Source organism: Aptenodytes patagonicus, chromosome 1 (genome assembly GCF_965638725.1).
Source record: "Aptenodytes patagonicus chromosome 1, bAptPat1.pri.cur, whole genome shotgun sequence".
Taxonomy (NCBI): domain Eukaryota; kingdom Metazoa; phylum Chordata; class Aves; order Sphenisciformes; family Spheniscidae; genus Aptenodytes; species Aptenodytes patagonicus.
This window is the reverse complement of record NC_134949.1, coordinates 39,592,083-39,663,540: the sequence shown is the minus strand read 5'-3', so window position 1 is coordinate 39,663,540 and position 71,458 is coordinate 39,592,083. Positions and strand designations below refer to the sequence as shown.

Genomic DNA, 71,458 nt, shown 5'->3' with positions numbered 1-71,458 from the left:
AAAGTAGAAACAAAAACCAGCCACCCAAAAAAAGAAAGAGAATGAAGAAAATGCAGAAAGTCTACTTTATAAAGCCCCCATCATGCAGATTCAGATTATTTACTTTTGGCTTCTCTTTTTTTTTTTTTAACCTTTTCTTTAGAGAATTATATAGATGAATGTAGAATTGTAAATTGAGTATATAGATCTTTCTACATATTTGCAGAATGAGAGATCTGAAATAACATAGCTGACGTTCTTAAAACTGGTACGGACAGTCACTTGTTCAGGAAGGTTAAATATATCCTGCAACACTGAGCAAATCAAACTGCACAAGGAGGGGTGTCAGGAGATTGTAACGTGTCCTAATCATGAGTATGAGCCTCCAGTTTTTTCTTTTTTCTTTTTTTTTTTTTCCAAGGGTGAGAAATAGAATGGTTCTTGAAAATGTAGATCAGTATAATTTAATTAGCTTTTATGACCAGGACTCCTCAGAGATAACCATAAAAGTCAATTAGACTGTATTAAAATGCAGCCATTTCCCTGAAGCTTCTGTGAAACAGCCCTTACTTCTTCAGGAAAACGGTAAAAATCTAGATATCTAATAAAAAGAATAGTCACGTAGAAAGAATGCTCTTGTCTTTTTTTAATAAAACAGATTTCCTTCTGCACTTTCCCAGTGCCTGAAATGCATTGTAATGTACGGGTCATACCTTGAACTTACGCATTTATATGCCGTACTGGCCAGCCAGTGTTACAGTATGATCTCGCAGTCCATTTAAAATTGGATTTGAAGAAGATGGTTAGCAAAGTGTAGTGCCTCAGGGCAAAAGCTGATTATCTGCAGGAATCAGAAGAGGACTGTGTCCCAGCTGTACTCCCCCTCCTAATTCCAGATGTTGCACACACACAGCTGGCTGAGCACGCAGGAAGATGTGCAAATAACTAACCACGCAGCCAGATGATCACGTCTTAATTGATGCCTTCTTTCCTCACCCTTGCCTCTCTGTATTGTAATCAGATCTTTATCTACGCTATGTTTAAGAGCAGCTCTGAGGCGACACTTGGTGACCATCCAGCATTTACCTGCTTGGTCTGTCTCCACCTACCCTACCACATGGCCACAGTCAGTCCATGCACGATGGCCCTCTGCCTCGAGATGAGGTTGTCTGTGGGCTTGGTCTCCAGCACACCCTGAACTTCAGGTTGCTGCTGAAGCGGAAGCTTTTGAGGGCAGGAATCACAATTACATTTTTGGCACCTCTAATGAACATTACAGATATATATGACTATATTACAGAATATTCAACATTTAATTTTGGGGTTTGCTCTTTTTCCTTTGAACAATGTGTTCTGGCCATTACGAAGAGCAGGACTCTACTTTTAATTGGCCTGATCAAGTAGGCACTCTCTTAAATATTAGCATGTCGTGCCTATTAATGCCAGAATGGCTTATATTATTCCTGCAGGTATGGATCACCCAGAGCAGAGGTGGGGAGGGGTAAGCAGCCTAAAGCTGTAGTATCTTGCCCACCAGCAGTTTGGTCTTGCGAGGAGTGGCAGAACAGCTGGGCAGCTTCCCCATCACTGCCACATGCATCTGGCCCTGAATTCCAGCAGAGCCTTATTTATTTCAATTAGCTCATTAAACCTTTCAAGGCTCCATGCTTATCTCAAAAATAAATATTTGCTGTACAGCACGTCACACTGCCCGGTATTATGTTCTCTGCGTAAAGAAAGTCCTTGCAAAACATACCATAAAGAGCTTGTTGTGAATTTATTGTGAGAATCTTCGTTCTGGCTTTACCTATTTTTTATAGGATTAAAGTCTCAGAGTTGATGCTGCATTAGTGTGACGTTTCTGTGGAAATGATTGCATTTCATAATAAGGTACTCAAGTTCTAAAGGAGAGAGACAAGCGTGAATTAAACAGAACTCATATCAAACTTGCGGCAGATAAGAACAAGCATTGTCTTGAAATCTCAAGTTCTTCTCTTCTTTTGTATGGCATAAGGAGAAATATTTGAGAGTTAGCAACCGTGGCACTGAGGTGATGTCCCTTGCATCGACGTAGTTAATCTGTCACCAATTCCATCAGCAAACCTGTTTTTCAGACCTGTTAACTGAGGTCTGAAAATCAATTCCAGACTTAATCATGGACAAAGGGGTGTATTCCACCCTTCTGCATGCTGGTGATACACATATATCATTGGGAGAATAGATTCCAAGGTCTCAGACCATGAGAAATTTTATGCTTACAATATTTATGACAGAATATCACCGTTGTGCTACAGAGTGCAGAAAACTAGACAGAATAGGTGATTCAAATGCAAAATAGTTTGATCCTCTGATGAAAATTCCTTGGCCTTTGGCCTTGTCATACAATCCAAGGCATGTAAAAATCGTGCTGGAATTTGCCTCTTGTCATATCTCATCGCTTAATTATTAAACATGTTTGGTATGGTACAGTTGCTCTATAATAAAGTCTGTCATTACTTGAGCAAACAAAATTCCTTGTGCTATTGTCCTCCTAGATAGTCAATACCTGATAAGGACCAGGGCTGCAGCTCCTGGCTGAAGCAGGGCCACGCAGCTCTGCAGTGTGAAACAGTATAATCTTGGGGCCATGCCGTCACTCTGAGAGCGACCAGGTGCTGCGTTTTCAACTCTTTACTTTTTCTTCATGATGGAGCAATCCTGCACCCTTCTCTCCAGCTGGAGGGACCCGGGGGGGGAGTCCAGGACTGTGACCCTTTGGCACTGGTAAAAGCCAAAGCCGTTGGGGCAAGAAGGTGGAGGTAAAACTGCCAGTTGTATCAGGCTAGGGCACCAAAATTACAGAGGTTGCTACACTTTTCAGTACACAGATGAGAGGCAGACAGAAAAGCACAGTTTAGAGAACATACTGCAGCAGCAGAGAAAGGACACCCTCCTTCCTTCACCCCTGCTAGCCCAAACCGTTTCTCAGGACGGGCCTGAGAAAGAAGATCTGTCCAAGGCATATATATGAAGCACTTCTGCACCTTTTGACTTTTAGGCTTTCCACTTAAATATAACCAAGGACCCCAAAACCAGCATTAGTGAGACAGACGATGACAAAAATTTTCATCTCTGTAACCTTCAATGCAAAGCACTGGGCTTAGCACCAGTGCAGCCCTCAGCAGACACAGCCTCCTTCAGTTTTACCGTCACTACTGGTTTCGGGTGCCCCTACTTTTTGGTTCTCAATTTGAATTGCTTGCCTGTTTTTCCAGGTAGGGTTCGTGAGGTGCCACCTTTCCACTGATGCTCATTGGAATGGTGCCAGCTCCCGACTATGACTAATCAGGCACAGTTCAGCATGTCTGCTTAGGCACCCAAAAACTGAGACGTAATACATCCAAGGTAACGGCTTTTCACTCCATTGGTTTTATTATAATTTTCTGCGCAAGTGTGAAACAGTCCCTTGAGTTAGAAAGGGAGCAAAAGAGGTGTGAGGCTCAAATACTGATGAGCCACATGTTCTCTGTCCACCGCCTCGGTCCCACTCCCAAGGTCTGGCCCCCGTCACATGAATGTGCAGCCCAGCGCAGGGCCAGGCAGCGATACCGGCAGTGCCTCTGAAGCAGCACAAGAAAATGCCATGAATACGTAACGACCTCAGGTCCTTGCAGCACCTTTGCCGAGGTGCCTTCAGCTGCAGGGCTAATGATCTCGCGTGGAACTCTGCTGTGATGCAAGGAAGGTCTTGACCCAGAGGGGTGCTGAGGTCCCAGCAGCATGACCGGGCTAGCTATTAAATGCAGGGTCTGCCTAAACAGAAAATTGTAGCTGGGGGCTGCCTTGGGAATATCTGTAGGGTGCTTAGTTTTAGTTTTGCTCCTCCAGATCTGCACGTGCCTGGGCTCAGCTCGAGCCAGGGTGAGCCTGAGGAGCCAGGCGGGACAGCAGCCCGGGAAGGGCAGCAGAGTGCTGGTGCTGCGGGTGCTTCTGTGGATGCGATGCTGTTAATTTATCTTCATCCGTAGTTTGTGCTACATGCCAGCCCGCAAACTGGGGCAGCTGAGGTGCAGGCAGACCCTCCGCAGCGACGTGAGCAGTTACCTCCGGTGCAGAGCTGATGCTGGCGGTTGGCAGCGGTGACTGCTCTGGTGCTGCAGCCGGACCTGCTGCATGGCGGAGGCTCCTGCTCCCCGCTATCACCTCAGGTCCGTCGGGGCTGCTCCCACTCCCCACTATCACCTCGGGCCCCTCGGGGCTGCTGTCGGCTGTCATCAGCAGGGAGCGAGCTCTCTCCCTGCTGCTTCAGCTCCAAGCACCGCAGTGCGGGCACAGGTCTCTTCCTGACGACCTCTGTTGCAGAGGTGGCAAATTTTGGCAGAGGGCAAGGCAGAGAGCTGGAGGGGGCACTTATTGTCTGGGCCTTTTTTAAAGGGGGTATAGTTTTTCCAAGGCAGTCAAAAACCTTATATGGGTCTTCTACAGTTTATACCTCTAGTGCATGTTGTGCACAGCGATGCTGTAGCTTTATAGTCATATAGTCTAGCTATATTTTCTAAAAAAACAGACTGAGGCTATTTAAAAAAAAATCCTAGAATGTAATTTCTTTTGAGGCCAACTAACTCAGCACTTGCAAACCTAACTTTATAAAAAAAGCTCTGTGCTGAACCATGGGCCATCCCACCCCACAAAGCTTTTCAATGAATTGGAAATAATTTCTCTTTAATGTCTTGGCCTCAGGGCTCAAAGGGGGATCTGGCAGCAGCCCTGTACAAAAGCCCGGGTGGGAAACACTTAATTTCCCGAGATGTTACTCCCACGGTATACATGAAGAGGAATTGCTTCAGAGAGTGCAAGGTAAGTTTTATAGATCATGAAACTCTGCCAAAGTAGGGGTGAAATATAAACAAATAAGTAAATAAATGTGTCCTCTCTCCCCTTTATAGTACAGGAGCTGGAAGGTAGTATGGACAAAAATAAAGGTCCTATAGGAAAATGCTGATGCGAAAGCCTAGTTGAGGAGGTCCTTCAATTTTATCGCAGAATCTCCTGTCCAAATAGCAGAGGTCTGCGTGAGGCCTGGCTGTGTTTGCTGTGTACAGGAGCCCTCTGTTTGCGGGGGGAGGAGAGGCTGTAATCTGTATCGCCTGGAGTGGGAGCACACACGCTGCTGCAGTCCGCAGCCTAACACACTCTCCTGCCTCCCTGTGCAAATACATTATGTCTTGGATTCATGTGTGACCTCTCAAGATATTCTGTCTTTCCCACTTAGGCTTTCCCCGTCCCTATCTCAGGAGGGAACCAGGAGTTTTCCCCATTGTGAACTAAATTAATGAGAAAAGAATCTAGGGAAAATTGGCTATTCTTTGGCTGATTACCCTTAGTTGTCCTACTAGCCGTGTTGGGGTTCAGCATTACAGAAAGAATGAACAATAATCTAACTAATATGCTTACTCTACTAGAATAGAATCTAAAGATGTATTCAGCTTGTCACAGCATGCACTTTTAAATTTTTTACTCGGCAGTAACATTAAAACAGCCAGACTTTGAGCCCTGCAAACTGAGGATAACGAATTTCTTTCATCCCAGTTTACTCCCCTGCGTATTAAAACACTTAACCAGATCAGTTGTATTTGTACCGATGAGTGCTCTGACGTGCAGAGCAATGGAAAAAATGAGCAATCAATGTGTAGTAATGATTATTTTCTTCGTAAACACTTTTTCTAAAAACGACAGAAATAAAGTCACGTATTTCTAAGTCAGAAGTGAGCGCTGTTTACACAACCAACATGAATAATGAAAACAAGTATATTCCCTCCTGCCCTTGCTCTCTTTGGATGCTGTCCAGCATTGACTGAAGTCAGGGAGAGCTCTGCTGTTGACTTCTCTGGAGAAAGATGGGATCTGCTGCCTGCAGTCGGCATTCCCCTCAAACGAGCCCAGCTCTGGAAACACCATGCAGATGGAAAAGTCCCACGGAGAAGGCAGAGCTCATCGCACTCAGGGTTAGAAGGTTCACCCTTCGGGCCTCAAAACAAGGTCAAAGTTGGGTGGGAGAGGAAAAAAGAGGAGGTTTAAAATAAAGGTTTGCACGCTTTTTTTTCTGCCATTCTAGTTTCTGAGGCATTTAGCTATATTTGGTTGTATTTTTAGGCTCCGTTCCAGGAGCAGATTGAAGAACTAAAAACTTTGTGAAATGAAAGTTAGGATCTCTGCATGATCACTTCACTTCAAAAACTAATGTTCTGAAAGAAATACCCCGCCCTGCAATGCTTGTTAAAATACAAATCTTTTGTATAAATGCAATTTTAAGCTAGCCACATGAATGGCTAGAGAGTCTCAAGAACTCTCTACTTTTTAAATTTGATATGACAGCACAGAAATGATGCCGTAAGGAGCCCTTCCTTTCATCACGCATGTTTTGGGGTTGATTTCCATGATCTTTTCTTTTACAAACTTGTGTGGGACTAGGCTTTTCAGTTACAATGCGCACAAACATTTTTCAGAGCAACTCCCAGCAGTGCAGTGAATCGTTCCAGTAAAATGGAAATTAGGGAAAAGCTTTCTGCGCTTCAGAGAACTGAAAAGGAGCAGGGTTTGGCCTGCAGGGGTGGGATTCACCCCGGGCAAGGGGTGATGTGGGCTTGAAAAAGGCCCAGGTCATCAGCCATTGACTTCAGCGGCAGCTTTGCCTGAGCAAATAAGGGCTCACACAAACTTTTCATTTGTGCATCCGTAATGGAAGAGATTTGGCTTCTTCAACCTTTCTGGCTCTCTGGGGTGGTTCATCTAGATTTCAAAGCATATCAGCTTCATGCAGTTGTAAAAACAATGCAGATTAATGAGGGTCACTCCCCACTAGGTGACCCCTGGAAAGCCTGCTCCGCAGTCACTCAACGGCAAGAATTTTTATTCCATTTTGGCTGGAGAGAGAGTAAATCGTTAAGACTTTTTCCCATCATCAGCATCCTCGTTGTGGAAACACAGTGGTCAATTTTTATTGCGGTTCAGCAAGGCTGTCCTCAGTGCTGCATATTTCCTGCTCGGCATCCACTTTCCTCACTTTTAAAATTCATTATGGGTAATCTGCTGCGAAAGAGAGTATCGAGCCTGTATGTCTCGACCACCTAGATCTATACGCTCCTATTGTCAGATCTATACACTTCTGCCGTAATAAAAGTGCTGGAGAGCAGAGCACATGAGAAAGTGCTCCTAAGGAGATCACTGAATCTTAATCTTTGCCTTACACTCTGTTTAGCACCATTTCTTCCGAAGCTGTGCACATATCTGTGCAGCTGTATATTTTCAGCATATGTCACTGCAAAATAAATTATTCAGGATTGTTAGATTACTTATAAATGACACCAATCAATTAACACCACAGCTGGCAGTCTTTGGGGCTTTTGTCAGAGGCCAGGATGGTAAAGCTCTCAACTCCGCATTTCCCAGTATGAAGGATTATGGTAATGACAGCTTATTTTTATTGAATTTTTAATTGATGAGTAATATCTCTGGACTTGCTGTGCTAACATTAGGTCTAGGGAGAACTAATCTCTTGAAGGAGAACATGATACAAGCAGAGCTGCCCTTCCCCAAACAAAAACCCCATTTGAATGTGGCACGAAGCAATCATGGGAGCTTGCTGCTGTCAGTTGTCAGAGTGTTTCACAAGCCTTTGCACTGAACATTTGTGCCTTTTCCTTACACAGGGCTGCACAGGCCTTTGAGGAGATCAGGCATTAACATGCACTTCACTGCTGTCCTGTAATAAGGTGAAAAAAGTAGGGTGGCTCCAGGTCGCGTGAAACAAAGCAAGCAGCAGCCTGTATTGATCCCTGGGCCGAAGACGCCACGTTTCTGTTTGCAGGCTGGAAAAGCCTCAGGTCTCCCTCCTCTGCACCGCTGACATTTCCAGCGTTTCCGCTGGCGTTACCAGCAAGGCCACCGGATAGCAGGTTCTGCAACCCTCTCACAAAGGAACAAATCCTACCGCTGGCTACAAAGCCACAGAGCCACGAAATTAAATATTCGTTTCCCTTTCTTGATTGAAGGACAAAAACTGGGATCCCCTCCTCCTTCCAAAATACCCAGCCCCCAGGCAGATTGTGCTGGTGCGTGCTCATGGTGTGCATAGGGTGAGCCACGCAGAGAGCTGTGCTTCGATACTGGCAAAGAATAACACAGCTGATCCGGTGTTTGCCACGTTGCTTTAAGGAGCAGTAAAGCTTCATGATGATGGATAAACGCTATTATCATGCATTAAACATGTGTGGTTTAAGGACAGAGAGTAGTCCAATACTAAGTTTTTCAATACAGATTGAACATGTCATTCAGCTGCTTGAGTGTTTTATATTTAAATCTTCCTTGTAGCCCCACGAACTAAAATCAAGCTGTTCAGAGTCCAGCTGAATTCACTTCATAAATTCACCAAGAATAGTTTAAAAACATATGCATTGTATGCTGACACAGATTGATTCATTAAGGGTGATGGTAGAGTCTGAACTGGAAGGTGCAGTGAAGACGATGATGAATTTTAATGTGGCTGGTGGCTACTGTTCAGCTGATATGAAATTGGAAATCAATGCTAGCTATTAAATACAAATGGCTATTACCTTTACATCTGAAGCAGTCTTCCATTCCCAATCTTTCAGTGTGCCAGGGGAATGCTGGCATGAAGGAAGAAAGCCCAGCCTTGCAACGGTCTGCCAGTGCTGCTGTCTGTACTTTCTGTTCATACCTGGGGTACATCTCACCCTCTGTGAAACGGGTCCACAGCAAATGCTCCCAACTCCCCCCGTGCTAGATGTGGTGCTAGCAGTTGTACTTTAAGTCTAAGCCTTGGTCTCTGTGTCTGGGAGTTGCGTGATTGCATCTGAACATAAACTCATACATATTTCTAGATCTCATGGGCAGGAGGAAAATCTTTGAAGGGTGAAGAGTGTGTAATGGATGCAGTGATGGCACCTGGAAGACTAGTCCAAGGGAAATTAGAGTGCAAACCCTAAAAGCCAAGAGTGACTGCACCCCAGCTGCAAGGTGTTGCTGGAGGAGTGTGACATCTTAGGCCACCCCACCCAGGTGCAGGAAAATGCTGTTGGATGCCCCCCTGGCTTCTAGCATGGTGCCAGGAGTGGCTGGAAGGCAAGTCTCTGCCTGTCAGAGAAGCAAACTCCCCTGTCAACGCCGCTCCACGTAGCGGTGGAGACATGGCGTGTCCTTGGGGGAGCAGAGAAAGCCTCAGGGAGTTCTGTGTTGTAATTTGCTTGGGGCATCAGTTTGCCATAATCCAGCTGTGTTCCCGTATAATGCAGAGACAAGGTGTTTTAGCCTCCTAAGTAGCGTCTGTTGCCTTGCTTTCTACACCCCCTCTTTTCAACACACAGATGTGGATGATGGAAAAAACTTTACTTTGTTGCTTCATAATAAAATATTAAATGGAGAAAGAGAGAGCAAAGTGTCCCCTCCCGCGACAGCAAAGCAATGAAGAAATGAGTATCCCAATCTCATTTAAACATTTGCTGGCTCTGTTGACACTGGAACGTAGAGCTAAGTCTGTAATTAAATTAGAAAACAATAAACATAGCTAGTAAACTATTGCTTTTCATTAATCCCCATCTAGAATGTTTTCAAACAGTGTCTAACAAAATGAGCACCATTATTTTAAATGTTCACCCTCTAGATCTTTCAAGCGTAATCAGTGACGTTTATCATGTCCATTATGAAAATGCTGTTTCTCTCTCCCCCTCGCCGCTGCAGGAGCAGAAGAAGGAAGGGAAGCTGTTCCTAGGATGTGGGCAAGATGCAATAGGGATTTGTAGCACATGTGCACTGGAAACAAATGCAAATTCTCCTGTGTGAGCGTGATAGTGGTATTGGTGTAATGAGCTCTTCCTGGATAAGTAAACCAGACTGATCTAATTCCCAGTGAAGGGTCTGGGTGACATGCCCACCCAACACAGGAAAGTCAGGGGGGTGGAAACAGGACTATGGGAACCTCCAGCCCAGAGCTTGACTTTAGCACCAGCCAACACAGCCTTTTGCATTAAGTCCACAGACAAGCCCCAGTCAACACAGCTGGTCCACAGAGCTCACATGGGGCCGTTCATGAGACACCAGCTCTAGTTAGGAGGGACAGAAATGCATCATCTCCGCTATCTTATGTTTTTCTCTGGGTCAAAACTTGCCTGACTCCTGAGAAGCACCTCCCATTATGTATTTTAATTTGACCTTGCAGTGGCTCCCATATGATAGCACTGTTTTTCTCATTTCCATGTTGTCCTTGACCTGCATTGGCAACTGGGTACCTACCTCTCCTTGGCTTATGTGGATGAATTTAACTGGTAAGGTTGAAGTATTAATGATTTCCAGCCATTTTGGCCAACATTTTGATGCTATCAGAGGAAGATTCCTGTCTGAAGTTTATTGGAGCTGGTGATCAAAAAGGGGGGGAGGGGTGAAGTGTTGCTAAAGCATCTCCAGAAAGCATCCATTTTGTGAATGTCTGAGGGTTTTTTTTAATTGTTATTTGACATTTCAACCAAGTCTGAAATCTCCAGGATTTAATTGCAGTAAAATCAATGGTACACCAGAAGCAATGAGGTGTGCCTGAATTATCCTGAAATAGATATAATTGCTGTATAACTCTTCAGGAAGGTCCCAGTTTCTCCAGTCACAGTCAGTATCTCATTGCCAAGAGTAAAGACATCAGGAGCCAGTGGGACAAAGCATAATTAGCCAGGGTGCTCTTGTTGCCTGTTTGGTTTTGAATGACATGTGAACAGCATCTGAGAAGAGGAAAGGGTGCTGGAAGAAGATGCTGGCTTGTCGGCATCCTGAGGGTGCTTCACACTTGAGCGGTGGGGAAGACAAGCGCGGAAGTGTGATGCCGGGGTGGAGCAAGCACTGGCGCAGAGGGCTTTGTTCAGCTGGGAGGTCTGGGTAGAAATTAACAGTGTTCTCATTAGAACTGAGTTTTGACTTTCACTGCAGTATGGAAAAATCCCCGCTACAGGACAAGATGAAATGCTCTGTAAATTATCAGCTGTCACGTATTAGAGCCACAGCTGTGAGCCATGGCACTGCATGGAGCTAGGGGACAATAAGGTACCTGGCTGGGGGAGCTATAAAAAGCTATAAAAGCCACTGCGGCTAGGGAGTCTGTCCTCCTAAGGGACTCTCCGGCACAAGTATCTCTGCTTAGGATTTCTTGCTGCACGATCTCTGCTGCCTTTCTTTCTCCTGGAGAGAAACATGCCTAAGATGTGAATGCAGGCTGGACGACTTCCACTGCTTGAGGATGCTTGACTCCGCACCTCTGCTGGAGACCAGCAAGACACCAGGTTTCAACTTCTTTTACTGCACTGCCTCCTCTACTGCAGAGCTTCCCTTATAACCAGAGTAACTGTGATTTAATTAAGGGCACTCAGCTGGGGAGGCAGGATACGCAGGCTGAAGGTGGGATTTGATGTGGGTCTTCCTACTGCTGCAACCACTGAGCTACAGAGGCAGCCTCCATGGCCCCTCAGTGTTGTGCTAGATTGTTGATGAAACTTGTTTCTGAAAGAATGATAACTTGATAAATTTGTATTAAGACTTTTTTTTTTTTTTTTTTAACAAACAGATCATTAACCAGCCCAGGGAGATGTAATGGGGATACACAGTCATCTGGACTTTTACTAAAAATAATACAAGATAAATTTAGCTAATGAGTTCAGCGTGTATATGTTTTAATAGCTTTCCCCTGCTACAGCCTCATACTGGCTCCTATCGTACATCAATGCTTCTTTCAACACATGTAAATAATACACAGGGCCCAATTCAAATTCCCACAGAAAGCAACTTGCGTTTAGTGACAAACAGAAATAAATGCAGCAGCAACCGCACAGATCCATTCAGGCAGTATATAAAAAACTGGGCCAAATTCTGCACCTTTTGCTCATGGAAATAATCCTTACTGACTTCCTAACATCACTGTGATAAACAGGGCTAGATTTTCTGAAAGAACTTTATGTTGCAATATATTTCATATTAGCTTCTAATGCCAAAGGCAGTTTTAAAACCTTCCATATGTCTAGCTAAAGCATAGTGGATGAGCTCCCTACATTAATAGAGAACACAACCAATCAATTAGTCTAAAGACTCTCTCTCTCTCCATAATCACCTTAGTCATACATCATCTAACTCCAGTGCTACTAACGCAAGACTTTTTTAATAGCCTATATTTGTCAACGAGGCCAAGATTTTAATGCAAGTCCCCTGTATGTATCAGTGTAGCTTACAAGAGCAGCTTGTCTAAAGTTCTCAACACTGGATAAAAATTTGAGATGTAAATTTAAATATGCTATATGCCTCTGGGTGGTGAGCTGGGCCCACTCTTTGGACTTTAATTAGAGTCTGGCCATGCCTCTCTTGCTCAAAGAAGCAGAGCACAGTGTGTTACACGTGGCCATGTGCAATGTTTGCTCCCTGCAGGGACCATCTTAATTCACAAGAGTCACTGAGCACCATCACGTTAACAACAGTCTCCGCTCCACAACAGTTATTGCTAATTTAAACCTAAACTTATTCTGTGGTCATGTTTTTTGTCGCACTTGCAAGTTGCGCTTGCAAAAATGTGTGAAGAAAATAATTTTCAGGCAGGCCTTCTTAAATATTGGCGGCCAAGGTGACGAGGGTACCAATAATAGCGTAACCCTTTGCCTCTGCCTTGGGATCTAAGTGACTGGGCTGTGAGACACCTCCTTTCTTCTCACAGGACCATTATTTTGTTTCATTGTGTTCTCCATTTCTATGATGATGCCCCACTTCCTAATCTGGGAATCAGTTAAGAATGAGCTGGTAGGGGTAGTGGGTGAAGGACAGGTGTTTGCTGTCCGATCCTTTGCAACAGCATGGCTTCTTCCCAAGTATTTTTATCTGGACAAAGCACTACGTACAGTTTACTAGCGGAAAGAGGCTTTCAGTGTGAAACCGTGAAGCAGAAGTAGTGTATGCCTCTCTCCTTCACCTTGGTCTTAATCTACATCTTCAAGGTTTGATCTTGTCCACATGAAGATGGCTGCTGTTGACTTCAGTGGGATTAGGTATTAGAAACATGCAGAGGGGATGATACAAGAAAGTGCTTTGCAGCCAGTCTGCACGGAAAGAATTGGAAATACCAGGTGCAAGTTCAGGGAGCAGAAAGATGCAGATGTTGCATTTTCTCCATTTAGAAATAGGTGTCCAAAAATCAATATTCTTTATACATAGCTCTGAAATATGCTGCCTAAGGTGACTTGGACTCTACAGTGATGTGTGTCCTAGAAATCTGATCAATACAACATCTGCTCCAAAGGTCTACCTTAGTCAAAACAGGTATAACTCGTGACTCCTCAGAACATGGGCAGCTCCTGCAGAAAGTAAGCACAGACATATTCACCAATCAAGTGTGCTTACTGGGAATAACATTTCAGGTACAGTTTGCCTGCTAACCCACTTATTGTAGTAAGTTCTGCAAAGATCAGACCTATCTGGGAGATTTTCTGTAAGAAGTAGAAAATATATACTCAATGCAGCAAACTTTGATGATAAATGTACGCTATATTGCTTCATTCAAATGTATGTGTTTGTTCTTTTTCTCCTTGAAACCTAAATTCATTGTGTAGGTATATGTAATAAATATACCAATTTAATATGGTATCTTTCCTAGTACTTCTTGTTTTCCAATATAAATTTTTCAAACTGCAATACGGTGGGAAGCAGTGAGGCAGAGTTTACAGATTAACTGTTCTGAGGGCAGTGGAAAATTTCTCAGGCATTCCCAAAAATATTTCCGTGTTCATCGGAATTCCTTTTATCTTGAAGCTGATATTGTACCAGAACATTTGCCATTTTATGCCATTTTTATTCATGTTCATCCAATCACCATCCTTCCTAGGAAACCCACGCTTAACACCTGGGGCTAGATTTGCTAGACCTGCAGAAATCATGGAGACTGAACCTGTAGGAGGACACTCATGTGTAAAGCCTTTCTGGCCCCTTTTGTTTTGGGTGAGGTGGACTAATACAGATATTGTCATCTTCCTATGCCAAAGAAAGAAAAATATGATAGAAATGCAAATACTTGACACAATCATCAGAGAGAAGTAGAAGAGGAATTTCAAAATTCACCACTGATCCCAGCTGGAACTACACGAACCCCAATTATTTTTACAGTACTGCTTCCTCTTTAAAAGCTGTTTACATCTGAACTCAGTTAAAACCAAACCCGATCGGAGCAATCAGTTCAAAGGCAGGATTCCTTTACCATCAATTGTATTTATGGACACTGATTAGACATGTTCTGTGTATGCTTGGGATCTCCTTTCAGTTAAATATCTGCTTTCTTTAATTCAGACCTTTAATTCAAGGTCTTGGCACTACCAGCATACTGCGCAGTGACAGTCCCACGCCAGCAAACCCCAAGCCTCGGTACTGGAGGGAATGACTGGTAGAAAGGAGACCATTTCTGTTAAAAAATATGGTTTTAGATGGGTTGTTTTTGAGGGCGTGGAGAAACGGCCGGCCCAAAAGCACCATTCAAATGCAGCATGGTGCCACCTAATACTTTTATATGATACATCAGCAAGATGGTATAGTTTGAAAGGAGTATCTGTGACTTTAAAGAGCCATTCTGCTCTCAGGAACTAAGACAAATGCATTTGTTTTTTTAAAAAGGTTACTCTTAATGAGACTGCAGGGAAGCTACTTCTGAGAGGGGAGTATTTGAGTGCAGTGCTATTATTCCTAACAAATTAGTCATATTGCATCATCAACACGAAACAATGAAACTGAAGAGCCAGGGCCCTAATTTGCTCTCACACATACTGGTGTAACTCCACTGGGCCTGATTTTCTGGCACGCCCGAGCTGGGAAGAGATGCCTCGGTAAAGCCAGTTATAGCCTGAAGACTGCTCCGCTCTCCCGAGGAGCGGGTGTCCCACCGGACTGGATAGCAGCTGGGGATGGGATGGGAGCCCGGCGGGCTCGGCCACCTCCCTCCCCGCCTTTCCTCTTCTCGTGCGCCGAGGGGTACGTGGCAGCTCGGTGCCGGCCGGGAGCTCCCCAGGGAGAGGGCAGCCAGCTCAGGAGACTGGCCGCTTCCCACCTCCCTTTGTAACACCGGGCTGATGCGAAGCAGGGAAGCAAATATTGACTCAGATGGAATCACTCCCCTTTCCTGGCATAAAAGAGTTGCAGAAGCCCATCGTTTCTTATGCCTGTTGAAAAGTAAGAAAGCAATCAGTATATTTTGGTAGAGTTTGGAGAAAGATGCCGTTCTACTCTGTTCAAATAATACAATGGTCTGTGTCCTGATTGACCTTTGCAGTACTAACATTTTTAAAACATATTTTTTAATTAAAATGGGTTGGAACAAATTTCTGTTCTTGGTCCTGGATTGCGCCAGAGTTCACAAGTGGGTTTCTTTCGCAACCCAAATCAAAACATTGAAGACCAAACACACACACACTTTGATTCAAGCTGTGCTCTCAGTGAGGTTTCCAACAAAACACTACATTTGACAAAGTGTGGAGCTACTTCAGATTTCCGTGCAGAGAATTAAGATCAAAATCTGCCCTTGACATTTGAGCCTTCCTCCAGTTTAGATCAGGAGTTTTGACTCTGATCCGTATTTAAGACTAGAATTTCATTCTCTTTCTGCTATCAAAAAAACCTCCCCTGTGCTCTTTTTAGCATCTTTGCAACTTTATGCTTGTGTATAAACTGTAGAGTAAAAAAGTAAAACTAGTAACTAAAATAGCAGGAACGTGATCTACTAAGCATCGTCATCTGAGCAGTTCTTTCCCCTTCCCCCACGTGCCGGCTTGTTCTCAAGTATTAAATCACATCATGAAGGCTGCCCTACAAAAAAGCACCCGAGGAAAGCAGCTGTAGTACGTTAGGGCCAGTTTCATCTTTACGTGTGTATTCGTAACCGTGGCGGATGAGGGTGAGAAAGCTACGTGGGCAGGGAAGTAATTGGAAGTCATCACAAAACAGACTTGCATAAGTGAAACGATGCATACAAGTAGTCTTTGGAGATTAAAGATATTTGGGTTGGGAGAGGAGCTTTAATTGGAATTGACCTTGTAAAACATGCTCCCTTATGTTCAGGCTTATAATCATGGGTGGGCCGGCTGATCTATTTAAAAATGCCTGGTTCACATTAACCACCCAGTTTTTAGGGACAGTTTTTAGATGCTTGGTGGTGTCGCAGAGAACAAATGACTGCATTTGCATCCAGTGCGCTAGCAGTTAATGGAAATGAGTACAGATGTTTTGTGCAGCACCTCAGACAGCACTATCATGCAATGTTTTGACATGAGAACACTTTCCTTCAGGAAAATGAAATACTAATAATTCAGCTTCTGCTACTAGGACAACAGATTTCCAGTTGCTGATCTCTCTATATATTTTTAGAAGCAACAGACATTAGGAAAAAAGATCTAATAAGCAGGGAGATTCTTCCAGGGAGATTTGGTCAAAATTAGTTCATTTGATTGTAACACAGATCCAAATGCAATACGCTCAGCAATAACAGACAAGCTGTTTTGCTCAGGAAAGCTGCGCAGAAAAGAAACGCTGCATCTTTTTGCACTCTGGGTGGGGGCATGTGAAGGGCTGGGCTGGAAAGGGGCAAAGCAGGTTTTTATGAGGAAGTCCAGGGCTGCGCTTTTCGGGCTCTAGCTGCAACGATGAGTGCCTCTCCCTGACTCTTTTGGTGTTCTGAAATAGCACACCCCGATTGTCTGTGAAATAGCCCAAATTCCAGCCTCTCTTTAGAAAGGAAGAGCGTGGATACTGGATGTTTTGAATTTGCAGAGTTTTGATCGTACGTCCCTGATGTGAGCTGGTAGGCTCATTCTTTTTTTTTATTTGGCAAATACCGAGACCCAGTAATTCACTCTCTGCCTTTGCAGGTGCTGTTTCCAGGTTTGCTCCCTGGGCTGTTCCCCTGCATTGGCTGTGCCCCTGTAACTGCTGTGGGGCCGCGGGAGCCCACTGCCTCGCAAGGGCCAGGCGCTGCCCGTGGGAGATAGGGTGAGACCAAGCTCTGACCACAGAACGGGGGAAAAGGCCGGTGAAGCATCTCCACCTGAGCGGAAAGCCCTCTCCAAGCAAAGACCCTCGAGCGAGCTTCTGCCCCTGTGCAAGCTTCGAGCTTCAGGGCTTCTGTGGCCATTATGATGTGTTTCTAAGTGCTGTCCACAATAAATCTGTAGTTAAATTGCATGTAATTGACAAGTGCAAGTAAATTGCAATCCTTCTCAGGCAAGGGACTTGCGGTGTGAGAATTCACAGACATCCTTTAGAAATGTTTGAGAATTGTTGACTGAAACTTGTACTGATGAAAAATCAGGTTTTGGCAAAATGAAGATTTTCTCAGAAATAGTTTGCTTTCCTCTATGTTATATAAAAAAGAACATTTCCCCCTTTTCAACTCGTTGGCCAAAACTGAGAACTTTGTTTTCTGCCAAAAATCAAGTTTCCTGTAAGGAAACTCTTTCTTACCCCTGCACGCAGTTTCTGACTAGCTTCACGTGTATAATCTCCGTCACCGTAGTGTCTGGGTGTAGCATCACACTTCCAGGAAACCAAACCAAAATCACATTTGACACGAATGACTCAGGAACTTGTATAAGAGTAATGTATTGAAATATGCTGTCTGTATAAGAAATGGTAATTGTTAAAAGTATTTTTAAAGAAATAGTCTCTGATCTTTTGCTTCCTGCAACGTCAGACTCCCTTAAAATCCTCTGACATGCCTCAATTTTTTTTCAGCCAATCTTCTATTGCTAACCTCTGCGCAGGCTTTCAAAGTGGATGCTGTCCAGAAATCCTATTACAATAAATTTACTGTATTAAAAAAATCTGAAGAGGAAATAAGATATGGTCATATTATTAAGTCTGACTGTTCACCATTGCCAGCCTTTCATCCAGCCCTTTGTTTATTGTCATCTTATCCTGCACTTAATCTCATTTAAAGCATAGGTGCTTTAGTACAAGGACCTTCCATTTTCTTTATTTTGTGTGCCTTCTGCATATATGATGCCACATTTAAAGCACATATTCTCTCTCTTTAAAGTGCTTTCCACATCTGTGATGCTGTAGAAATAAAAAAATGTTACAAAAGCTTGACCAAGAGTTATAAGCCTAACCAGAACATATTTCTGTAGCTCTCAGTCTCCTTTGTTGTAAACAGTGAGGCCAGTTTTCCTGTATTTTAAGAGCGATCGATTGGCATATTTATCTAAAAATGCTGCTTAAAGTAATGGATTAGATATTAGCAAATCTGAAAAAAAAATCAGCAGTATATTAGAGTGCACATCCCTAAAGAAATCTTGAGGATCACTTGCTTTAACCAGAAGTAAGTATCTTGGGATCTCTAATACCTACTTGGAGAGCCATCCAAGGCTTCCAGATTGACATCCCGCTCAGAGGACACCGTGAGAGCGGCTCTCCCCAGACCTGCAGTGCAGTGCAGTGTCAGCGCTGGCCTGGAGGCGAAGTGGTGCTGAGACACTTCAATTTACAACCTTGAGGTTTAAAAGCAAGGTTGCACCAAGTGAGCTGTGCGGCCACGGCCAGAGGAAATGGGACAGCAATGGCAGCCAGCTAGCCTCATTTTTATGATGCGGTCCTAGCTGTCCACATCACTGTAGCTCCAAGTGGGGAAAAAAAGTGTGTGCAGAAATACAGAAAAATACAGAAAAAACTTATTAGTAGCAATGGATTTTCATTTTGCCCGGCAGGAGGAGGCAACACAGCGGTTCCATTCCAAACACATCCTCCTTCCCCCGTTATCTAGAAGACGGTTGTGCAAACCAGAATGAAGTGGGCTTTCCAGACGAGTCTTGTGCTGATGGCTGGCGTGGTGGTGGCAGTCTTTTCACTTACTGGATGGCAGCTGTTCAGCAAAGCATTAAATGTTTCAGCATTTTTTCAGACATGTTTTCTGCTGCATCAGGTTCGTGCCACCTAGTGGTGACAGTCCCCCCGTGCCGAGTCCCATCGGTAACGCGGACAGTGGTTTTCACATCTCTTCGTGAAAAACAATAATAATCAGAGTATACTTTCAAATGATACAGCACAATGTCCTAGGTTATTATCCGTATCCTGGATGCTCAGGTAAGTTTTGTCTTTCACCTCCAAACTGCACGTTAGCCCTTAGAAGACTGCAGATGATATCCCGGACCTTGGTGAAAGCAAATGCCAAAAGCAAGCGTTAACATCTGTAAATTTGCCTGCCCACTCCAGCTGGCCTCTGCCTGGGTCTTGAAGCCAGAGGCAATGCTGTAATAAAACAGAATAACAGAGAAGTGCTTTGCTCGGGCAGTTCTCACTCATTGCCACTTCTTCGTCTGCCCAAGTCATCATACAGTTGTCAACAGTCCACGCATTGCCTGGAAGCCTTGAAAGGTATATCTTAAAAAATAAATGTTTCTAAATAGCTTTATTTAACTGATCTTGTATTTCACTTTGATTTACGATTATTGTCTAAACTTAAACCGGAATAGAGCTGCTTAACAACCAGTTGTCAGCAAACCTGCAGTAAATTTTTAATTAAAATTCCTCCATTTGTCTTTGTTCAATGACATTTTCAGCCTCGCTTAAGCAAAGTACTTTTGAAGATTTCTCATCTTTTTGGTTGTACAATTTAATTCATGGAGAGAGAAAAAAAGACAACATCTATCCACATTGCAGCATTGGAGTTGTACCAGGAATGAATCTGGACCAGCAGATTTATTGACCAAAACACAACAGAAGAAATTGTTGACTTCAATCTTTCTGCACTGAGCAAGCCACAGAACAGACTGCAGTTTTAATGACTAGATTGCAGGGGAACATTTTTAGTATTGTGCATTCATGTACAGTTTAATGGATTCAGGCCAATACTGAAAAGAAAGTCAGCACTCAAGTCTTCAGAGAAACCATCGTGCCACAAAATCTGCATTGTCCCCATTCAGAGAGCGAAGATCTGAATTGCCCTGGTGAGGAGGTAGGAAGCAATCTAAAACCCTGAGCTGCTTCACAAGTCACTCCCCAGGAGCACAGAAAAATATGGTGCTTCTGCCACTTTTTTCTGGAAACTCTTAGGAGATTAGCTTTAAATTAATACTGGGATCCCCTACGAGTTCTTCTGACAGAAACTGTTGATAAAAGCTCTTGTTCATATGTAACCTTTACTCCAGCACCTCAGTAGTTGGTCCTGCTCCCTGCGTGATGTGTGGTCCCCGGTCTCTTTTTCTGCCGTGCACCCTTCTTCCAGCAAGCCTTTCTGCCATTGGGATTAGCTGAAGTGCCCAGGAAGCAAATACAACTACTGAGTCTAACAGAAGTGATACTACGCCAATAAAGGCTTTTAGGCACTTTATCAATGCTTCTTAAATAATCCAATTCAAAACACAACGAGAAGTACGTCTGAGAGATGAGCCATGGTTCTCAATGAATGTAAAAAATGGATTAGAAAAGCATCATTTGTTGAGGATTAAATATTGTATAGACAGAAGAAATGTGAGAACTCTGTCTTCTTTAAGCTGGCTTAATACCACGCTTTCAGTGTTCAGCGAGTGTCAGGGGTGGAACAAGTGCAGATGTAACAAGATAAGGAGGAAAGTCACTTGGAAGAGCTGCTGCATTAGAGTTACATTTTAAAGTTAAAGCAAGGACAGCTGCAGCATGTTTTGACAGAAACCAATGTAGCATCTTCTTTAACAGCAAATTGTTTATTTGAGGATGATGATGTCTGGGAGGGAGATAATGCTGTGAGCAGAAAAAAAAATCAAACATTAACTCTCAAATAATTTTTCTAAGCTTGAAAAGGCAACAACTTCACAGAGACTGCCAGCATGAGCCATGCTTAAAGGAGAGACCCAAAATGGAGAGAAAACCAAAAACACCCATTTTCTCACTCAAGACCAATACACCAGCTGTGATAATGCAATCAAGCTGGATTGCCTTCTTGGATCCTGTTGCTACTGTTCAATTAACATGTCAAATGATTTTCAAACTTCTTTCTAATATTATTTCTACAAAGCCTAATTTCTGACAAGACCAGAGCAGACTGAGACTCTCCTGTTCCTTTTATTTCCCCCCCCCAATAAAAAAGTTAAGTTTTTGGAAAATTTGAAGCTTTTCAATTGGAAAATTTAGATTTTTTTTTTCATCAGGTGATCGCACATGAAATGTTTAACTTCCAATTATCTCCACATACCATTGCAGCCACCAGAGAAAATACTCTGTGGGAGGTTACTGCCACACTGGAGGCTACATGTGGATACATAGCTAAGTATTTACTACTGTTCAGCAATGCTTTGCCCTGGACACTTTTCTCCTAATATAAGGTGGGGTATAGTTTTCTGCTTGCCTTGGTGGCCCCAACAGTTTTGCAAATGGGTGTTAATTAGTCACAAGTAGCTTGTCTTTACCATGCTGCTACACTGGAGACTGGGCAGTCAGGGAGGTATTCACATATACATAAAAAAAAAATCGAGGACCAACGGGATATTCTGAAAATGTTAACCCTACTTTTTCATATGTGCAAATCCAAAACCAAATGGAAACTTCCAGCATAAGTCAGCCAAAAGAATGAGTTTTTTCCTACGCATTTCTATTTTAAAATTGATGTTTAAAAATCTACCTACTACTCACATGGCTTCTTTCCTGCAACTTTTACATCCTGGTGGGGATGAAGAACTGCTTTGTTCTGCTGAGAGCCTTTCAACTCTGTTATGCTACCAGAAGTGGTGGAACACCTGCCTGAACTAACCTTTAAAAACAGTTAAGTACCACCACTGTTGGTTTTAACTCACTATGATATCGCTCTTTACATTAATGCTTTCACCTTCCCCGTCTTCAGAACAGGGAGGCTCTCCCTCCTCTTGAGGTCATCAGGAATATTGTTCCTTATGGCAGCGGGACTTTCTGGACATGCGAGTTACAACTTTCTCTCTTCACTGGATATTGTAATCGAGGGCTGGATTTTGACAGCTCGCTCCAGCTGATGATGGTGAGACCCAGAACATCTGCAGGTGGGGAGGTATACATTTCGATCACAAAACCTTTTGCTGCCATTCCAGATTTCAGATTAAAAAGCTACAAAATTTATTCAGATTTTACCTGGGACAATCTATTTACTTCAGAAAAAGCTTTGCCAGAATTCACAACTACAGACTGCTTCCATGAATGACACAAGCCACTGCTCACACGGGCCAAGTTCAACCCACTGACTAGAACATAAAAGGTTATAATACATAATCCTTTTTAGATCTTTTAGCAGAGATGATCAGCCAACGACCCTATGTCTAGATCTGGCCTGCAAGGCAGTTAATTTGGTCTGTGGAAAGAAAAGAGATACCTTCAGCAGAACGTACCTCTGTGGTCACTCCATTGATTTCAGTGGGAGCTACTTATGAGAAGGGAATTGCAGGACTTGGTTCCAGGTACTGTCATGGAAAGAAAAACCCTAATGAAATTATCTTTGGAAGTGTACCACTGCAAGCCAGGTATTTTGAAATTAATCCAACATATCATATTTAATTGCATATATATTCTAAAAGCTGTTAAGTACTGAAGTCCCTGGTTTATCTGAAATTGCAAAGGCATCCAAGACTAAATTGATTGAAACTTTACTTTTGGGCACTGAAACTGAGCAGCTGCGATAAGGACCAGATTGCTGGTTGGGTGGCATTTTCCTTTCCAACAATATTGGGAACTTTAGATTTTGCTACAGATTGAAAGAAAACACTAGAAAGCATCGTGGTTGTGCAGACCAGCTGTAAACACGGCAAGGCCCACTGTGCCCATTTTGTAAAGGCCCTGAGAGCATCCCCGCACCGGGAGGTCTGGCTGCCCCGGCCTGGGGACAACGCACAGTCAGTGCAGCTGAGGGTGGCCCCTTCCCACTCGTGTCTGCAGGGAGAGGGCCCCAGGCAGTGCCACAGGGAGGCTGCAGCTGGGACCCATGCCTGGCCCCAGGGAGCTGCTTCCAGCTGAGGCCGGGTGCTTGGTCCCCGCCTGAGCGACAGCTCCCGCCATGCCCGGCCTCAGCCCATCCCCATGCGGTGGCTTTCCTTTAGCTGGGAAAGCGCGGAGTCAGGATCAACTGCACAAGTCTTGTGTTCGGTGAATCCCACTTAGCAAGTCCACAAAGAGCAACAGGGACCACCAGGCCTCTTCCCGGGACCACCAGGGGTAGGGCCAGGCTCAGCCTGTAGCTCCACGCCTGCCTCCCGTGCAGCCAACCCAAAGACTGACGCTGTCTTCAGCTAGAGATGGATGAGGTCCTCCAGGAACACCCTCAGCTTGCTCAGTTTCTCTGGTGAGCATTATCTGGAGGAAATAATTTTCTGAAGAAACTTGAGATACGTGTGTCACAGTGATGTCATACCTGCCTTAGAAGGGACTTCGGGATTTTTGCCAATTGCTGTTTACACAGAACTCTATTAGAATGGTGTCCCGGGGGGCTGCAGATGGGGAAGGAGGTAGGAAACAGCTGCGCTGGTAAATACTAGATTTCTTTGTGCTCATATGTATGCCAGACAGAAGAGCGGCTGAGACAATTAAGTTGACAATTGAGTTTTAGTAAGGACATGCTGACAAGACCAGTAAGATTTGATTTGTGTGGCACTGGATCGCCTACCAATCCAAATGGATAGGGCAAGAGCACATGATGGCACTTCTGGTGAACTATCCAGACTACATGATTTGGTATTTATACTGGCTTGATATTGTCTGGGGCGAACGGACAATATCTAGTCTGGCATAAAACTGGCGTGGTATGGACAGAATATACTCAAACCAATATAAACCAGAACATTTTTTTAGCACATTCAAATCATGTGCCTGCGGCACTTTGCACCATAAGGCTGCAGTGACTTGGTGCGGTATTCTGTGCCCTAAAACATTCTTGTGTACTGCCTAACATAATCCCAACTGAAAAGCTGAGCTGCAGTAACCAAAGGCTTATACAGAGTGTTCAGAAGCTCTTGTCCTTGTGAACAGCCCGTCAGAACCAGGTACACAATAAAACAGATTCCTTGCAATACCTAAATACAGCTGAGAGACGTATTTGTATCAGCTGCTGTGTGTACCTAGTGCAGACAAACGCCAGGAGAACAAGGAGCTATTCAGGCTGGCGGTAGTCCAGGACTGCGAGATCCTGCCTACTTGCAGATTTGTGTTGGGCTATCTACTGAGGGTAGCTAGAGCTAGATGTCCTGCTTACTATATTTACTGGCACTCTTTGAGAGGAGACAAGTTTCTAAATCTGGCTTTCACAAACTTTTAAAGCCAGGTATCATCACTGGCAGGGACACCGGTGGCAGCAGTGGTGGTGGCCACTGCTGGTGACAGTAGGTCCTATACCTGGCTGCAAAGTATACATACTTGAGGAGAATGCATGAACACAATTTGGGATCCTGTCTGCTACGCTACTATAATCAGTGCCTTCAAATCACCTTATTAGAAGACACTGGAGCTAGTCAAGTAATCGTGGGCATCAAATCTAGTTTTCCTAGACACAATGTAGCTGGCACAGTATCATCTAACAATTTTTGTAGTTTGTGGATAAATGTAGGTTTGTATATGTAACTGCTTTGGAGCATTATTCTTAATCCTGTGGGCTGGCAGGAGTCAGGAGGGAAGAGGCACCCATTGAAAAAGGCTGAAGAATCAAAGTCTGGTGTGTGTTTAGTATAGGTATATTATCAAGCTGTACCAGTGAGGGCTTGCCATCTACTGGTATTTTGTTTAACAAAAAAGTGAAAACAAGAAGAACAAGGACATTTGCATTGCAGTTACTGGAGGGTTAATGGATAAAATGGCAGGTAAAAAAGTTGATATGACTCAGAATCATGAGAACTACTACCATTTCATAAAAATAATTCTGTGCATCTCTGTGACAGAAAGCCATCACCATAAACTGCTGTGGTGATCCAAGAAATTGGCAAAGGCCAGATGCATACTACAGAGGAATATGCAACTTCTTCTCCAGATACCACCAGTAAAGGAGAAAGGGGGTAACAAGCTATCTGTCTGGAGCCAGCTACCCCTGGTATCTACAGCGCATGAGTTCATGATAATGAGGGGGAATACATGATCTGTGCAAATGCCACTAATGGCTTTTCCTGCAGCTGGGTGCCAAAGTTGTTTCCCCTTTGATCATATTGTCCCCTTCCCAGTCTGTCCTCAACACTGTTACAGCTACTGGTACAGTGTATTTCAAGCTATTAATAATGTCTCTTTCAATATTTGTATTATAAAGCACAGCGGTTTTACATACTTTTTTCCAAAACATGACTCTATTGCATTATCATCTTTTTTATAGGTAACAGCTACAATACAGGTATCAGCACAGATGGCAGGCACTGTGGCAAACTGCGCTGATAGATCATTATTACCAGAGCAAGAACAATTTTTAGAGGTTCCTTTACCACAATGTTGCCTGATGAAAAAAATCTGCCTCTGTGTTGACCTAGACATACAAAACCTGAACTTGTTTGAACATTTTCACTCTGTCCTACAGGGCTGTTGAAACAGACTTCTGACTGTCCACCTCCTGAAGGACACCGCCAGGAGTGCCAGGGAAGAGGGAGAGCTGCTCACGTTTGGATTCCAAAAGGTAAAGGACAATCTCCTTTGGACAGCGTGGCTAATTCCCACTCCCTTAATGAGCTTTCCCTTCTAAATTGGCTATGTGTCGGTTAGAGTCAGCATCACAGAAGTGTGATTTGTTATTGATGTATGTATATAGCACCAATAGCGCGACAGCAGATTATTGTTACAGACGGCATGCAGAGCAAAGTAAGAAATGAAAAGAAAAATGACAAAAGTTTCATTTAACAGAAAGTTCAGCACGTCTCTTACAAAACCTTTTCTTAATACATCATAGAGAGTTTTGGCCATCTAGCAGATGGCCCTCTACAGTGACTATTAGCCTTTTCTCCATCCCTTTTGAAGCTGAACTGCATTGCCTTGCCAACACAGCTGAGCCCGCCAACCCGAGCCGTGAGATACCCGAGGCCAAGCTCATGTTTCCATTATTATGGTGCAGTTACCAGTGCATCAGACCATCCCGGGATTACACACATCCTGCCAACAGCAGTTACTCCCTGAGGGGTTGTCATAACAGATTATTTATGCCAGCATTGCACAATTTTGCTACTGTAGTGTGTAAATCTTACGCACCTTTAAAAACAGAAAGGAGATTATTTCTACATTATGAACAGTCATGTAGACTGGTAATAATGACCGAGCGTGTAGAGCTGCACAAATATCACAAAGTAACGCCCTGTGCTTCCTACAGAAACAGAGATCACTATTGTTTATAGCTACAAGTTGGGTGTACGCTTCTTTGCTAAAGGATGAGCAGCTGTGCTTTCATTGTGCTCTCCAGGCAAACATTAGATCAAAATTAGATCACAATGACACGTGCTTTCCTACTTTCCTTTTTCTTCTAATGTGAGAAATGAAGTTAGCCACTGTCGCCCTTGCATCAGTTACACAAATTTGAAATACTTTGTTCTGTTTCTGAACCTGAATTCTACACTTCTTAAAAAATAACTTGTGCTTTTATAATCTAAGTAAGCTCATGATTAGCAGATACCAAACTACGGTTAGGAATCTCTTATTATTCTCACTTTAGAGAGGGAGGAATGACAGAAAGGCCAAGGATGCTGATTTCAAAAGTGGTCTGATCTGAGACACTTCGGAGTTTCAGGATCACCCTGGGCTGCCACGAAGGGCGGTAGCCCTTGGTTATGGAAAGCTCAGCAGTATGTGTCTGGCCTTGGGTGGGTAAAAGATGAAGTTCTCAAAGGCAGCAGTCACTTTTGACAGTGTTTTGCCCTAAGAGATAGTGCACAATGCACAAAAAAGTGGATGGTGGGCTGAGAGTTGAACCTGTCTATCCACATTTCATGTTCATTTTACGACCTCTTTTACGGTTAGAAAGATGAACTACATAGGTTTCTCTGCAATTCTGAATGAAATTGTATCAGAAGGACAGACTAGGTTAAAATTATAACAGTTAATGCTTTTGCCAAGCTCAAGAACCATTACTGAGACATGAAGCCAGGATATCTTTGAATTCAAATCCCTGTAAGCAACAAAACGCTGCCCTTCTTTAATGACTGCTGGATCAGCTCCATAGCTTGAAAAAGGGATTGAAATGAGTACCAAAATTAAAGTAGTTGTAACATTGCAGTTTCTAAATGAGTTGTAAAATAAGCTAGGACAAGTTTGCATGAGAAACATTTGCTATTAAGAGTAAAACCATGGGACTTGAGCCAGACCAGCTGTGCTACTGCTCCTCCTTTGCTCCTGTACCAGTCGGTGCCAGAGGCTACAGACTCTGGAGGTAGAAAACACGTTTCATTGCTCTCATTTGATTCCCTCAGGCTGACACATGGAGTGGAGTTGACAGGCACCACGGCAAGCTGTGTCTAGCCTTCTTTGGCTGGAAGGAGGATTGCTGGTACATCGTGCTTTGAGTTTTGGCAGGAGAGACCATCAATGTTAAAGCAAAAGAACAGAAAGAGACTTTAGGTTACAGACTCTTTAAGGCAGGGTTGCCTGTGGTATACAAGTTTACAAGCAGCGTGAGAAATGGGTCATACAAAGGTCCCCATTTAGTCAGATGTAATAGTTAGCTATTCACAGGCTGATGTTCAAGTGAAAGGTGCTCAGGGAGAATCTAACTTAATCAAGCACTTGAAGTCAGGACTCAGGAGGGCTGGGGTCAAGAGACAGAGAAGGTCAAAGATACGGGTCAGAATACGCAGCAAGATGTAGTGAAGCTAACAGGCAAACAAACCATGTGAAAATAAAAATACATGGGTCACAAATTATCCATCTGAAACTATACACAAAAAATTAAAAGAATTTTCATATGTGGTTTAGCAAGAGAAACCACATCTGTTGATTCATTTGAAGAACAGCAACAAGATCTAAATCTGGAGTAAGTATCACCAATGCAAAATAAAATACTTGTATTTGCTTTACAGGAAATAAAGGAGGAAGATGGTCAGCCTCTCAAGTGTTATAGAAATGTGAAGTGACTTGAACTCAAAACTATTTAAATGTCTTATGTAGCAACACAAGCTTTAAATGCTTATTTTTTTAAACAATGGCATGCAATAAATAATACAGACCTGTTACCAAGGGATGCACATTTACATTAGTCCCAGCTAGTTTATTTTCCAGAAAACTGGAAACAATCTTTTCCTTCTTTTCAGTACCATGAGTTTGTGAATGCACTGTAACTTTTTCTACACATGAATCCATTTTTATGATTTCATTATTTATTCAGCACTCATATGAAAATATTCTTACCAGCCTAGGCATTTTAGCATTCTTACATCATATTACCTTGAGTAACTGTGTGTTCAGTAATGTATATACATTGAACTTGAAGCAGCTAGTATACATCAGCAGTGACAAAGAGCACAAGGTAAATATCCTAGTAGCTCAGTGGTTGACATATTTACTACAGTGCTTCCTCCACCTCAGCTATTCCTATCTCTTAGCTATAAGGAGAAGATTTAAAATGCAATTTAAATCAATCAGTGCATATAGACAAATGTGAATTCCATTGTTTCAGGATAATTTATTTTGCTTTATCTTTAAAAAAGGGAAAGACATTGTTAAGAAATATAATATCCTGCATTTCAGGATGGTGTGGTGTCATGTTATGTTTCTGCAGTAAAGAATCAAACCCATCTCTGAATCCAGACAGCCCCAAATCATCTATAAATGCATTATTATAGTTTGGTTAATTGGAAAACACCCTAAAAACATACTGAAATTATGTTTGGCCGGGTTTCCATGCATATCAAAGAGGAGAGATTCCTGGCAAACCTGGAATCTGTATTTTGAACAAGGAGTTTGCCAGCTGGCTTTTCACATTCTGTAACAAGTTTACGCATTACTTCAGAAAATGCACTGAACTAGACCTGATTGAACATTATGAAATAAACCATTGTAATAACAAAACAAACTACTTTATTTGGTGGATCTAGCAGTTTCAAATGTAATCAGCAAGCAAATTATAACAAAATTATTGTCTTGATCTTGAAATTGGTTAATAAAGATGTGTGAAACTTGGAAACACTATCAATGCAGCACATTTCTTTCTTTTTCTTTTTCCGCTGTTTATGTTGCAGAAGAACATTTTACTTTGCTTGCAAGCCTTTCATTACAGATTGGTGCTCTCTCCTCCCTCGCATTGATGGCAAAAAACTGCTCACCTTTTATACAGCGTCCAACTGGACCTAAACTCCACTTAAGTCAGCGGGACTGGCACCGAATCATTCCTCCCATGTCTGGCAGGGTGCTTTGCAGACACAGAGGTGACGAAACCCTTGCTCAAGAAGCCTACACTGCACTAAAGGCATCAGCGACCAGCAACAGGCCCTACTAAGAAGGAAGACAAGGAGGGTCAGCAGTCACAGGCACAGGGAGTGCAGACAGATTGCCTAAGCCACTTTGTTTTGTATCTCTCTCTTACCGCTTTTTTTACCACCCTCTCAGTTCTTTTTAATTTGATACAGTCAAAGAGAGTCAGGATGGAGATGAGCAGTGGGAAGGCAGTCAAAAAAGTGAGCCCCGAGGGAAGATCTGAACAAGAAGGTGGATTAGGATCTCCCATGCGGCAAGGTCGGGTGAGGTGGCAAAGGAGGATCGGCAGCTGGCATGCCATCGCACAGGCTCCAGAAAGGTAAGGGAACCTATTTCTCCTTCCTCTAAACGCTATTTTTGTACCAATATAATGCTGCGCGCGTGAGCGTGTGATTTTTTTTTTAACCAGGCGTCCAGTATTCCCCTGGCCTTGTGCTGCATTAGCGCCAAGTGCCCCATGCCCCTGACTGACACGCTGGTGGGCTCACACGCCTCCCCACCGTCCTTCTCCAGATACGCGGTACTGGCGATATAGCGCCGGGATCCTGCCACAGGCACGGGAAAAGGCTTTTAATATGGATAATACGGCGGCCGCACCCGACCAACACGGCCCCCGAGGGCAGCGCTGTGAGGGAAGGCGCCTGCCGCACCCGGCCAACATGGCCCCCGAGTGCGGCGCCGTCAAGGGAAACGGCGATGGCCGGACGCAAGCCGCGGCGCTCCCCGCCCCCGCTGGGCGGCCACCGCGCAGGCGCCCGGCGAGGCGAAGCGGGCGGGGTCGCGCCGGCCCGGCGGCTTTGCCAGGGGAACGGCGGTGTGACGGCCGCGGCCCGGCAGCCCGCGCTCCGCCATGCCCGTGCGCTTCAGGGTGAGGCGGCGCGGGGCCGCACGGGCAGCGGCGGCGGCGGCGGCGGCGGCTGCGGAGCGGGGGGGCGATGTGTGTGTGTGTGTGCGCGCGCCCCGGCGGGCCGTGCGCTGGGCGGGCGGGGCCCCGGGCCTGGGGGGCGGCGGGCCCGGCCGGCCCCTGCGGTCGGCAGGAGGAGGGGGTACGGCCGTTTCTGGGGTGCCACCGGCGAAGCGGGAAAGGGGGGACCCTTGCGCTGAGGAGCCCTGGCTAATAAAGGCAGGAAGAGTTCAGTCGTGTGGGTGACAGAGGGTTCAGACTGTATTTGTTCCTGAAATTTTATTAACTTAAAGATATAAATAAGTTTTTGCGTACTTTTTGGTGCATGGAATTATTCGATGCTGTTTCCTGCTATTCGGAGAGCGGTCAAGTAGTTTTCGCTCTTCGATGGGGGTGGGTTTGGAAGATGCAGAGCAACCTGCCAGCTTAGCTGAATCCTGCAGCGTCCTTGTTGGTGTTTTTCCCCTTGGAGATCTCTTACCGACAGAAGCAGCGAAGCAGGATATGCACCGGTCACTTGACAGACACCTCTGTTTGCTGCAGGGGCTGAGTGAATATAAGAGAAACTTCAAATGGAAAACCCCAGAGTTTTGTAGCCCATCCCGACAGCAGAAATCCTTGTGGGCAGGACTTCGGTCAGATCAGTTCGGTAAGCACCCCTGAAAGCTTGCCCCCTCGATCGCAAACCCCGGCGCTGTCTAAGCCGACTCTGGCAAGGATGAGCCTGGGCTGCAGGAGGTCTAGGGAGGTTTGCTGTGATTGAGTGCATGACCACAGTGAACTGGTAGTGTTTGCAGTTTGTACACTTTATACAGTTAACAGTGTATTCCTGGTCATCATTTAGAATATGTTTTTGAATGCCATATTCTTTCTGGCTACACTGAAACTTTCTTTTAATGTTAGTGCTATTTATATAAAACATGAAAAATACGTGGTTTCTGGCATGCAGCGTAAGCTGAGTCCCAAACACGAAGCACCGATGCACTACTAACCCATACGGGGTGTATAGAAGGAGGCATTGGGTTACCTGTGGTGCATGGAAACAGTAAGTGGAATTCTGTATTTAAGAGGAGACTAATTTAGGGCAAAGTTTGATACAAAGTAAAATTTTTATGAAGACCTACAGGGGCAGCTAACTAGGGGAAAGAAAAAGAAAAGATGGGCATTAAATGGAAAAGCTGGTGATGCTGTAGTCTAGGAGTTAGGGGTTGTAGACATTACCATGGCAGGAAAATGTGGGATTGGAAAGTAGAAGACAAAGGAAATAGCATCTGGATTGAAAGGTCCATAGAGCGTTGAGGAAAAGGAATAAGCTGCAGAGTGATGACAAGTGCAGTGCTTTGAAAAGCAGCAGTAAAAAATAGGAGTTATTGTAGTGGCACAAGACAGATTAACAAAAATGTGCAATTCTGTGCAACCACACTATGCAGTCTGTGTAATTAGAATCCAATATATTCATTCCTACAGTATATTTAGTGTTCTAAATTATGACCTAGTAATTAAGAAGCAACTACGGGGAGTATGGTTTGTTTTCAGTTGAGATACTAGACATTTTAATAAATAATTTCATCTTGCCAAAGATTATGCTTGATATATATTACTGCTTTCTTCTGTTACTGCAAAAATATATATTTCTTTAACCTTGCTTTCCCTAGCACATGGCTCTGTGTATGGGCCCCTGTACTGAAGAGAATAACTTCCACGAATTCTGAAACGCCCAAACATCCAAACACATTAACTTATTTTTAGAATTGTAAGCTATGCTTCTTTTCCAGTTGAATTAAACTGCAAATTTTACAAGACTTGCAATAAAGTAATGAGTTAGCAATACAGCAGTTTTTCCTCCTCCTCACGTTGTAGTGGTGGTTTTTTGTGTGCTTGGTGTAGTTTTCCTCCACCTTTGCATTTATTTTCACTCCCACATCTTTTCTGGCCGTTTAACCATGTGCGTCTTCAAATGTCACTCATGACACCTCATAGGATTTGCAGATTGTTTTTGATAATTAACTTAAACTTCTGGTTCCTCCTGTTGAAACACATAGCTGGCAATTTTAAGATTGACTTGGAACATCACCACAAAAAGTTAACAGCTGCAGGTGCTCTGAGTTTCTTCCCACTTCTTTTCCAGTGCTTTTCCACTAGAATTATTTCCTACCACCTGTATGTTTATTGGGACATCCACACATTCTGTGTACCTTTCACTGTAGGTTGTTCTCTCTCTCGACGTTGCTTTTTCATGAGATAGGAGTTTCTCTCTCTCTCCTAGAAAGTGTTTCTTTCAGCCAGTTAGGGGCCTTCACTTATTTGTCCATCGCAGTTGAGGACTTTGAGGTTGGATTGTGATTTTCTGCTTTAAATGTGTTCAGTCATTCAGTCCTCTTCTTAAAATGATAGGGTAATTTTATTTTCATTTGCACATGTAATGGCCAGTAATTCTTTAAAATAATTTGATACCTGGTTTTGTTACATAGCGTTTTTTAGAATTTTGGAAATGTTTTTGTGTTTGTACTGTAAAATGTCGCCAGCTATCTGAGATGGTTTTAAATCACAGTTGTATTAGATGGATAGTGATCTGTCACTGTCTTGTCACAGTAGGTGAGAACCTGTTCAGCAAGGTATATTGTGCATGTGCAATGAGAAGTGTTTGTGGCGTTTTTTTATCACTGCAGGTTGGTTATTCTGTATCTGTGTTAACCACATGCTTTACACTGGCTGTGTTAATTCTGTTGTTGTTGTTCAATGCCCAGAATCAACCTGCAAAAGGTTGTCCTGTGGTCATATTTGCTTTATAGGGTTATATACAACATGGTCCTGGAGCACCATGTTCCCACCTCTCTTTAGTGGAAAGGAAAGGCATTCGCAGATAGGAAAGAAGACAGAATTTCACAGCCGTGCCCATAATTCATAGGCTGTCACTGCTCAAAGATACTAAAATAGTTTTTTCTAATAATCAGTTGTAAGATAAACTTTCAGTTTGTTCTTGTAGTAGAGTGATATTATGTCTTCAATAGAATGTTTTTGTTAAACCTAATATGTCTTTTTCAGGAATCACAAGAGAACCAAACTTCATTTCCAAGAGAAGGGTACCTTACCATAATCCACAGATTTCAAAGTCCTTTGAATGGACAGCAGATTGTGATTTGAATGACCCAGTTGAAACTGAGGATCTTAAGACTGCAGAGTTGCACATAGACCACAACAACAATGGTGTGAATCAGGAAAAAATTGAAACGCCAGAAGGACCCAGGCTCCCCCCAAAAGTTTGGTCAGATTTGGTAGATTCTAGAGGTGAAACAGCTCTTGCCCTTGCAGAAAACGACATGAAGAGATCACCCTCTGCAGCTCCGCCAAATCAAAATGAAGCATTTGCATCTCCAAAAAAGGAATTTGAAAAAATGGGTAATGGGGTAAGGGAAGATATATCTTTTTTGTAATTGACCAGTGTAAAAATTACTAATCTGATATTTACAGTAATAGACACACATCAGCCTCTGTTGTCTCACTCTCTCCTTAGTTCTGTATTTTGATGTTCTTCTGTGTTGTAGCTTCTCTGTTGGGGGAGCAGTACTTTTGAGACCAGATTTTGGTTCCACTTAGGTCAATAGGAATTTTGCCCTTCATATGCTGTCCCTGTTGATTTCAGTTAAACAAGGATTAAGCCAATGATGTATAGACTTTTTGGGATTATTGGCTATAGTGAGAAAATGTACTTTGCTTTAATTTAATTCATACAACCAAAATCCAAACCATTGGTTTGAAAGTGTGCATTGAAAGATACTTGACTTGCAAAACATTGTAGGAAAGGGAACAATCGGTGTTAATTATTTTTTCTTTTTTATGTTATCAGCGTCACAGAGTCCTTCAGAGGAAAGTGGGCATGAATATTTCACGTTTAAATACTTTCCCCAGAAATTCTGAATATCAAAGCCAATTTGTTTGGAAGAGTCCTCATGAAAAGTCACCAATACTTGCAGCTGAACAGGTAACTTTAAAGAGTCCAAAAAGTACATAAAAGAAAGTATTCATTTATCAGCAAAGTTGCTTACTTTCCAAGTTTTCCTTTCTTCCTCTTTGGTGGGGTGGGGGGGTCCAAACTTGAATGCTGTTACATGGTATTTTTTTTGTTCTTCCAACATACAAAAGTGCAGTATAGTTAGATTTGTTTCCCTGTGATTCTTTATTGTAGTCAGGTCTAATTACTTATCCTTCTTCTCCCTGGTTGTATTCTGTCCTTTCTAACAGGACTATTTTCTTCCGTTTGCATTAATTTACCTTAGGAGCTCTAAGATCCTACTCAATGTTACCCTTCATTTTTAACATTTTTATGTTATCTAATATAGAGCTAATCAACAGATGAATGTTCAGGTGTTCTGTATTGTAATAACATGTCTTGCCACTGAAATAATTCCGGTTTCACTATTTATTCTCACGGTCTTTTATGGGTTACTGCAGTTTCTTCTTCTCAGTCTCCATCTCTGTGCACATATACTTCTAGGCCCTAAAGTGCATCTTTGTAGTGTTTTTTTCTTTCATGAGAACTGCTTATATTTAAAAGTGGAATCTTTTGATTTTAAGACACTCTTGTGGTATTTTGATATATAGCATGAGTTTTTGGACTTTGTAGGGTTGGAAATCCTGCTATTTCTAATCAAACCACAAAGAGTAACTCTGATTGTGAGACTGCGTTGTGTTTTCAATTCATTGTTACTGGGATCAGGACTTAAGAGCCTGAGTCCATCTTTTGGTCATTTTGCAGTATAAAATAGGCACTTCCGCTTTTATTTTATCTTCTGTTTCTTCACTAGGAGCATATACATTAATGGGATTATTACAGATGGTGCTCTCTCTGTTTTTACTCACAGGTAACAGATTTGTTCAGTAACAGCTTTCAGAGGCCATAAATGTTGGTAACTAGGATCAATCACTACAAAAACTGTTCCTGTCTTTTTCTTTTTGGAATGCCAAGCAGGTGGACTGACTTTGAGATATCTGTTTCCCAGCAGTCCCTTATCCAAGGAAAACTCACTGAAATGCATGACAATAGTATAGAAGCCAAAGGGCCATTTGAGGAAGAGGCAGGTCCCAGAACGTCACCTTATGGAAAATTTCGTAAAGAATTCCATTTGATTCTATTAGAAATCAGTTTGATAATTTCATTATTGATGCTTGTGAACATTGTGCTATTTCAGAAGAAAGACTGTGGAATCTACAATAGTAAACTTTTTTTTGCACAGCTTATACAGAATAAGAAGCCGTAAGAATAAGTCTGTAGGCACTATAAATCCTTAGATAAATAGAACTTAGAGAAAATCTAAATATGTATAAATGTTTGCAGGTTCTAAACTTAAGATTAGAGTTTCATGATAAAAATCAGGCCTGTTAACAAACTGATTTTCTTTTGATTGCTGTTGATATGATGGAGAATATACCTGAATGCTGAATAACGACAATACCTTTCCCTTGAAAAGATTCTGTGAAAATATCAGTTATCCAAGTTAGGTTTTAAGTCAGACCTAAACTCTCATAGCAAAGTTGGGGAAAATGTATGCTTGTGACACACGGCGTGGTCTTTTAATTCAGCACCCCATGAGGAGATGATACCTGACCATGTATTAGGCAAATTCTCTACCTTGGTTTATAATACAGTATTGATTGGAAAATAGTGGATAGCTCAAATTACCAAGCCCTAAGCATCCAGTTCTAAAACACAGAACAGTTGTCTGTTTCTTATGGACTGGACGTGTACTGAGGACTCGTAGGGAAGTTTTATGGCATATGTTTTAAAATATGATCCTACATACAACTCTGAAGGTGAACTGTCTTCCCAAATGAAGAAAACCTCTGTTAGTGAACTTCACTGAGAACAGTGACTGCAGTTTTTATCAGATTAAGTTTCTCTTCAGTTTGTCTTAGAAGTTAATTAGTCTGCACATGCTGTATTTGTACACATGACCATCTCTCTGCTCATATGTGAGTGTATTTGCATGAATTGGTTAACCGATTTTGAAAATTTAGCCTTAAGGTAAGCAAATCACACTCTTCTTTTTTTGTTTGTTTTCTTTCCCCAAAGGATATTTGCAACACAAGTAAATCCATACCTCCATTTAAATCTCCTGCAATTACTTCTGAAACTGCATATGAGAGAAATTTGAAAGGGTCTCCTCCTGTTAAGGGTCCACAAGAGAGAGGTGGTGCAGAAGAGAAAGAATTTCTGGTTTGTGAACAAGTAAATACTTCCCTAAAAGAAAGGCATTAGTATACTTCTATAATTTTGATTGTTCTTTTCTATAATGCGGGGGTGGGTTTATTTTGAAATTTTTTAGTTACATTTTAGAGCTGTTGCTAATGACACTGGGCTCAGTTAGTAGTGGTTTTGGTATAAAAGAGTGAAAATAACACTGTACAGCTCTGTTTGCTCTTAGGCGTTTCTGTAGTGGGTTCTGTAGTTTCTGCAGTGCATTTGTTCAGTTTACAATGACATTTTAAGTGTGTTTTTCCTGTCACCCTAATTTATTATTTTTCAAGTGGGTTCTTTTTTTTTTTTAATTGAAACTTTGTCTTTAGTCATTAGGATAGTTTCTGAAATCTAAATCTCTGATTTATACTCTCATTGGTACCAGTATAGTCTCTTGGTATGCAGAAAGTCTGGATAGGAGGTCTGGAACTTTTTGGATCTCATAAATCAGACATAGTGTGAATTTAAAAACAATATTTTGATGTATGGAAGATGCCACAGTTGGAACTGATTTTGACCCAATAGTTGTAATTTGAAGAAACATGGAGGAAGGGTTACAATTCATTTGCCTTTGCCTTGATAGGTTGAAAGGTAAGTAACTGTATTTAGCACAGGGCTATAACAGGACATCGTGTAGCCTACGTAGGCTCTCTTACTCAGTTCAAAGCATTAAAATGTCTTTTATGAAAGTAATTTGGCTCTCTGAGGCCTTGCATTTCCTTGTCTTGCTGTTGGCTTGGACAAACTTAAGTGGACTTTTAGGAAACGTGGCTATGGCCATTTTACCGGATACATTTAATGAAAAGGAATTGTTTCAGACTGAGACCTTCTAAAAATAGGTGAGAGCAGTTTAGACTGTGTGACAGCTAACCTGTTTAGCAAGGTGGACATATGAATGTCTATTTTTGTAGCAAGCTGCCAAGTGTAGTGTTGTCTAAATTCCTGCAGGTTAGCTAACCATCCTTCAGGTAGAAGGACCACATATGAGCCTCTTCAGTACCCATCTCTGTTCCTTGATAAAGCAGAAAGAGCCATTGTCAGACAACATGTTCACTAGGACCGTTACTGAGCAAAATGCATACTTAACATGGAGTGCCTGTGGCTCAGTTTAAGCTGTTGGTACTTTTGAGGTTCTTAAAGATGATTGTTGGCTTGGAGGCTTTATCATTTAAAACTCAGACCTGCCCAGTGCTTTAAATCTCATCTGGGAATGACGAATTTTATGTCCCCTTTTGCCTCTTTTAGCAGATGTGAAGAAAGCTTGAAAGGCATGAGGCTTTCAGGAAGCATTTGTTTGTTTTTCATATTGGAAAGTCAGGTTATGTTTTCCCAAGAGAGCTAATAAAGTGAAAGAAGAGAAGGCATGAGAAGGGAATTTTGGTGGAAGTGTCTAAAACACTTTTTGTTTATACCGATATCTCTTCTCTGATGAGTATCTTGAAAAAGTTTTGGGGTATTTTGGTGGGCTTTTTTTTTTTTTGCTTTCCTTTTTTTTTTTTTCTTCAATTTGAACAATATCTGTGAAGATCTCTAGCAGAATCAGAAATCATGCATGGGATTTCCAAGAGGATAAAATAAGCAGGAAAAAAAATATCTTTGATGTGAAAACTGAACAAGTCAATCTGACCCTTTATAAACCAGACTGGCAGCAAATGAAAAATTTGCCTTTGTTTTTTTTATAAATTGGTTTATATTGCTTGACTATAAAGCTAAGAGTTTTTATTTTTTTTATTTATTACAAATTCCAAAAATACACATGTTAAGTCTTACACAAACAGGTTAGAATGCACAGGTATTGTATTATTTTATTTCTGTGTTTCATGTTAAATTCATTTTGTAAAGCGTACAAAATAGATCATCTAACTAACTGAATGTTGCACTCAGAATCTTAGCTTTGGCATTTTGCTAGTTTATTTTTGTATTAACAAAGGAATGTAATATTCTTTTTTGTATTAAATATGTGAAACAGCTAACACTAAAATAAAACTAACTTTTTGCAAAAGCTTGATGTCAAAAGGAATATGAGGGTTTTCAGTTTGTTAGCTAATGCGGTATTTTTAAAATTATCTTTGCCTTAGAGTAAGAGGGAAGAACCGTTTCAAAAGCCAGCAGAAGATGCAGCAAAACAAGGGAGATCAGAACAGAAACATCCTAAACAAAAAAATAAGCAACATATCAGTCCAAAGCCCCTCTCTTTACATACAAGTCGTGGGTATGTATAAAATAGGAAAACCTAGCCTAGTGAATAGGTGTCCAGCAGCCTAATATTTAGAATGATGGACAATGGACCTTTAACCACGCCATGCTACAGTTGCAGGGGCAAATGCCCCCTTGCAGCGCTGGGATTGAGCTTCTTGTGTGTACATCTAAACCTGGTGTTAATTTCCATCCCCTTCTCCGCAGGCGGCAGAAGTGGAAGCTTTGTAACCACATTCGTTCAGTTGAACCTTCTGATGAAATGATAATATTATTAATAAATTTAACATGAATGAAATTAAATTGGTGCAGTGCTGCTACTAAACTTTCAGCGAGTGCTTTGGAAGTTGTAGTCACCTTTCAAACTGCTCTCCTGTGCTTGCTCCACGCTTTAAAACTGTGATGATTGTACCTGATGTCTGCTTTTTCTAGTCCGTACCACCTTCTGTCCCAGAGTAACAAAAGCAAACACATGAGGTAAAGGGAAGTAAAGAAATCTGTCCCAGTTAGGGTAATCTGACAAGCGCGGAAATAAAATGAAATTGTATGTTACTGAGCGCTATCAAAGTATCTTTTTCTTCTGCCACATACCTATATTGCAGGAACTGAACCCGTGTTTCCATTTTCTACACATCTGAGATATGCCAAGAGAAATAAAAGCCCAGAATGGATGTAGGTTTTACAATGCATAAAATTAATCCATCTCTGCTGTCTTTGTGCTTAATGTGTGTCCCAGCGATTGCTTTCATTCACATGACTTTCTGGCAATGTTAAGGCATTAGATTAAAGATGGGGGAGGAGACTTACCTAGGTCTGAATGCTGTTGGATATTGGGAGATAATTACAACGTGATCACCCAAAATTCTATAAAATAAAATTGCTTTACGAAAAAGTGAGTGGATATAGTGTAGTTAAAACCTTTAACTCCTTGGGTTTCATAGATCTTTGATGTAGATTGTAGTCAATTTTGCAGTGAGCAGTGTGTAAAATTCTTGATCATTTGCTATGTCTTTTTTAATTTAAGGACAAATTTCTGCCTCTTATGCCTTCAGTGTGGTAGCACAAGACAAAAGTTTCCAAAGCAGTCACTGGGCAAATAGCTGTCAAAATGTGCAAGTTCTCAATATGCAGACAGGACTGTCACTTTGTATGCAAGCTGCATTGCATGGCCTGCTTTTGCAGCAGAATGACTGCGATCAAGGCACAGCAGCGATGTGTTTTTTGAGCTAATCCATTAGTGTTGCAACCAAAACTGAAGGAATTCTGTCAGTTTCAAAGAAAGGGACATGCGGAAAGAAATTTTGTCTAATAAGGGTTTTTTGCCTTGGTATTTTTCTTTTTACAAGGTGCATTTTATTCTCTGACTTCAGGCTTTTATGATCTATTTCTGAAGAAGGACTGAAAAAGAGGGCTTTTTCACCCAATGCTGAATATATTAAAATAAAGTTAGTAATGTTCTGAAGCGAGATTAAAAACAAAAACCTCTTTAGATTTAAGCTGATAAATCCACAGTTCAGTGCTTAAGGACTTGAAGTATTGCTTATTGCCTGCTATAAGTTAGATGATGTTAATTTTTCTGCGTATGTATGTGTGTGGCAGAAGGGGTAAATGAATCCATCTTTTCAAGTACTGAGGCCTTTTGAAGATCAAAGCCAGTAGGACATAGTTAGATGAATTATACTGACCATTGTTCTGGTAGTCAGATGTTTCTAGCCCCAACAGTTCACCCCACCCATACGCAGAGCACCTTTAGAGTGGAGTTCACAGAAGGAAATGTCTCAGACACGTTAGTGCCAAACCAAGCATTTTTACTTAAATACACCTTCATCAGTGACTTAAACCAAGGTGCTGCACTTTGCATTGAAGTAATTGAGGCTTACGTGTGTATTATACTCTGCTGTTCTGATTTGGCTGTCAGGGCAAAAGCTTCTGGCAGAAGGGTTGTGAGGAAAAACCAACAGGAATAACTACTTGAAGAGCCACCAACTGTGAATGAGCTTTTTCACAGCTTTCCTAGTGGTGTTGGTGTAGATGAGCTGTGTTTCAAAGCATGCATTTTTCATATCTCAGCCCTGGCATTTAAGTGCAAATATACTTATGATTGTTGATATAACTTTTAAAAGTGCTCTTAAAAAGAGTATTCTGGATATCAAGCTTTACTCTTTCTGTCTTTTTTTCCTCTCCTCATTCTTGATTTCTTAGGAAGTTGAACACTGAATATAGGTCAAAATTTTTGTCTCCAGCCCAGTATTTCTACAAAGATGGAGCTTGGTCTCGTATTAGAAGTAAAGTTCCCAGCCAGGTGAGTATTCTTAAAAAAATCTGAAGCCCGAGTATGCTTTGTATTTTGATTTTTAGATGCAAAAAACTTTGAATTGTGGGTTTGTAAGATACAGTTTTGAGATTAATGCTAATGACTCAAGCTCCCAAAGGTGATGATTAGGTTCTGACAAGTCAGTGTAATATATAGCAAGAAAAAATAAGAGATGGCGTGACTCAAAGATTATATTAATGTGACATCCAAAGCAAGCGAGAAGTTTTGTTTCCCTTACAATCAGAATCATTCAGAACAGAATCTCTTGGAGCAGATAATCTCAGCGTTGATGTTCAGCCCAGTTTTAACAAGCAGAAGTTTTCAAAATGCAGAAGTGGATGATAGGAAATTCCAAGGGAATAAAAGGAAAAGGCCAACATGTGTATCAGCCTAGGTCAGCTTGATAGTCAGGCTCAGTTTGTTAGCTTGCCATGCTGAATCCATTCAAAGCAGTCAGCTGAAGTCAGTTACACACAACATAAAATTGAGAATTTCTCTTGCAAGTTTCAGCCAATCTAAGTATTTTCTAGTTTATTCAGTAACTGCGACCAGTATTATACTGTATAGGAACTCATTTGACAGAACTCTGAAAATGCTGAACAGCTTCAGGACCACAGGATTTCTTAGCAGGATTATTGAGTATGATTTCCTGAATTAGTCAAGTAAATCAAAACTGTCAGCAGTGTGCTAAGGAACTGCTAGAGCTAGTTCTGCAACTGTCAGATTTCACTGAATTGACTTAGTCTTCTCCCAGCTGATAGAGGGAGCCTTTGTGAGACACTGTGCACTGCTACGTGTGTGGCAAATAGTTGGAAATGTGTTTCCTCATCAATTGGGACCAAGCTGATGTGGAAGGTGGAAGTGGAGCGGATGGCTGTAGTGTGTTGGGCTTTGAGATTCTGAAAATAACATTTTCTGAGAATTGCAGGAGTAGTGCGGTAGCATTCAGTTCTGTGTTTTCTCACTGGACTTAATCTAGCAAGTAATTTTCTTTTTAGGCAAAAAGAAATAATATCTTGAATGTATACAAAATACTCAATGAGAAATAGGTCTCAAGGTTTAAAGTGTATCGTAGTATGCGATGATTCATAATCAGATTTTGTGTATACAAGCATGAGAGAATCCATTCTGTGAAAACAGCCTCAAGAGGATGTTAGAAGACTAAAAACAAGCAATATTTTTATTTTTTATATGTATTGATATATGCAGTAGATTTACTGTAACTAAGGCTGTAGAATATTCTGAACTATAGAATATTCTGAACTATTGCATGCAGCCTGACTAAGTGGTATACAGAATATTTCTGTAGAATATTATGTCATTTTTCTGGCATGTAAGACTTTCATTTGGAGATTGGATGGTGCATCAGTAACATTCAAAACAGTCAGGAGCATTGCTCAGCTTCACGAGCAACTGACTGGTAGGCAAGTAAAGGGAGAGGGACACATTGCCTTGCAGTATATTGTGTTTGCAGCACAGCCAGCTGGGAGGAGTCGCTGCAGTACAGTCAATGGAAAGAATGAGGAGACTGCAAGTGGAGGGTGGATGTTCTGCTTTACCAGGCAGGATCCTTTATGGGTTGTGTTTCAGAGATGTAGGAAGTAAATATATGCAGCATTTAATGAGAGTATATGAGAAATCAAGAAATTCCCACACTGTAGATAAGTGTTTTGGATATGGCTGACTTTTCCATGGAGATTTTCTTGCTGACAAGGGAATTGCAGGAAATTAGAAAGAAGTCGTTTGGCAGTAGGCATGAAGAATTCAAAAAAGAATTACTAGGATTTTTAGGGCCTTCTAAATGAAGGAGTTGTGCTGGGTAGCTGGAAGAGCCAAATTCATTTTAAGACTGTAATAATGAATATTTTATTGATGATAAATGTGCTTAGATTACATACACATTTTTGATTACATACACATTTTTATGTATGCGTACCTACGTTAGATCCTACTATGAGTTCATAGAGAAGAGACTTTTATAATTGGAATTACCTGAATTTCTCCTGTCTCTGTTAGACTTTAAATCACATGCCTGTGAGCATATGTCGTGGTTTAACCCCAGTAGGCAGCTAAGCCCCACACAGCTGCTCACTCACTCCCCCGCAGTGGGATGGAGGAGAGAATTGGAAGGGTAAAAGTGAGAAAACTTGTGGGTTGAGATAAAGACAGTTTAATAGGTAAAGCAAAAGCTGCACACGCAAGCAAAGCAAAACAAGGAATTCATTCACTGCTTCCCGTCGGCAGGCAGGGAAGGTGTTCAGCCATCTCCAGGAAAGCAGGGCTCCATCAGACGTAACCGTTACTTGGGAAGACAAACACCATCACTCCGAACATCCCCCCCTTCCTTCTTCTTCCCCCAGCTTTATACGCTGAGCATGACGTCATATGGTGTGGAATATCCCTTTGGTCAGTTGGGGTCAGCTGTCCCGGCTGTGTCCCCTCCCAACTTCTTGTGCACCCCCAGCCTGCTTGCTGGTGGGGTGGGGTGAGAATCAGAAAAGGCCTTGACTCTGTGTAAGCGCTGCTCAGCAATAACTAAACCATACCTTTGTTATCAACTCTGTTTTCAGCACAAATCCAAAACTTAGCACCATAGGAGCTACTATAAAGACATTTAACTCTATCCCAGCCAAAACCAGTACAGCATATCAAAACTAGTTTTGCTAGTAGACAAGGAATAATATTTAGCTTGTGTAAATGTGTTACTGTGTGGGATTTTTTCTATATGGAGTTTTTTTTAATTTGCTATTTTCTTGTTAATATTTCCATATATATCATTGAGGGTTGTAATTCTTAATAAGAAGCATTTTGTGGGTGTAGTGAAAGCACAGGGCAAGGTTAAAGCTTGGAATTTTCTGGTCTTCAAGACAGGTTGGAAGAAAACCAAGGTTAATTCTTAAAACCTCTGTTAATACAAGAATAAAAATCCTGATAGACCTGATTCTTGGCCAGGCTTTTTTTCTTGTAGCATCCATCAATATTTTTGTTCTAAGAACTACAAGATGGGGTCCAGCATGGCTAAAATAGGGCTGAATAAAATATTTCATTCACGGTTGAGACATAAGAAAGAATCTAGCCATTTGAGAAGTATGTTAACAGCAGATTAATGAAAGAATGTATAACTTGAAAAAAGTGTCAAGCGCATCGGTTTTATTGTAAAGCAACAAAGGTACTTTGGCCATTCCCAGCATAGGCTGCCCAACATTCCTTTTGGTTTCTACATGATTCCATACCTGTTCCCACACTAATGCACTGACATGAAGAGAAATGTTCTTCGAAGCTGTATCTAACCTCTACGTCTGGTGGGTTGTTGAGACTCGCCCCTGCCAAAGGTGCCTACAGAACATCTCTCGTTTAGCATAAGTGATTAGATGATAAGCTCTGACTGATCCAGTCTGGTTTCTCCCTTAGTTGAGACCGCATATGGGTAACTTTGGGTCCAAAGAAGACTTTCTGAAGTTCTGTGCCCAAACAGGCAAATACCATAATAGAATCCTGGTATGACCTTAGCCGTAGTGATTACTCCTAGACTGCTACTCTACAATATATTACTAAGGGGTGCTTTTCAGCAGTCAAATGAAAAAATCTCTTTGAATTATGCTTTTGAAAAATTAATGCGGGCAATTCATAATCACAGTAGGACTCTCTGGGGCCTGTGTCCTGCTGAGATAATGCTGCCCGCTGAGTCACTGAAGGAGACGGTTGTCCTTTGTACTTCTTCACAATTCACTGGAGACATAGTATTCTTCCTCCCCCTCCAGTGTCCTGTTGCTCTGGATTTATATTCCTTCTGTTGTGGCAATCATAATTAATTTTTCATTCTTCTACTTAAAGTGAATAATCCAGTAAATCACTTGCACCTCAAATTTTAAACTCTCCTCTTAAAATGACAAGCATGTGTTTTTAATAGGCTATTCTTTGGAAGTTTAGTGGGTCAAATTGTGGGATGTTAGCTGGTGTGGGCTAAGTGGATTTCCATCTGCTGCATTCAGTTACTTTTAGTGAGTTTAGCGGAATTTGGCCCAGCAACTCTGTTCCTCGCAGGAAGAATGATGCGAAGGCTATCATGAAAGAAGAATAAATAAGAAAAGCTATGAAAATATGCTAGAGGAAGTGTCAGTATTACTTTCCTGCTCTTTGACAAAATACTTATTTCCTGTGAACCATTTTTTTAGTGAGCCAGAATTCACACAATGATATCACAAAGTTATTTTTAATAATTTAAACATAAAAGTTTTGTTGTTGCTTTTTCTTCCTGCACTTTAATTGTGTTTGGGTGAAAGACACAAGACAGTGTGAGTGTTTAACTAGTTTTAAGCATAAAAATGATAGTGTATAATCAGCAGTATAATGTCTAAAGAGAGGGCTTATCACTTTTATTTTTTTTAAGACTAAACCTGACATCTGAACAGTTTTGTATCTCATTCTTACAGTTACTGATAGCCTAGAAGGAATGATTTTGATATTATGTCTTACATGCAACAGCACCAAGAGTTCTCATGTAATTATCAGCTCCTCACTGAGATAAGATTAAGCTAGAGACAGTTGCAGTGTTCACAGCATACAAACTCAGTATTACACATGCATATCGATCTGTTGACTTGAAATAATAATAAATTGGTGGTGAATGTATTTTTTAGTGTTAATGCTTAGAAATCTAAATTAATTTCCTCAGGCTTGGCAAAAACTGGTGAAATACCAGTGCTGATGTATTTGTTTTACAGCTTTTTATTGAATCTCAGGGAGGCAGCATAGAGCTATGTTGACAGGTTTTTAGTATTTAATTTCTTACTTAGACTGAAATAAAGTTACAAGGGTGATAATAACAATACAGAGTTGAGAGAAAAATAAGAAATTTAAAAATAATTCTGTATTCCTCTCCTTAGGCATCTCAAAACACCCTAAATTCCGTGTGGTATATGGAGGTTGGTTGCATCTAAGTTTCTGTTTCAGTGTTTGGAGCAGTGTGTCTGAGCGCTGATGGAAAAACTAGAATCCAGCACTAAACTTATTCATAGTTGCTGCATAACTTTTTGTGATCAGTGAATGAATAATTGACAATTTTGCTTTGGCTTCATGGCTCAAACATGCTTACTAAATACACACTTTTGTTATTTTTGCTTTCCTTTTGTTGCATTTACTGCGGCATGCAATTTTTGTGCTGTGGGTGGCCCTGTATTATGAGTAATTTGCCTTTCTCCTCTAGCTGCCATTAGCTAATGCAAATACTTTATAATAGCCTATTAATGAACTTTAAACAGACATGCAACTTGTGAAACCTTGATGTGTAGGTGAGAGAACTTCGAGAAAGAGCAAAAGCTTACAGGCAACGAGTAGAGGGAACACACTTCTCCCGATACCATCTCAATCAGATCCTGTCCGATAATAACAGTCTTTGGGATGTGTCCTCAAATTCCAGTTCAGAAGAAGGCATCAGCAACAACATCAGAGCACTAGATCTTGCCGGGTAAGGTTGTCATTCCTGCCTATTATTCTGCAGCTTTGAAACAGAGCAAAATGCTGAATGTAGGCTTAGCATAGCTGTGAGATCTTGGATGTTTGACTGTATTCAAGATGCGATTGGACAGGGTGCTCAATAATCTCATCTAGGCTCCCTTTCCCCACGGAAGGTTGGACCAGATGGTCTTTCGAGGACCATTCCAGCCTGGGCTGTTCTACGATCCTGTGATATGTAAATTCTCTAGAACAGATGAGGGCATTTACCTTTTCACAGATACATCAGTTGATATGTGCTCAAATTGAAAATGAGGCACAGTCCAGTCTTCTGAAAGAAGAGAAAGTTACTCCTTTATAATTCTCTGCAAATGCGTATTTAGTGTGGCAACCTTAGTCTCATCAAGTCTGGAGGAATTTCGCAGTAAGTCATACTGAAGTAATATTCCACTTTCCACTGGAATGATATGAAATATGTTTTGCCTACTCAGATGTTATCAGTGTTCTTGTCAGGATTAATTAATCTTGTGGTTGAGTCTTAGACACTGTTTAGTTCTGAGATGAAGACTTAGGAACTGGAATGGTGTACATCCATTTTCTCCTTTCTTTGAAGGCTGTCACAATTGGCAGATATTAAATCCCTTGCTACAAAAATTCAGAATTAGTATTTTAGTAAAATGTAGACAGCTATTGCTCAAGCAAGGAGAAAAAAAAAGCCATTTGTGTCTTCTCTGAGATCTGATATTTAAAAACAGTGCTTTGGATGCCTCTGTAGTCCACTTAGACTGCTGTATGCGCACTACTTGTCTATGTGGGAGAGATCTACCCATTTGCATGACTGTAGTTCTAATAAGGGTTGGGGGATGACATGTAAAAGAGTATTTATTACACTATAATGTGTGATACTAAGTATGGTGTAAATGTTTTGGTTTACTGGTTTGTTTTTTTGCCTGTGAAATACAGATCCTCTTACTGCTCTCATTTCTGTGCACTAGGCTAATTTGCACTGATTTCTGTGAGCATTTGAGAGTTTAAGACTTTCAAAAATTGTGCCTGAAAAGGAGTCTTCTAAACTGCTTGGCTTTCAAAACTGTGGCATCAGACAGTCCCTATGCATGGAACTAGTTATTTTTTGAGCACTTCTGATAATGTAACTTGTTGTTTAATTTGGAAATAGAGCCCTAATTTTACATTACATCTTTGGAAATGGTAATCCAGAAAGAGTTTTCATAGAATCTAGTTTGAAAATGGGTTATGCTTAAACATCAGTTAAAACTTCAGTGGAAATTTAACCATTCATCATGTCGACTGTACCACTTTCTAATATCTGAGCTGTACTTTTGGCAAAGGGCTGAGCTGGATGGATGTGTTCTACATGGACACATGTATATCATGCAAATCAATGGTATGAAACAGTGCTTTCTTTGTTACCTAGAGTGTCTGAAAAAGAGACTGCACCAAGCCCCAAAATGCTGCAGCAAGCTGACTCCAGAGAACAGCCACACCAGGACAGCGCTGAGAAGAAAGACATGTCAGATGCTTTAACTGTTCCAGTCAAAAGGCGTTTAGTTTGGGGTGAACAAGAAGGTGCTGAAGAAAGGGAGAATCGGCAATCAACAGAAGCGGAAGAAAAACAAGATGAACAGGCTGTAGTTGTGGCTCAGCAGTTAGAAAAAAACAATAAGGATGCCAATGAAGATAAGAAAATTGAAGGGTAAAACTGAACGTTTTTGTGGTGTATATATATAATTTTTTCCTCTAACATCTCAGAAATTTGTAGGTTAACTAATTTTTGTTTTTAAATCAGATTTACTTAAGAGAGTATAAGTTGGTGTGAGACTACTTTTGTTTTTAACAATATGATAAGGAATGAGAAAGTTCAAGACATTGAGCTGGTTGATGGAAATGGATCTATCATTAAGAATACTGGATTTCTAACTTGCAGAACAGAAGTTTGTAGAAGCATGAACAATTCTAATGTTTTTTTCCAAAACTATAAATTTGCAGTATGGGCCTCTTAGAACAGACTGTTCATTACACAGCAGCCAAGTGTGGTGAAAATTAAAGCTCACAATCTGCTTCAAATTGACAGCATAGGACTGATAAGACTGGAAGGGTAGATTACATGCTAATCTTGTACTTAAGCATCTGTTTTTCTTAAAAAAATTCATGGGCAAAGATAAAGGACTTGGGAGGAAAAAAAACCTCTCATTCGGTAATCACCGGTGATTATGTTACTGAGCACAGGTGGGAAAAAGGTGGAGGGGTATTTAGAAATAATGAGAGATCAATTCAGTATGTGCATAGTACTGTGCATAGTACTGTATTTGACAGTTGAAAGATCCAAATTATATGTAGTTACAGAAGTCTCTGGCTTTTTACTGTGCAAGTTTTGTATACTTTTTTTAGTAGAACAATATTTTAGTTTGATAGATATTTAAATCTGAATAACTTTGGCCCTTGTTACCATACCATCTAAGCATTCTGTATTCCTCATTGGGTTTTATCTTTGGTGTTGCAGCATGAATCGAAGGTAAGGAATTGCAATTGTCGTCTTTGGTGATAATATCCTGTATGCAAAACCCAGGCAAAGAAAGATTGAGATGCTAGACTCAAATAGAAATTAAATGCAGGCTTTCAAAACCATCATCCTGAAAACCTTCTTAAGTTTCTGTCTAATTCTGGAGATTATCTAGTTCATAGATGTGTCTCTGATTGACGTTGAAGATTTTCTGTCATCCTGTAATGTGGTTGTGTGTGTGCTGAGATATGCTCTGGACTTGGCCATGCAGAGCAGCTTAAGACTTGCATGTTATCTAAGCCTGCTTGAGAGCTCGAAATGAGGCATTCTTTGCCTAGATGTCCTCAGAGCGTGTCTAGCATGCACTAATAGGATCAGGTTCCTTGCACAGTGTGGGTATGCCGCCACCTCCTTTTGAAATGCATCTGGAGGAAGAAGGCAGAAGTGGTAGTGCTGATTTATTTAATAACCTGGGGGCTAGAACAGTTACATAAATGTGGAATACTTGGTTTCAGTTCCACCACATTGACTGAAAAGAGTCAAACCCACATTCCCACCTCTAAGGTGGCAAGCAGTTTCAAAGTTTTTCTGCGTGAGTACTCTTTCCAGCCCTCCTGTTGAGTCTTTGCTGCTGTGCAGCAATACATTCAAGGTTTATTGGGACAGAGGGAGCCTGAATTTGCAGCTTGAGACTGTTTATGTATTTTATCCAGTTACATAAAAAAAAAATAAAATACAGAAACTGAGGCTCAAGGGCTGGAATCCAGGACTCCCCATTGCAAGCGGATGTTTTAGCTACAGGCTGTTAGTGTTTTATGGCCCTAACTGTCTTGCCTTAGGCTTCATTGTAGGAATGTATTAGAAACAAAAAGCTTGAGTGCAAGACTTCTGAGTCCTTAGCTAATCCTTTAATTATTTCTCATTTTTTGCAGTGAGAATACCTTAGTATTGAATTCTTCTGCAGCTGTGTCAGATTCTTCTTCTGTATCCTCAAGGACAGGCGGCAGGCTTCCTACTCCAAAGCTGAGAGCACTTGGTGGAGCTCACAGGACTCATCATGATCTCACTACCCCAGCTGTTGGTAAAAAGACTTTTAAATGCAAAGCAGTATTTCAAGAACTAAAGAGAAAAGACATGTATGAATTAATTTATTAGGTTATTTAAGGTAATAAAGCATTTTTCATCTTCTCCACTACAATAGGAGGTGCAGTTCTAGTGTCTCCTCCTAAATTCAAGTCTTCATCTTCACAGCAGCGAACACGAGGTTTAGGAACAGACCCTTCTTCAGCTAAGCGAGGTGCAAGAGAAGCTTCAAAAAGAAGGTCCTTCCGGGTGAGCCAGAAAAAAGACTTACCATTATTCATTTTAGGAATGTGCTTTTTAAGTAATTGTGAATAATTTATTCAATAAATCTTTTTCTTGAGTTGCTATTTACTATTCTAAAATTCTCAGCATCTGTGACTAAAAAAGGCTGATGTCTGAATAAGTAATTTTTTTGGTGGTATCAAGCAAAGGAGTTGAGGCTGTTGGAGTGAGATTGGATGAGCTCCATTTTGGCTTTTTGTGCTGAATGCACAGGATCTGTTTAAAAAAAAAAAGTTGCCATCAGGAGCTGTTGATTTCCCCATTAACGTTACTGTAGCTTGCCACTGACATAGGGCACGGCTCCAGATTCCTTGACTTGAAAGAAATTCAACAAGGAGAGGTTGGGTGCCTATGTACAAGATACGATAATGTGCCATAGTAGTTTCATTCTCCCTTTCCTTTACTTTTGTGCTCCTTTTACTTTGCAGCTTGCATAGTTACTAAAAGAAAAATAGTTAAACAACTCCTAAATGTTTCTGTCTTCCTCTCAATATTGTGGGTTTTTTGTCAAGTTGTGCTTAGTCTGAGTTCTACAAAGACAGCTAATATTTCAGTCCATACATCCTTTGTAGTAAGTTCTGTAATAGAAGCAGGCACAATTGCATGAGAAGTTGGTTATGTTGGCTTAAAATCTAAGAACACAGTTTTTTGCTGTGAAGAGAATAAGCTTTTGGTTTGACCTGACTAGATTACTTTCAGACCATGTTAAACGCTTGTTATTAGGAATAGATTTTCTTTAAGCTCTCTCACAAGCTTGAAATACTTATTCTTCCAGTACCCTCATGAGAAGTGTAACGGTGTAAAGCCAACATTTGCTGCATATGTAAGCATCTGTACTGGAAGGCTGTATACAGTCATGGCAGTGTGTCACTGAAGCTGCTTGGTAGCCAGAGGTCACAGATCTCAGTTGCCAGAAGACAGTTGCTGCTGAGTGTTCTTATGGGAAGTGGTTCTGCTTTGGCAGATTGTATGAGGATTCAAAAATCACAGCATACCTATAAGAAAAAAGTATTTTCAGCCCAGAAGGCCAATCATATCCTGGGCTGCATGAAAAGAAGCGTGGCCAGCAGGTCGAGGGAGGTGATCCTGCCCCTCTACTCTGCTCTGGTGAGACCCCACCTGGAGTACTGCGTCCAGCTCTGGAGCCCTCAGCATGAGAAAGACACGGACCTGTTGGAGCGGGTCCAGAGGAGGGCCACGAAAATGATCAGGGGGATGGAACACCTCTCCTATGAAGAAAGGCTGAGAGAGTTGGGCCTAGAGAGGAGAAGGCTTCGGGGAGACCTTACTGCAGCCTACCAGTACTTAAAGGGGGCTTATAAAAAAGATGGCAGCAAACTTTTTAGCAGGGCCTGTTTTGTGACAGGACAAGGGGGAATGGCTTTAAACTAAAGGGGGGTAGATTTAGCCTAGATATAAGGAAGAAATTTTTTACGCTGAGGATGGTGAAACACTGGCACAGGTTGCCCAGAGAGGTGGTGGTTGCTCCATCCCTGAAAGCATTCAAGGTCAGGTTGGACGGGGCTCTGAGCAGCCTGATGTAGTTGATGTCCCTGCTCATTGCAGGGGTGTTGGACTAGATGACTAGAGGTCCCTTCCAACCCAAACTATTCTATGATTCTGTGATTCTATATGAGACGTTGGGTTTTTGTGTGGTTTTTTTTTTTTCTTTCTATTGTGTTTTAGCCTGATGTGGAAGTGGAAGCTGTTTCACTCCTTACCTCTCCACCTGCTGGGCTAGGAACTTTGGATCCTCTGCCACTCAGGCAGGACCAGTGGCCTCCTAACAGTGTTTCTGATGAGCAAGTTCCTCTTGCTTCAGCCCGTCGAGAGCATTCCTCTACATCTCCTGCGCTGAAGTCAGCCAAAAGCTGCTCTATGCCTTGCTGGAGTCCCTCTTGTCGTATTCAAGGGACTCTCAAGGATCCAGAATTCCAGCATAATGGTGGGTTTTGTGTATTAACTGGCTGTGTTAGTGCGCTGCAGGATGGAAATGGCTACCGTGCAGTGTTCAGGCCAAGAGAGTGCTGAGCTTGCTGCCTTACAGACTCTACAAAGAATGTCTTGTTTGCAAACAAAAGCTTTTCTACTATATGTTTAGCCTTGCTGAGGAAATCTGCACAACTCTCCACCTTAGTTTCAGATTCCACTAATATCATTGTATTCTAGTGGTCTGGTGTCTAATTTTGGCTTATTAATTTCAATAAGTACTTACTAATTATGAGAATAATTTGGTTTAGCATGAACAGTTACAATTTTTAATCTTTAGGCTACAACTGGATGCTGTGACACTTTTCCAGCTGCAGTTACCAGCAGCAGTGTGCAACTGGGGACCTCTGTAGTGTGGTATTTTTTTGCAGGAGTTGTGGATTTCTGAGAGAGAAGCTCCTTAAATATTTCTGCAGGATATGGACACAAAAAAGCTATCTATAAAAGATTTATTGGATATTGAGAAAAGCCATTTCTTGGCTGAGGACGAATTTGTGCTGGAGCATTTCAAAGATTTTTAACAATGTTTAGGGGTACTGGGGACATAAATTTGATAAAAGAATCCTTCACCCCTTAGTCAAAATAAAGTTTATGTGCTTAAGTCTCCATTCCAGACTTTCTGTAGCTGCTTAAGGTCCCACAATTCTGGTCCTTTTATTATAAAGATTAGCTAAACTACAGTAGTATTTCCATTCTAGAATGGAGCAAGCAGTTGTCAGGTTAAGTGGGATGGTGAAATCCAGCGAATTTCCTCGGAATGAGGTTAGAGTGCTGTGTTCTAGCTCTGTACCTCGAGTGCAGTTCACTAAGTAACTTGTAGCATCTGCCAAAGATAGGTGCCTTGAGAAGAATACAGTGGAGTAAGTTTATTTTACCTCAGCTTAGAGTAAAGGAGTCTCGTGGGTTTTTGGTATGTTTGCTGTTTATAAGACTCATGTTTTGAAAATAATGTTGTAACTTTTTTAAATGTTCTAAAATGAAATATCCTTTGTCTATTTTGAAATGATTCAAAACTGTGCCTTTGACCTTTTGTCTTAGGGAATGTTGGCAATCCAAAAATGAGATCTTTCCAGTTACCCCTTCAGGAAAGAAACTGTAATGATGAAGGTATTTCTTGTCCCAAAGTATTATTGCATATCATGTGTCTATTACCTAGATTAATTTAAACTTTTGCACTAATGTGGGAGGTTTCTGAATGCAGTAAGTAATACTGGTTTATGTGTTTGCATGAATAACTACTGCATTATTTCATCAAAATAATTTGAAAATGTTCATCCTAGTAATCTGAAGTGTGAATATGAAGGTATATTCTAGTACGAATAAACCATTAAATACAGCTGAAAATTAAATAGACCATTGTGGCTCAATGTGGTTACTATGGCTTGCTCAGTTCCATACCTAAAATCGTTTCCTCCTCACACATTTTTTAAGCCTTTGTGTTGATAGCAACAGAAGCAAACTGCAAAATGCTCACAGCCCAGGCTGCAGCTGCAGTAACTTTGGATGCAACTTTTAAAAGGTACCAGAAATCTTAAGATAAAGATTTTGTGTGTGAGACTTGAGGACCAGGTATGCAGCATAAAATGATTCCTCTGACTTTAATTTTCACACCTGTTCCTCTGCTCAGTGTATTAGGGGTACTTATAGCATCCTGTTATTCTGACTGCTGTTTTGGCCTTTTTTTCTGTTTGCTGTAAAGTTAATCTGGGGGAGCAGCCAGTGCACAGCTCACCAGTGCATCTTCTTGGCCCTTTTGTGGACAGACACAAATAAACTCTTTCAGTAGTGTGAGTCAACCAAAGGCACTGTAGCCTCAGCTATACATTGTTTCTTAGCATGGTATATGAGGTTGAGCTTGGTGTGGTGCTGTGCTAGTCGCAATCACCTGTGTTTGGTTCAGATTAGAGTATGGGCAGAGCAAGTTCATATCTGATTGCTCTGGGGTATATCTATAAATAAACTGCAACCAAAAGCTTTTTTCTGTACCCCTTAGGCTTGTTTGCTCCTTGGTTTTAACCAAGGTTCAGGCCGATTCTCTATTTTACTCACTGCAGTTGGCTGGAAAATGTGTGGGTTGTGCAGATGGCTCAGCCAAGCATCTGTGTACCTACATAAAACATGCAAAATCCTATAGTACTCTGCAGCTTCCCACAAGCTTGCCACACACAGATTAAATGCTGTAACTGCTGTTTCTTTTTCTTTTTTTTCCTGTGAGCTGAGTGATGATGTGTGAGCTTTCAGAAACAGGTGCAAAGTGCCAGCTCATAGATATTTCATATGCCCATATTTGTTCATGTACATAGAAACCTGGGAGTTATTCCAATGACATGCCTGTTTGCAGAAGTGCAGTTAGCAGTTTTCTCATACGCGGGGATATAGTTGTTACGCATAGTGTGTGAGCCTGTTACGGGCTGTTTGGATCACTGTATTTCAAGAATTTAGAAACGCTGCTGAAAAGTTAGTTGAAACACCGACAAAGTACAGGTCCTGTTAGGATTGAGTTGTGGAATTTTTTGTTGGTAGGGGGGGCTGGAAAGTAGTGAGACAGTTCTTTTTAATCCATTGCAGGAGAATGGGTGTAATTAAGGTCATTTTTCATAGAGAGCATCTTGACAGAGCTGTAGCAACATTTTGATAATGATGTTAAAGAAGTATAATGTTGTGCTTTATCAGAGAAGCAGTATCCAGGCTACTTAATTTTAAGAGTTCTGCTGGGTGTGAAGCGGACCCTGTATTCAAAAGGAAGACCTTTCAAAAGCACATTTTTAAAGCATGCTTCTTGTTGTCTTTGTGTTAAACTTCCTGTTCTCTTCAGAAGACACATTCCTTTTAACAGCTTGTGGTAAACTAGCTGGTTTTGGCACAGAAGGGCTCTTGCGGCAACATAGGTTCTGATATTTTAGTCATGTGTTATTCTAAGGTTGTCTGCTTTGCTTGAAGCGGTGGGTTGCTTTCATGAATATGTCATTATCAGAGTCTAGTCTATACAGACTTCAGTTGCAGAGGAACGATTTCTGAGGTCTTCTGACACAGGAGAGTAAATGTAAAGATGACTTGGAGAATTGGGCAATTCCCAGGTGACAGTAGGGATATCATTCTGGAGTTTGTCAAGAGTTGGGCACGTAGCTCTCCTAAACTTACCTAGCATCCTAGTAGCTTTCTAGTGAGATTCTTCTCCAGCATGTCAGTTACCAAGTAAGAGAATTAAAGTGTATTGTGGTACTATTTTAGCATCCATTTTGAAAAAGGGCATAAAAATATTTGCACTTTCAAAGTCTGCCATGAATGTCAACTGTGTTTTAATATGTATATTTAATCTTCCTATTTACTTTTTGCCTTGTTGCTTTCCCCACAGATGACAGGTTGTCTCAGATTTCTGCTCGCTCGGCAGCATCTAGCTCGCTTGCATCTCAGATACTGGAACGAGCTCAGAAGAGGAAGGATTTCTGGGGCAAGACATAATCTCTCCCACCTGTTGTAGAGAAACTGTTCTGTAAAATGATTTATTTTTTTTATAGTTTGTAGTGTACATTTTAAAAAATTGTGATTGTAGATACCATGCAGCATCCTTTCACTTACCACTAATATGGCCCAACGTTTAGGACTTGCCATCCCAATTTAAAATTTCAATATCTAAACCAGTGTTGAAAATGTAGGTCCTTTATATCCGAGAGTTATGTCTTAATTCACTATGTCACAACAGCCATGTGGGGTTTTATTTTTTTTTTACAGTGGCACCTCTTGAAACTGAGATGATTATTTTTTTTATGCAACCTGTGTTACTTTTCAAGGTATTCTGCTGCAGTCACGCAGTATGACCTGGGACAGTATTCAGGGGCAACACCATCATTCACCAAACACCTCAGTTGCTTGATTTTAACCAGCTATCTTAAAGGCAACTGTGGTATATTTGTTTGTGTTACTGTATGAATTGTCAGTGCAACACGGTGCTGTAACAACAAGTTACTTTTACCACTTGACGGTTGGACTCAATGATCTTAGATGTCTTTTCCAACCTTAATGATTCTATGATTCTATGATTCTACTTACTGCTTTTAACCTGTTAGCAAAAAGTTCTTCGTATTTCTTAATGAAGCTAACATGGAACATACAGGAGTTTGAGAAAAGGACACTAAGCGTTAGCGTTTGCTCATTGTCCACAGTTTTTTGGCCAGGATGACTATTAGAATTCAATGTGTACAGTACTGCAGTTTGTCAGATGTACTGATGTGAACATTTGCCTTTTTGTGGGCAAGACCCGTGTTTAGTGTTAATTTCAACTTCTCTAGAAAAAGCAACCTCAGCCACCTTAAACAGCGGCCTTCCCCAGTCCCACTTCGAACTCAGGTATTTAGGAGTAGTTGATCTCTTAAAGTAAACTCAGAAGAATGTTTTTTCTAGTCTTTGACATTTTAATTACCTCTCCTCCTAGTTGCCTGTTGCTGGAGAGACTGGCATACTGTTACGGTTGTCACAGTGAAAAATGTTTGTGATTTATGCTGACAGCTTGTTTTATCTTTCCAAGTGTTGCAAACAAGTTAACATGAAGTAGAGGAAATAGCTGGCTAGCAGGCAGTTTGGTGGTTCTTGTGTGGCTTGAAGTTTTAATATTACTTCATTTGGAAATTTTATACAAGAACAATTTGAGTTTTGTACACATTTGCTTACATTTCAATTTTGTACACAATTATGTACGCATATTACTGAAAATAAAAAAGGTGGTTTGATTTGTTTCTATTCAAGTTAAGCCAAATAAATTGGTGGAGCCTATTTTGTTGGCACTTCTCTGTTTAGTTCTCTGTTTCACCTGTTCAGCTGGAACATCTGTGGACTTTTGAAAGACAAGACCTTGGAACTGATCTTCAGAAAGAATAAGTTACTAAAGCTAGATATGTTGATACTTGGAATTGTGACTGGCTACAGATACTTGGAATCGTGACCTAGAGCAGATGGGTGCTACACAGGCTGGAAGGCTGCAATGCCCAAAGGGCCAGTCCCCAACAAATGAGGTGTTGATTTAAAGAGTGAATGCTATCCAGCACTGATCATGTTAGAAAACAGTGTCCACTTCTTCCAGAAATTGTGCATTGCAGTAGCTTCCTACCAGTGGAGTTTTTTGAAACAAATCGAGGTATTTTATTTTATCTCGAGGACTTCTGGGATTATTCTGTGGCATGTACTTAATATGTAAGTTATAATTGGTCAGAAAGTTTCTGCTGAAAGGGAAATTGTATTTGTGTGCAACAGCCTCTATGAAAATTTCCAGTTTTCCTCTAAAATGATAGTTTTATAGTAGAAAACTTAATGGCTAGAAAATGGAAATATTTTTGTTTAGGAGGGAATGTTGCTGCAATGTATTGCGGGTGGGTTAATTTGGGTGTCTTCTGTCTATGTTCTTCATATTCAACACGTTCTCCTGGTTCTCATGACGAGAGAGCTCTAATCATCCATTACTTCTCCTCTGTGGTACCTGTAATCCTCTTTTTAAAACTTTTATTTTTGTTTTTCTAGGTTTGCCTGCGATTCCTGGCTATCTGACAGCTCTGTCAAGAGTTTTTGTGCAGGCCTGATTTTGAGGCCTGTAAGTCATAGATGTTATAACAGCGTATGTCCCAATTTCACTTACAGTATTGCGCTATGAGTCTGGTGCATCTGGGTAGGTCTGCTACATGTTGTGCTGTGTGGTACATGTGTGTTGATTTCTGTAGAAATAGTGGTAAAGAAGGGAGACATTTTTGTTGCATGGGGGTACAAACCCAATTTAGAGTTGAGAATGGAAGCCCCTGGTGTCCCACACATCATCATGACATTATTTCCTATCTGAACAAATTTTAGCTTTTGTCTGAAATGTTCTAATTGAATTTACTTTTGGACAGAAGTATTTAAGGGAAATGTAGACAAAATACATTTTTTGAGTAATGCTAGTGCAAAGCTTCTGAAGGATGCTCTTCTATAGTTTTCAAGGCAGATACGAAATCCTTTGTGCCTGCTTTCTGCTATTGTTGTTTATCTAGTTCAAGAGGGCTTTTTGTTTTGTTTCGCTGAGTGTTTCAGACCAACCTTCAAACATGTTTCCTGTTGTGTTTTCCAGCAAGCTGAACATGGAAAAAAGGTTCAAAAGTCCACCCTTTATTAATAATTACAAATGTGTGCTGTACAGTGAATGTGTATTGTTTTCTGTCAAGGAAATCTTAGAAACCTTGAAGTGGAGAGACCAAGTAGATAAACAAGGAGGAAGGCAGTTGCCAATAGGAGATACATCTAAGGAATAAACAGCTTTGGGAGCTTGTTGACTTAAGGTCAAGATTTACAAAACCAGCACATTAATAATGGACCTAGTCAATAAGCGTTGAATTGTCTTCAGGTCCTGTTCCCAAGTTGGGTATACCTGCTGGGTGAATCTCACTGTTGGGGGTTCACAGCTCTCAACCACCTGTAGAAGTAAATAAGCCAACTCTTCCTCACTGACCACTGCCAGCTGGGAAAAGGCCATCCTTTACCCAGTATTCCTGCCAATAAAGCATTCCCCCAGCGAGCCCACAAAGAGGAGGCTTGATTCCAGTCTGTTGCTTCTCAAAAGCCTTCACGTCTTGCCAGATAATAAGCCTGTTGCCTGTCTGTGAAGGACGGCACTCGGTGGTCCTGCAGCGTCTTGTTAGGTTGGAGGACTGAGAACTGCACAAGATTCACCTGGAAACTGGCAGTCCTTTGGGAAGGCGAGCAAGGCCTGATAGTGTTCACAGCTTACACACCTTTTGTCAGATCAGTTTATTCCATTCATGGGGCTGGAATAAAAGTTTTAACAGCAAAAGCACTCGTTTGCTGGTATGAGCTTGCTCTTTGAAGGGGAAGGTTGGTGGTACAGTCGTGGCAGCAAATCCTCCTTAGTGCAGACAGCTCTTCAATGGAAGGGAAAAGGACAACTGAAGCTTCTCACTCCCCCACTTTCGTCAGAGGTCTTAGTAAAGTCTTCTGGTAAGTGTGTATCAGCTTTGTAAATGTGACTGATTCACATTTATGCCAGTTTACCTTTCCTGAGGTAACTAAGGCAGTGACGTGCAGGTTTTGAGTGGGCTTCAAAGCTTTTCCTTTAAACTATGTTTATATCTGATATACACACATATTGTATGTGTGTTTGTATGTATATACATATGTGTGTGCATATATATATATATATATAAAAAAAAAAATAGTTTTTTGTTCAAGGTGACTTTGTTTAATACTGTCATGTGCTGGCATGTCTCCAAAGCACCTACTTCAAGACTTGAAGTAGAATAGGAATGGCTAACAAGATCCAGAAAGCCTGGACTTCGGGATTTTTCCCTTCCTAGGTCCCTTTCTGGTCGCTGGGTTGGTGTGACACACACATATAGGCATCTGTGGATGCACCCTGTTCTGGAGAGCTGGGTGCCCAGCTCTCGCTCCGAGGTCTCTTGTGGGGCTAGGGGAAACCTGCCGAGGGCTGGTACCTCCCGGCTGGAGTGGGTCCATGAGTTCCCAGAACAGTGCTCTCGTGAGGAGCGTGCTCTTTGTGTTTCCAGTGGGAAGCTGGCTCCAGCCTGTTTATGTATTTTAGCTTACACGACATGTGGCTAAAAACAGATAACCCAGGAAAACAGCATCCTAATTGCTAGGCTGCAGCTATTTTGTTTGGTCTCCTTTTGGCCCCATAAATCTCATGTTCTTGACAATAGTCCCACTCCAACAGGAAACTCGCTCAGAGGCTCTCCTGGGAGATGGGCAATAGCATAACCTCGGGCTGGGGAAGGGCTGGGGCATGGGCTGTTGACTTCCTAGGGATGGATACTAACTAGAAGACTACTGTTAACAACATGGGAACTGTCACCACCTTCTCTAGCATCCCTGTTGTACAGAATAACTGAGCAGCCAGGCGCTTACCTTCAGGAGATGATGCTGAGCTCAGAGCCTTAATGGAAGCGCTGGTGTACGGGCAGTGTCTGGGCACAAGTACTTCACCTTAAGTAACGTTGCTTCCCTTCAAAATGACTTGACTACTCAAGATGGTGTGGATTTATTACATGATAAAACTGATGGTAGTTGGTAAATCAAGGTGCATAATGCTGGGCCTATTTCTTAATCTGAGTAACTGTTTGTCACTGAATTTTGGATGATAAACCAGCTTGCAAAATGCTGTTCCCAGTTAGAGTGGTTTTCTTTAAGATACACTGTGTCAGTAATTCCACTTTGCCATGTCACTGAGTCACTGCTGTGCAAGCACACCACATTAACAGGAAGCACAGAAGTTTCAGTTCACCTGATCTGACTATTCGCAAGACATAGTTGGATATATGTAGGTCACTATATAAAGTGACAGAGTCTCATAATACATGCGTGATTTTACGCTCTGGATTAAAAGAACCAGCCATCTGGTGGAAGGGTTAACAGTGGTGCCGTTGGTGGCATGAGGCTGCATGCACTAAGAAGGTCTGAACTATCTTTTCTCCCGTCTGCGTGAGCTAAGTGATGGCTCCTATTGACAAGTCTTATTAAAATTTTTGTTTATGTTTTACTGATGTCGGCAGCAGTTGTCTGTAGAGGCAGGACCACTGGACTAACATCTGTTGCGCTTCCATTGACACTGGGGTTTTTTTGTCTGTTTGTTTTCATATTAATCACTGAATCCTCCTGGCACTGCAATAAAATTACCACATCAGTGGTCCTGGCGTAGCAGTGGTGACATCGGTAGTATCTGTATAACGTCTCAACGTGTCTCTGGGTGGCTTGCTTTTGGAGCGCCACTACGTCAGTACTTCTGAGGAGAGAATATAGTTATTTAAACCAAGTTTTTTTTGTCCCAGAACGTAATTTAAAATTGAGACCACAATGAACTATTAGTTCCCTTCTTTATGATAAGAAATACCAATTTTATGAAGTTTATTATATAGCATCTTACAGTTAGGAGACCCAGAAATAATGTAACAGAACCAAGTGAAGGACAGAAACAAAGATGTTTGATGAAATACCAGATATATAAGCAAAAGTGTTACTGTCAGAGGAAATGTGTTGCTCACTGTGTAACAAGTGTTACTGTCAGGGGAGGAAGGTGAATCGCACATCCTCTGCAAAAAGTCTGAGTCAGCAGTGTCTGTACTGAGATCTGACACAAGAGCCTTTTCCAAAGTCACCTAACACTCCCAGGCTAAGCAATTTTAATAATACTACTACTTCTCCTTCCAAAAGATTCACGGTGTCTTACACAACATCAAACCTATCATAAAAAAAGCAAAAATGCTGTATGTCCTCTCCCAATATCTGTGTTGATATAATTTCCTCTATAGAAAATTAATCCCTTCTGCCATTCCTAATGATCATGCCCAGAAGACACTTGCCTCTGTACTAGGATGTTTCCATAATGAATGGCTGAATTACAGAAAAGCTTATTTTCAAGTTTTATAAAGAAGAATCAACTTCCATTACTGATGTTTTCATTGCTGGGCAGAGAGGCGACTAAAATAAGGCTCCAATGGAGCTTGAGCTGAAACATGTTTTAAGTCTGCTTTGATCTTTTCAAGCTTGAAAGTCTAGGCAAAGGCAGAGAAGAACTGAGATAAAACACAACGAACTAGCTCACAAATGAGCCAGAACAAAGTGAAGGTGATGAGTGTGACCTGAAAGTTGAGGATGTCTCCAGATAGATTGCCTGTTCAGTTTTAGGCACTATGTGACCTGTGGTCCATTCGTACAGATGTTTAAGGGGGGGGGGGGGGAGAATTTAATCGCCAGGTAAAAGACCCAAGAGGACGATACACAGGCTCGGTCTTCCACATGCCTACTCTTGACAATGTTTCTAGCCCAGTGTCCAATCCTGAAGACGTTTCTAATAATGCAATATAATCCTAGCTGACAGAAAAATGTATTAAAGCTCAAGAAAATTCCCGCATGCCAGCATGCTGGTGATGGTACACAACAGATGAACATCAAAGTACAATATTGGTTATTCACCTGTGGCCTCATTCAAAGTAAGAAGGAAGTGTCTGTGGTTTTTGAGGCAGACGTGATGTAGAGTTCCAGTCGTCCTCAAAAAATCCTCTGTCTTCGATATGGGTCAAGAAGTCATTGTCGAGAATATTCAACCGCTATGGTTTCTTAATGAATTAGGGAAACTCCATGTAATTATACTTTAGAAGTTTATTGGTGAGGTCAGTGATAGGATAGACTTGTAATTCTTGGGATGGCACTGGGGAGAAAATACAATTTGTGAACAATTTCAAAATTTTTAAAATTAATTGTACATAAAAAACAGTGCAGAGGGTACTTTATAGAAGTTCAGAGGTCTTTGGTAGTTTTTAATTAAAAGCATAGCAGGTATGTTTTCTTGTAAGAATTTTACATTTTAAACAGTGCTACTAGCCTCAAACATTAAAAATAACATTAAATCTACAAAAAGTCATAAAATTAAAAAGGAAAATTCCTTTTTTTCCTCCTCACTCTTCTTCTCCCCCACCTTGAGCTTGGAGAGGTCTTTTTTGGGGGGTTGGTTTTTTTCATTTGTTTGTTTTTTCAGTTTTTTTTTTTTTCCCCAAGAGAACATTGTTTTATAAAGAAAAGCTTGGGACTACCATGTATCATAAGACATCAGTAGTTCAGGCTCAAAGAGAAATTACTAAATTACCAGTTCCCATACCACTTGGTAGAATACTTGACAATGTTAACGTAGGAGAGAATTAGTGAGAAAGGCTGCTTTTTTAAGACCCATTCTTCAGACGTGGTTTTTCCACTTTATCCTTTCTCCCCAAAGTAAGACCCACCAGTGATGGTTTCAGCCAGGGTACCACAGTTTAAACTAAATGCATCTTTTCTTCCACTGATCTCTTCTGCCAACTCTACAGTTCAGAGCAGCCTGTTTGGAGAGGGGTGTCTGGGTAAACAAATTGCTCCAAGGTTCACCTTCAGTGCTGGCTCAAGCCCCGATTTTTCAGCAGTTTATTGCATTTCCTCCTCAAACAAGAAGAAAGAGAATTCTTCCTCAACTGCAGCGGAAAAGCCTCCGATTCCTTCCTCCCTCTCTGGACTTCAGCTGAGGACTGGAGTAAGATCCAGTGGTAGGACTGTGCAGGTTTCTAGCCCCATCTTTCCGTAGGATGTAATGCCGGACGTGTCTCTCCCATCCAGGGTGTGGTGAGCTAGTCAGAAGAGGTGATAGCAGTGACTAGTCACATCCTTGTTCAATGCAATCTCATAACAGGAATAGCAGACCCTGGGAACGGGAGGCCTATCTCCACTTCCAAAGAAATTCTCTTGACATGTTACAGGGAATAACTGCAGCCATGACTGTGGCTATACCATAACTCAGTAGTACCTCCAGGACAAACAGTCATCTGGTGGAAGGTGGTTAGGAAGAGGCCAGGAGTGGAGTGATGAGCAGGGGACAGTCTGCTAAAATTAGTGTCCAGCAAGATTTTGAACATTCATTTTTGGGCTGGACCATACTCACAGCAAGCTAGAGGGATGGAAGATAGGTTATTACAACTCACAACTGCAAACAAAAGGTTAAATAATGTGAAGGCTTTAGGTATGTCATAAAAAGGGAATTTGTGAAATAGGAATTAACAAATTTACAATAGGCATTTTAGCATTTCAGTGTCATACCAGAGGCAGGGAGGTAAACTAAACAAGTGAAATCAAGCTTTTTTAAAGCGTCAGGAGGAGGACATTCTGGCACAGCCAAAAAGTAGTATGACTGAGAAAGGTGGCTAACAACAGATGGCAGAAAGAAAGCCTTATCAAGTCTAACTTAACGTTTTCTATGAAAATAGGTAGGTCCCAGTGTATGGTTTCTAACACTAGAGAAGACAGAGAGAAGAGATCCTGTAATCGCTGCATAAGAGGGCAGAAGAAAGATTCAGCATCTAATTCCTCATCCCTGTGCCTGATGCTGTTTAAATATCTGTCAGGAGGTGTAGGAAGCTTGGGACCAGGTGGGCTCCTCGCAGCCGTTTGAACAGATGCGAGTGGCACAGCACCTGCTTACCCAGGTCACGAACCCTTTCCATGGGATCGGAGCCACAAGAAGAGGTCAGGCAAGCTGGATCCGTGTCTGACAAGAGTAAGTGACCAAAGGGATGGAGAGGTGAGATCCAGAAGGGCGGGAGGACAGGGGGTCTGGACCAGGAGGGGGGCTGCATTCGCCCCTCAGGGAAGGTCCGAATGCCCATTCACGGGTTCTGTTATGGGGTTGGGACTTCTGCTGGATGAGCTGGTGGAGAAGTGCAAGAAACCTCAGTTAGAAGCAGACTTTGGTTATCAGACTGTGTTTAACACCTGGAGAGGAGTTTGTGGGATTGCACTTCAGGGGAGGCCAATCCTTCAAAACAGCCTCTCTGTCTGGATTTCTCCCAGTTTGGTCTTTAATGTCTATCTTTTGACTAAGTATAACTCAGCCTCCCATCTTCTCATTAACCTACTCCCCCACTGGGCCTACTAGCCTGGCAAATGAAATATTTATGGAAAAGAGTTTATAAACATGTTCTTGAATAGCTTTGTGGTACATTTGAGGTGTGAACCAGGTTGTCGACATCCTGGCTCCAGACTTGTTTTCTGCTGCCCACTGCTGTCGGAGGCCAGGCATAGGAATGGGTGGGATACCCTGAGAGGGGCATGGAAAGGTACGTGGTGATGATGGCTCCAGGGTGAGGGCCTGCATCTTCAAGGGTACAGAGCTGTGCATAGCTGATGTGGCAGGTATCTGAGGGCAACTGAGCCAGGCCTGAGGCATGGAGAGATGAATTCCTGCTGGGGATGCATCAGGGGAAGGTAAAGCGTAAACCTGGTGCCAGCCAGCCTTTATCTGCTTCCTTTCAGGTATAAGCAAAAGAGCTGGGCATTTCAGCCCACGGGACAAGGCTGGTTATGGCTCTTGTCCCGAGAACCTCAGCCATGAGGGGTGAAGCCCAGCCCCAGCGATGCCCCTGTTTGCTCTCAGGGGCAGAGCTGGAGCCTTGGTTTTCCAGGACTGATTTCTCACATTTGTCACCTGTGTGCCCTGTAGGTATCAGACAACCAGGAGTTTGCATTTGTACCAGTTTTGTGTCCTCATGCATTACCATCTCAGCTGGGTTGCAAATTACTCTCTAAAGAGACCACAGTTTCCCTTTAGCACCCTGCATAATATTTCAGATTGAAGGTGCAGCATTGCCTTTACATTAGCAGAACAGGGTCAGGAACATGGAAATCACCTGGATAAGTAAGTGCATGACCACGGCTCTGGTCACTACCCCTGGTTACAGCCTGGAATATGGATAATTTTTTGGAAAATGGGAATTTGGAGATCAGGGATGTGATAAATGCCGTGTTGGTCCTACCCAGTTTCTGATCTCTGAGAGAGGATTGCACAGTGATGGGCAGATGGCTGGTGACTCCAGTGGGACACTGTGTGGGAAAGGGTATTTGCAGGGTAGGAACTGTAGGTGGTCAGTGCTTTGGGTCTGGTGCAGTCTCTGACCACTTGCGTATACCAGTCAGCACCAGCGGAGCACCAGTCTTTTACCACTGAAGATGAATAAAAATTAATATAAATTGCATTATCTGCCATCAAATTGCCAATCCAATTAGTGTGTTGCAATCAGAACAGAAGGCACAAACCCATAAACTTCTCGAGTATTTTTATGCAAACAGAATTCAGGATTCCTGCCCTGGTAAAAGCCCCTGCTTTGCCCCGCATTAAGATTTGGTTTATTTTATAAGAAACTAAAGATTACAATGGCCTTGAAGTTGTATTTGTGGGTTTTGTAGTGGTTAGATAGTTCTCAGAAGAGGATACTGGAAAGTAAGAGACTTGCTGATGTCATTTTTAATTCACCACCAGCACCCAAAAAAAAAAAAGCTGAGAGAGATGTTGGTGGCCCTATATAAGGTGCACTTCACCTCCTGCAGAGCACATCAAGAATCACAGCAAAGGTAAGGCTTGCAGCCTTCGTGCCTCTCTCACTTTGCCTTGCCCCCTCTTCCTAATGCTAACACTACTCTCTCTCATCAGTGCTGAGTGCTGTAGCTGCAACCTGCTGGGACAGACGACTTCTTTGGATCGTGAGCCATGACCTCCCTGCAAACCTTGACCAAGAGCTTCTCAGGATGGGTTGTCTTCTGCTGCTGTTGCTGTCTCCCTCTTCTTCTCACCAGCCCTCTGCCTCCGAAAGGGGCAGGATTGGCTTCTACTGCCCATCATGCCTGCAGGCTCAGGAAGATCAACTTCCAGCAGCCCTACATCAGGAATCGCACCTATACCTTGGCTAAAATGGTACAGTAACCCATGTGTCCTTCGTGGCAGGATCTGAGGACCTCCTCCTCGGCCAGTGCCCTGGCTTCTCGCCTTCAGCATTCCTCTCTCTTTCTCATGCCTTTCTCCAGAAAAAACATGCATTTGCAGTAAGGCAGAGCTTGGGCATGTGGAGTGGGTGTGTTGCCCGCTGGTTGTGTAGCCGGGGGAAGCTGCTGCCTCTCCTCTTCCTGCTCCCCAAGGGAAAGGCAGCCCCTGGCACAGCACAGATCCTTCTCTCAAGCGGCTGCTGCTAGACTGGGACAATTGTGAAACATGAGCTTAAATTTCTCTGTTTACCCAGTCCATTTGGAGCTGGGCCTGCCCGTGACTCTAGCCATGGCCAGGCAGCTCCTCAGGCATCTTACAGTGCTCTGCTTGGGCAGGTTTCCTGGCTGATTTTACCATGGGTAGGTCCCCTCTGATGTACGCCATCAAGCGCTGCAGCACCTCCCAGCAGCGCTGTGGGCTGCCATGAGGTCGGCCACCTGCGGCATCTGGTTTAGTCATCATAACCACTATGACATCTGACATTTAAGAGGGGGACAGGAATTCAGACTTCTGCTTATTTATTTTCCAGTGATACTGACCTTGAATCTCACCCAATTAAGGGGAGAAACAGACACAATGTCCAAGCTTACCTACCTGTAACAGGCTGTCTATGGTGCCCATTCCCTCATTTCACCTCCACTATTACTGATGAAAACCGTAGGGTTTATTATTAATTTTTGGGTAAGGTTCCCATCCTCACCTGACATTTCTTTTTTTCCTTCTCAGGCCAGGGTCTCAGACCAGGACACGGACAACAGGCTCATTGGGCAGCAACTCTATGTTAACGTCAAGGTAAGTCTTACACCAGAAGGCTGCTCTTTGCATCCTTCTGCAGCACTTATTGATCTCTTGCCATGATTTAACGTGACCTCCTACTTGCATACATAGGAAAACAACCACTGCTACATGATGAAGAGGATCGTGGAGACTGTAGTGAAAGATGTCCTCCTCACCGAGGCCAAGGACCAGTACCCCTATGTTGAGGAGGTGGCACAGTTCTTGGCATCCCTGAACTCGGAGCTGAGCAGATGTGTGAGTAGAGTTGGGTTTCTTTCCCTTCTCGTGACTCTTGTCGCTGCTCCTGAATCTCAGAATGCTGCAAACAGCGGCAAAAGGCAGTGATATGAAAGGAAACCTCAGATCAAAAATATCGAACTCAAGGTTGATAGTAAGGTGTGAAAAAGAAAAAAAAAAGCACATTGTTGCATACAGATGCCAATGTTATGTCTGGATGTTTTCTTTTTTTTAGAAATCCTCAGGACTCAGAGACCACATTGAAAAGAACCTGGAAGAAATGAAGAGCAAAATGAAACAGGTACATTTTTTCCCAACATTTAAAAAGGGCAGTTCCAAACCCCAGTCATTGAGTTGGATTAAGGCTGACCTAATTATGAAACAAACTCTGGAGATTAGTTAGAAGGTGAAGCCTGCAGGGGCATTAAAGAGGGGATTAGTGATGTTTCCAATTCCAGCCCTCCTTCACTTGTCCTGTTAACTCTCTGCATGTGTTATGGTAATTTAGAATTGTCCTTCAGAAGTCAGGTTGCAGGTAACTGTAGATGCTAGACTGGATTTGAATGAGCTAGTTTATATCTTATGGTATAATGACTCTAATAGAACTACTTGAGAGAATAAGGAGAGTAAATTCTCGGTTCAGTTTCTGTGACAAGCCTAATTTCAATTTTCTGAGAAATAACGAGATGTAAAACTTACGTTTTGCTCTTTTCTAGCTGGGAGAGAATGGAAAGACTAAAGCCATTGGAGAACTGGATTTACTGTTTGACTACATAGAAAATGCTTGTACTGATGCTCCAAAGAAGGGATGGAACAAGAAGAAAAACTAAAAGAATTTCAGATCAGGCTTGAGGAGATGTCTCTGAAAAACTCTTGCTGGAACTCAAATTGATTAACTATTGTGGACCTCCCCCCCCCCAATGCAGTATATTTTTTACCTGTGCCAAAAATAGCAAACTAGGTGGGCACAGACAGGAAGCATATTGCTGCCTTCTTTGAAAATGAAAACTCCAGGACAGTGTTTGCAGCTCCATTTCAAAACAGGGCATTAAATATTTTCAAAGGCACACTCCTGTCCTCCTCGTCTCCACTGGAATAAGGCAGCTGCTTTTGTATTTCATAGGCTGAGATTTGACACCTGTGAATCAGCTTTGGTCAAGGTAGGCAGTGATATGTAGCCAGGATGTTTTGAGCCTTTTACTTGCAAATCTCACTTGCATATGTTGCCCCCTTCTGACCTTTACCTGAAAAGTTGGTATTTCAGACTAATTCAGAAATTATTTTTGTCATTCATATTTAATGGTAACTTATTTTAAAGTAATAATTATACAGTACTTTTATTTATACAGATTAATTGAAAAATATCCAAGGAAATGTATTTATGAAGCTGTACTAGAGGCTTTTAAGTGAACTACAAAATTAAAAATGCTGTGTGATATTTATATGAAAATGGATTGTTTTATAAATGCTTACTCTTTAATTTATTATAATAAATATTTTGGTCCTCAAACATTACCATTTACAGAGTTTTTCTCTTTTATTCAAACGCAAGGGAGATGACATGTATTGTGCCTGTGGGGCTGCTGGGCCAGTGGCTGTAATCTTGTATCCAGAAAGGATGCAAGCTTGGTCTGGGGACATGCTTCTTCACCATAAGGCTGAAATTTCAACTTATCACAGGCCAGGGCTTAGCGGGAAGCGTGTGGTTCAGCCTTTCTTGTGGGGGGTGGTAGGAAAAATAGCATCGCTCCTGAGAGTCATTGGTTTGGTTCATTGATTCTGCCTCGGTACGCCCATAGACAAGATCCCGTCTTGAATAGCTGCTGGTGAAAAGTCCCAAACTGTCCCCCTGGGTCAGATGAGATGGAGACAAGCAGTCAGGCAGCAGTTGCTAACCGAAAGCTCAGAGCGCTGCGTTCTCACTGCCCCATAGGCACGCTGAGCACAAACGGCACTCTGCAGCATCAGGGATTTGAGAGCACTTCAGAAGAGAAGTGCTTGGTGCCTACTCTCAGTGCAAGCTCCCAGACAGAAAAAAACTAAAGTCACTGAAGAGCAGTTTAATCCGTCATTATCGGGTCCTTCAGCAATGTCCCCTGGGCAAAGACAGAAGAGTTGCTCTGGTTCAGCTAGGGACATTGGTGGCTGGACCAAGGTTAAAGGGGTGAAAAGCATCCAAACAGTGAGAAAGCCAGAGGAAATATATAATAGTGGATTGTCAGCAACTGGTGAAGACTTCTTGAGCAAGGCTTTACCATTTCTTTATCAGGGCAACAAGCATCCTGTCCACATCTGGGGAAAAAAAAAGTATGTCCTCAAATAAAAGACTCAGGGTGGCAGTGCAGGTGAGGGAGGGTGAAGTTTTGCAAACACAGCATATCAGGGACATTCATATGAAAAAAATCTTGCTAAAAAGATATCTAGAAGACAGCCCATGAATAGATACTGTAATATGGGAAAAATGTTGGCAGGAAATCTACCTTGATCTACCTTGGTAGCTTCATCAATTAAATTCAAAGAGAAATTAAAGTTAGCCCAAAAATAGTTAGTCTCAACATGTCTTACATCAGCTGTTGAAGCTAGACGGCACTGAAGTGGGATTAAACTATCCCATGTTGCTCCTGAACCAGAGCGATTTCGAGATAAAAGTGTCCATCCATACCTAATTAGAACAAGGTTTATGTGAACTGAAATTGTAACACCTTCTTGTGGGAACTCACATACTAGACTGGCATACGATCCATCTGGGTGATGGATGCCTGTTACCTGTCAAACTAGGTGCAATCAACATGGTTTACTTTGCTCCTCTCATTTGCATCTCACAACATATGAATTACATGCCTGTTCACAGCCAAGGCAGAAGTGACCCAACAGTGACAGCCAGCCAGGATTTGGTACCACATTACAGTGTTAGGAGTTTAATCTTTTGCTATATTCAGTAGGATATTTATTTTCTTTCTTGTGGGATAAGCAATGATGTTGTCAAGAGCTGTTGGCCAACATCCTTTCTCTTATCACTCGAACTCGTGACGGCTGACAGCAAAGGGAGGGAAGTTAAGCACCAAATGGGGAGTTCATCTCACTGACCTTTGACAGACACAGCCTATCCCCAAGCTACATGAGGCTCCCTTTATAGTCAATGGAGGGTGATAGGAATTATCCAGGTGTCATTCATCTCATCTACATTAGAGGTTTATAAAGATTTGGACAGGATAACGTAACTTTGCCCTAAAAGTACCTGTTTTCTTCCTTGATTATAAATAGAGACTAGACCATGAACCACACATGCTGTTCCTCGTTCATATAATCTCTTCATAAGCGGAAAATTAACTTATTTCCTTCTTCTACTTCCTTTAGGCCTCTTCCACATTGTCCTTGTTGAGCTGCCCTACCCAGAAATGTCAAATCAATCTCTCAAGCTTTCCACACTGGGGCTAAACCCAGACGAAAACCCATTTGTCCACAAAAATGTAAAAATGAAGTCAACTGTTCATTAACTTCTCCAACCCTGAAAACCACTAGCTGAAAGACTCTAACATGGAAACCTCATGAGCTGGAGCCCTGGAAATGCCACACAGCAAATTTTGCAGTATTTCCTTCATAGGTTTTCTTGCAGGGCATATGTGACTTGTGGGTGTGTGAAGGATGGTGGGTGATGGTCAGTTTTGAACAGACAAAGGAAGTAGAAGTCAGAGGAGGTTTCCCTTACAACCAGGGGAAATGTCTGGGACAATTACTGACCAAAAGAAAATAAAGATGTCGTTTCA

The 71,458-nt window shown here is 41.8% G+C and overlaps 2 protein-coding genes across 5 annotated transcripts; both read left to right on the top strand.

Moving 5' to 3' along the window:
- Positions 1–30,179: 30,179 nt before the first annotated feature.
- On the top strand, positions 30,180–57,145 carry MDM1 (Mdm1 nuclear protein). 4 transcript variants are annotated; one of them, XM_076332453.1, is made up of 15 exons: positions 30,180–30,241; positions 30,821–30,926; positions 33,323–33,684; positions 34,125–34,259; positions 36,348–36,503; positions 38,591–38,724; positions 40,911–41,010; positions 45,909–45,947; positions 46,314–46,489; positions 47,912–48,190; positions 49,930–50,078; positions 50,199–50,329; positions 52,049–52,307; positions 53,390–53,458; positions 55,707–57,145. In XM_076332453.1, exons 1-15 carry the CDS (start codon positions 30,224–30,226, stop codon positions 55,811–55,813), a joined length of 2,220 nt encoding a protein of 739 aa, XP_076188568.1. In that variant the 5' UTR covers positions 30,180–30,223; the 3' UTR covers positions 55,814–57,145. The 4 variants fall into 4 exon arrangements, with proteins under 4 accessions (XP_076188568.1, XP_076188558.1, XP_076188549.1 ...); XM_076332443.1 differs by having other exon boundaries at positions 30,199–30,241; positions 30,750–30,926; positions 36,348–36,491; XM_076332434.1 differs by having other exon boundaries at positions 30,199–30,241; positions 30,750–30,926.
- A 9,259-nt stretch (positions 57,146–66,404) lies between these two features.
- On the top strand, positions 66,405–68,521 carry IL22 (interleukin 22). The gene is made up of 5 exons (XM_076328657.1): positions 66,405–66,608; positions 67,404–67,469; positions 67,566–67,709; positions 67,927–67,992; positions 68,408–68,521. The coding sequence occupies exons 1-5, from the start codon at positions 66,405–66,407 to the stop codon at positions 68,519–68,521; spliced, it is 594 nt and encodes a 197-aa protein (XP_076184772.1).
- Positions 68,522–71,458: the final 2,937 nt, after the last annotated feature.

Coding starts and splice junctions, on each gene's coding strand:
- MDM1 (XM_076332434.1), top strand. CDS start 30,782: ATGCACCGGTCACTTGACAGACACCTCTGTTTGCTGCAGGGGCTGAGT. Junction 45,948..46,313: donor ATTCCGTGTGGTATATGGAG/GTTGGTTGCATC, acceptor CTTGATGTGTAG/GTGAGAGAACTTCGAGAAAG. Junction 52,308..53,389: donor TCCAGAATTCCAGCATAATG/GTGGGTTTTGTG, acceptor CTTTTGTCTTAG/GGAATGTTGGCAATCCAAAA.
- IL22 (XM_076328657.1), top strand. CDS start 66,405: ATGACCTCCCTGCAAACCTTGACCAAGAGCTTCTCAGGATGGGTTGTC. Junction 66,609..67,403: donor CCTATACCTTGGCTAAAATG/GTACAGTAACCC, acceptor TTTCCTTCTCAG/GCCAGGGTCTCAGACCAGGA. Junction 67,710..67,926: donor ACTCGGAGCTGAGCAGATGT/GTGAGTAGAGTT, acceptor TCTTTTTTTTAG/AAATCCTCAGGACTCAGAGA.